The following is a 70323-nucleotide window of genomic DNA, read 5'->3' on the forward strand; positions in this document are numbered from 1 at the left end:
TGTTCAGCTTTGATGTAGTTACTTACTCAAAGCGGAACAGCTCCATCCAGAGAGAAGTCCACACCAGAGCAACCCGCAGCCCAGTGGCAGGAGGTTGCATGGGAAGAAGGAGACATAGGTAGAGTTCTTTGTTTCTCCTCAGAAGGGATAATGAGGCTTGAACCAGGATCCCTCACTTCCATGATCTCTTCTATCCGCATTTATGTTTTAAATAAACCCTTGAAAAAAATGTTGGATTTGTCACAGTGCAGAGTGCAAAGTACTATGAAAGCTCAGTAACACTTGCCGGATCAGAAATTACCTTCCCATTTAGTTCAGCACTCATAAGCACAGTATTGTGAAGTTTTTCAAATGAGGCTTGTTGGCTCTGTGAGTTGGCAATATCATTCCCAGGAAAGTGCCTCACCATCCATGAGTTTTAGTGGCTTCCACGATCACACCTCCAACATGCACATTTGGACATTGAGGCCAGTGTTCCTCAAAGTGGAACAGTGCAATCCTGGATTCTCTGTGAGGGGACAAGGGAAAGAGTAGCAAGAAACCCAGACCCCCGATCTCACAAACAAAAAAAGAATTTGAATGGACCAAGCACTGTATTTATGCCTTACCAGTGCAAAGCCAGAGGAGCTCCTGTAACCTGATTTGTGGAACTGACAGCAAGATTTCTTCTCTGATACCTACCTTATGTCCTTATCATAAAGGGATCAGTGAAGAGGTATAGAAAAAAACCTGTCTGTCCTCATTAAAGTTTAGTATAGTCTATTTTTGTTTTAATGCAGTGATCTAATTAACCTTTAGCCAGAATTAAAATGACCTTGAATTGGCCTTGTGACCTCCAATGCTTAATGTTGTTAACTTTAAACAAGCTTTTTGGGGTGGTCAGGAGCAGCATCTGTTAAAATGGGCAAAAGGTCGAATCCATTTACTTAAATACACCTACTGCATTCATTGCTGGTGGATGTGCTGCCTGCGTTTATAAAGGGGATAGAGCATGTAGCTTTGAAGATAAAGGGCAGCCGATCTGTGAGAAACAGTGTGAGGAGGATGAAAAACAGCTCTGAAGGTGTGTTTTCACCATCTCGTTTTACTTTCTCAAGCAATAAGAGTGTCCGAGGTTTAATTTTGAGTTCTGCTATGTGCAAAATATCACAGTGTGGAAAATAGTGCTGCTCGGTGGGCTCTGCATCTGGGGTCACTGTTTTCAGAGGAAGGTGTGAGCCAGGTGGCTGCTCACCCAGGGGCAGGAGGTGAGAGGTGTAGCAGAAGTGTCACATTTTGGGCTGAGTTTTACATTCCACTGGGGTCCGAGAAAGACATGTCCAATGTCTAAGAAGAAGTAGATGCCCAGTTGAATTCCTGGAACACAAGGTCACTGATGGAAATTACTTTAAAAAAAAATACAAACCGAAACGAAACAAAACAAAACAAAAATCAAACCATCCAAACAAAAGACAAACCAAAAAAACAACGCACACTGTCAGGGCAAAGAATTTCAAAGGCAACGTACAAGAAATTAGATGAAAACAATCTGTTCAGGGTGATGGCCATTTAGGCTCTGGGACGTTCTGTACAGAAGTCGTTTTGGCTCTTGGCGTCCTGCACGGCCCTGCGTGTGGCTCGCGTGGCTGCACTGCCCGCAGCAGCAGCATCGCTGCCGCCCGCCCAGCCCCGGTGGTCCCGCCTGGGCGTGGGTGCCCCGCGCGGGGCCGCGGCGGGGGCGTCGTTCTGCTCATCGCCATAGCGATATTACTGTCGTTAACGTTGTCGATATTCCTGTCACCGTCCCGGTTCCCGAAGTGCTTCTCGAGGCTGCTCCTTCCTTCCCCTGCGCTAAAGCCGGCCCTCACACGCCAGCTGTTTGCAGTACATTACCATAGTACATTAACATTTGTAATGCGGCGATTATTTTACATAATCGATACCATCAAGTTCCTTTTCTTGGGCACCCTCGTGTTTATTTACACTTATTCCACACACGTCAGTTTCCATCAGGAGCAAAACCGATTTTCTTGTCCTACATCTGCTCTCGGGATAACCTTAATTCACCGTAAATCTATCCGCGCTCCCGCCGCCGTGAGCCCGGTCTGATGGGGGGGCGGCGGGAGCGCCCCGGCTCCTCCGCCCCGAAGCCGGCCCGGAGCACAGCCGGACGGGAGGGAACAGGGCGGCCGAGATATTAATTGTTGTTATTATTGTTTATTATTATTTATATTGCGGCGGTTTCTGTTTATGGCGTGATGCATTTGAGCCCAAACACATTAGGTGCATTATTCATTGGGTACATTTGTCAGAACATGCATGTGTATAAAGAACTAATGATCCATATTAAATTAATGACGCTATAAAAAAGAAAAATACCCCATACATGCAGTTTATGACGGTAACTCCCGACTTTGATAAACCATAGAAAAGACTTAATCAGATGAAGCATTGGACTGTTCCGTCTCCAAAATTACATTTCTCGAAATGTGCTTGTACACAATGTTGGTTTTATTAAAACAAATTAATTCAGTCATTAAGGAATCATACGGCAAGTGTCTCATAAGTCAGGACCTCCAGTGTAACAAATTGATTAAATGACTGTGTAATAGTCTCTTTAAACAAATCTAGTGTAACAAGTTAATAGATCTGCTCAATTACCATGCTGGGGTGATGAGGATGTGGGCAACTCTCTCATTAAATCCAGGATAGAGTTGGGGGGGCCGAGGGGGCGGCGCGGAGGTGAGTGTCGGTGGGGCAGGGCTGCGCTCCCGCATCCCCGGCGAGAAAGGGACCGGGGAAGGGGCTGGAGCCGGGGCCGGGTGGCGATGGCTGCGGGCTCTGGACAGGGCCGCCCCACGATCATGCCGGCGGGCTCCTCCTGACACCCCAGCGCCGGGGGCGCGGGCGGAAAATCTATTACCCCGCTGCCATTTTGTTAAGTGTTTGCTCCCCGTTGTGACCCTGCCACTTTATCTGTTGATTTTTATTTTCTGAGTGCATGTTGCCCATATGTTACTCTAATAGTTGCTATAATTCTTGAGCAATAGGGCTCGTATTTTACCGAGCTGAATTAAAAAGAATGCACTTTAATAAAAAACCCGAGCAATACACTAATGGCTTGACATTGATGTATTTGCATAAAGATGAATTATATGGGCTCGCTTGACACGACTTTTAATAAATGATCGAGGACGTTATTACAGGGATGCACTTGGGTGTGCGGAAGCGGGTTATTACCGCGGGGCCAGTGCCAGGCGCTCCCCGCAGCCCGCGGGTCCCGAAGGGCAGCGCCGACACCGACCGGCCCCGCCGAGAGCCTCCTGCAGCCTCGGGGCCTCTGGGCAGGGGGGCTAAACCCCCGGGGGATGTGGAGCAGCGCGGTCCTGCCTGCTTGTGTCGTTGTATCAATATCTGTATTCTTATCAATCGCGTTCGCTGGAGCGCGGAGCCGCTGCCGGGCCCCCGACGGGTGCGGGTGCGGTGCGGGGTGCGGGGTACCCGCTGCTCCCCGCAGCAGCGCCGCCCGCCCGCCTCCCGCTCTCCCGGCAGATGTTTGCGTCCCTCACGGAGACTTGTAACCGCTGTTCGAGACAGCTGGCAAACGCTGCCAGAAACACGTATCTGGGAAATACCTACCGGTGCAGAAGGTAAAGGCGGAGCTGCAATTAAGAGTGAGCGGTTCATCTTACTTTTTAATTTGCGGGCAGCGGCGCCGGCTCTTAACGCGGGATCCCGCAGCAGGCGCCGGTGCCTCTTTCCCAGCGGCCTCAATACGGGAAGGGACTCGGGAAGGGTGGGGGAGGCAAGCCTGGGGTGAAAGCCCATCACCCGCATTTTAAATAAACCCCGGGTTCTCTGGCCTGCGGGACGAGTCGTGTCCCGAGGGAAGGGGTGTCGAAAGCAAAGCCTCAGGGCGGCTGGCCCGGGTACAACGAAAGTCCTGCACGGAACATCACGGCGGAAAACAGAGGGAGAGCGAGGGGAAAACAGAGGGAGAGCGAGGGGAAAACGTCGTGTGCGTGATATGAGAAGCGTTACAAGTTAATAGCACCAGGAAGTGATGAGCGACAACGGGTTTCACGAGCTCATAACAGGAGACCACGCGTGAGGGGAAGGGTGGGAGAGGTCACTGATAGCTGAAATTGTCGCGCTGTCCCGGTGTGACTGTCGCTCCGAGCATCCCTCTGGCAGGGTGCAGGCATTGCCTTGCCTGCTGCCTGCTCTGAGGGCTCTGGGTGGGAATTGCTGTCGGGATGAGAGAGCCCGAAGGCCTCGGGGCTGTGACAGCGCTGGTGTAGGGACTGTCAGGGGCCGGGTGACAGTGGCGTAAGGACTGGCATCCCCCCCAGCGCACATGCCTCGAATCGAGTGGGTGCTTCATTACCCCGTGGGGGGAGAGCTCTTCCTTCTCCGCTCCCTGCGGCTGCTCCCGCCCGCCGGCCGGCCGCGGCCTTCCACTTGTAACCTGCATCCCCCGGGGCGAAGCCCAAGCTACCGACCTCGGGGCCCTGTGGCACTGCAGTGCAGATCCTGCCCGCGTCCACATGTCCCGCATCCATATGCATGTCTCCCGCAGGTGGCAGCTGCCGGCCGGGAGTGGGGTGCGGGAGGTGGTGTGGCCCCCGGGGCCCCGTGTCCTTCCCGTGCCTCCCCTCTCTCCCTCCTTCAGTCTCTCCCCACAGCTCCCCGGTGCCCACGGCCGTTGCAGGGCGCGGAGCGGGTCCTGCTCCTGCGGCGCTCCTGCGGCGCTTCTGCGACGGGGAGAAAAAAGTTTTTCCTCCGCCCACGGTGATGCTCAGTGGTGCTGCCGAGGGACCGCAGTGGGTTCCTCTTGCAAAGCAGCTCGGCAAAGCAACGACGTTGGAAAAGTGGGGGGAATGCCTTGAGCACCCTGGGATTGCACAGCCAAGGACGTCTCCCGCAGTACCTTCTGCACCCCAGAGAAGGCACGTGGCAGTGACCGAAGCAAAGTAAACCCAGAAACAGCCCCCTCTATTTTCCCTGCTCCGGGAAATCCCAGAAACAGCCGTCTTTATTTCCGCTGAGCCTGGAAATTCCGCGCACACACGCCGAAGGGAATGGGGGTTAAACCCAAGGGCTCTACGACAGAAAGAAGGGAAAGCCAAGAGCTGTTTATGAAGGGAGCTGTCGGGACCGGCCTGCGGTGGTCTCTCATCGCTTAGGCAGGGACCGCCCGCTTCGCTCCGCGGCCGCGCCGGCGCCCGCCTTTACCCACGCGTGTGCGCGGCCGCTTTCTCCCCGTGGGGGTTTTGGCCCGGGCTCGAGTGCGGGACGGCTGCCGGGGAGCGGCTCTACTGGCCCCCCTTCCCTACAGACATGGTCGTGCAGTACTTTTTTGATGTCGTTATCCGGGAGCTTATACGGTCACGCAATAAATTCCTGCCTGTTTGAAGGACTGAACCGAAACCGCGGCTGATCTCGGCCGGGCCCCCGCGCACGGGGGGAACCTCACGCCCCATGAAGCGCGCTGACATTTTGTCTTCTAATTGTTCACTGCGATGTCCATGGCAGCGATCCCTAGGTTAGCTATTGAATCTCTTCCTAAAAAGTCCTTTCCTGGAGGAGAGCAAGCCCAGTCGGCTTTGGCTTCCAAAACATGCCTCGAGAAGGGGGGCCGTGAGCTCATGTGAATCCCCTGCTCTTTCCTCCAGCGCCCCAGACAAAACCAGCCTAACCAAGCGGGCAGCGTTGGGCTCTTTTCCCTGCGATTCCACTTTGACGGTGCCAACTGCAACTGGTGGCCAGCTGGGTCTCTGTGCAGAAGTAAATTAACTGGAAAGCCTCAGTTGGTGCTGCAGTCAACTGGAAAAGGGGACGGGGAGCACCGGGGCGGGCGGCACTGGCGGCAGCCCGGGGGCACACGGGAGGGCAGGGCCGGACCCGGGGCCGCGGTCGGGTTGCGGAGGAGTGGGGGCGGCGGGGTGGTCGCCGCGGGCGTGCGGGGAGGCCCAGCCCGGCGGAGACCCCCGACCAGGCTCCAGTCGGCACGGGCCGGCCCCCATCCCCGTGATCTGGACCCCGCAGTATTTTGATTTCTTCCCCGCGGCCCCACAAAACCCGCGGGGAAACCGCAACGGCGAGAGCCGGCAGGGTCCACTCTGCAGTCCTGAAAACGCCCGGCCTTTCCCTTCCTGCCTTTACAACGAGTCGGGAAAGGTGTGGGATGGGGGTGGGAGCGTCGGTGGGCGATGGGCAGCCCCCGGCATCTCGGCCCGGGAGAACCCGGGCAGCCACGCCGAGGCAGCCTCATAGCGCTGGGCTCGCTCCCTCCTCCCGGCCTCGGCATTGTCTAAGCCAAAAGAGGAATAAAATCCTGCTCCACTTTTTTTTCCCTCATTTAGAAAATTATTCTCAAATAGAATACCAATTTTTTTCTTTATTTCCTCCAGAATAGCTGGTCCTTTTCTCTCTCATGTCAGCGATTCTGTTTGCTCTGCTGGTCCTTGGGAGAAAAAAAAAACAGGATCGCTTCTGGACTGTTTAGATACGGAAATGATTGTGTCAGATAATGAATTTCAACTTAAAACAGTTGTTCTGGTATTGGGTCTAACTATTTGTTCTAGACCCTTAGTCGGGCTCTTACTTTATTGACTGTTTTCTTCTTGGAAAATGGTTTCTTTCCCATAATAAGGGCAATACTCTACCGTTAATAAAAGCCTGCATTGGCCACCCCTGAAAAACTTTAAACAGCCTAATTTAGGCTCAGCCGAACCGCTTCAGTGGCCGCGTGGAAAGTGCCTGTCCGCTCACATTCCAAAACGAGACGCAGTTTATTTTATTTGTATCCTTCTTGAATCCCCACAGCAAAGTGGACAACTTCCATTTTTAAAAAATAACAAAAAAAAAAAAAAAAAAAAAAAAAAAAAAAAAGAAAACCAACACCCCACCCCCCCAAAAAAACCACGAACAGCAACGAAAACCCCTCAACAGAAGAATTAAAAAAAACTAAAAACAAAAACAAAACCCCCACCAAGCTACTAAGATTGAACAAAAGATCTTGAAAATTATCTCTTCTTTTTTTTCCCCTCCTCCTGTAGTTTCCTTATTTAATCTCTAATGAGATGAGATTATCTGTACCCTTTAGTGAATGCAGCAGACGTCTTTAAACTGGTTTAATTGATTTATCGTTTTGTTGGGTTTTTTTAAACAGAAAGTGCATTACATTTAACTGGTCTTGCAAAGGGCTTTTCTTCTCTTTACAAACCGAATTATTTTTAATATAAATTAATAAATGTTAAGATGCTATATCACGATATATCATCGTTATTAGCTTTTTAAAAAAGAAAACAATTTACATTCTATGGTATTCCGTATGATACAAAAGAAAACACACTTTAAATTCAAATACAGCAACTAAATGAATTTTATATTTTGACTGACAGTGGTTGTGACAATTCCCACCAGCTACTTTTTCAACACGCAGTTGATTGGAAACGGCGTAAATGAAAGCGAACTCTGTCCCTCCGCCCTCCCTCCCCCTCCCCCGCACGACGACCGCAACAGAAAGTGTTTCAAAAATACTAATAAATAGCACACGGGGCCGCTGCAGTTTCGGCCCGAGGGAGGGACCCGCGGCTTTTTTCCTCGGCGGCCCCTCTGCCGCCGTCTCGGGGCTCCGGGGGTGCCCCCAGTGCCGGGGAGCGCGGGGCGGGCGGGGTGGCGGCGCCCCGGGCCCCCGCTGTACAAAAAAAAGAAGGTATTTTACATTTTAAATATTCACAGTTAAGGAACGCCTATGGTCGCGGTGACTCACGGTTTATTTACAAAAGGACGGCAGGACGCGGCCGCCGCACCACCGGGAGCGGGACCGAGGCCGGGGTCGGGGCGGCCCCCGCCGCTCCCCGCCGCCCGCCGCCCTACAACAACACGCAGCGCCGGGGGGCGGGCGCGCCCGCTGGGGCCCGCAGTCCTCTCTGCTCCCCCTCCGGCTTCTCCTCCTCCTCCCGGGCGCGTAGAGTCTAGAAAAATAGATCTGTACATCTCCGAAAGCGGCGGCGGGCGGAGAGGGCTAGACGGAGGCCTCCCCCTCGGGGGGGTGCAGCAGCAGCCCGCCGCCCCCCGGCTTGTGTTTCTTCAGCAGCTGAGTTATTTTCTCGTCGTCCGAATTGGGGTCCAGAGGCTTGTTGTAGTCGTCGTCCTCCTCCTCGTTCTCCGAGGCGCCCTTCAGCCGCTCCGTCTCCGAGTCCTGCTTCTTCTTCGCCGTCGCCATCTCCGCCGCGTGCTTCTTCCGCCACTTGGTCCGTCGGTTCTGGAACCAGACCTGCCCCCGCCGCCACCGTCAGCATCACCATCACCGGCACGGCCGCCCGGGTCGGGTCGTGCCGGGCCGCTCCCGCCCCGCTGCCCCGCGCGTCCCCATCCCCGGTTTGCAGTAGCGACTCCCGCTTCGCAGCCGAGCCCCGCGACACCGCTCTCCCGGCAGCCGGAGACTCCCGTCCCGGCGCCGGCCAACAGCCGTCCCCAGCCGCCCGAGGCCCGCTCCCTGCCATCCTGTCTAGGGTGCGGAAACACACATTTGGGGCTGATTCCTTCTGCAGCCCCCCTGCCCCGCCAGATGTATTTACTCTCCGGCGGGGCGCTGCCAGAAAAAGGGGGGCATTTTCATTGTAGAAGCTGCAATAATTTATTCCCAGCCATCGGGATGTATTTGCAGTGACAAAGGAGGGTGTGCAGATCAGATTGAAAGCGTGAGCACCGCCGAGAGGCCCCTCTGGCCGAGTCCGCCGAGCAAACGCCTCCCCGCTCGTTCCCGGGGAGCTCAGCCCGGTCTCCCAGCTCTCACACCTCCGCTTTGCCCAAAGCCCAGAGTTTAACCAAAACGTAGAGTGCGGGTGCGACAGTGCGACACCCCAACACCCTTCCCCCGGCTTTCACAGCACTCCAGGTCACCCCCATGGTGTTCGAACTACACGTACCGGGCTTCTCAGTCTTGCTTGGGTTTATTTGGTTCGTTTTTTGTTTTTAAAACGCTTTAAAAATAACCACCTCGTCCCCGCAGTAAGGCAATAAGGGGCAAAGTGCCGGTAACTGCCAGGGAAGCCCTCGTCGTGTGCCCGCGGGTTGGGCCGCCCCGGCCCGCAGCATCTCCAGGCGACCCAGCCGGACTCCGTTTCCCCGGCGGGGCCCTTTTGTTCCCCTGTCCCCCAGCCTCGCACCGCTCCGTGCGTGAGCCGCTGCTCTCACCTTGACTTGGCTCTCCGTCATCCCCAGGGAATAAGCCAGTCGGGCACGCTCCGGGCCCGCCAGGTACTTCGTCTGCTCGAAAGTCTTTTCCAGAGCGAAAATCTGCTGGCCAGAAAAAGTGGGTCTGGTATGTTTTCTCTTTCCGTCCTTATCCAGCAAAATTGAGCCTTGATCTGGCGAAGGGAGGGGGGAGAGAAAGGGAAGGCAGGGACAGACACGTTAATCTACGGATTTGGGAGAGCGCTTCGCTCTCAAGCGGCCCCGGGGGACGGGGGGGACTCTCCGCGGGGGAGGATCTGTAACGAAACTGCTGCCTCGGCAAGGCGGCGGCTCTGGCCTCCCGGCTCCCCCCTATTATTTTTCCTTTAAGGATCCAAAATCTGAGCGGCCAAACGATATTGTTTTCTTTAAAAGCCGCAGCCGGTGCGAGCGGGAGGTAACGAAAAGTCCAGCTCGGGGAAAGTTTGTGCGCGCCCCTAAAGCCACTCCCGGCCGCAGAGTCCCCTGCGGAGACGGCGGCGGCAGCCTCCCTTCCCCCGGGGGGCTCCGCTTTGAGCCGGTGATAACCGACTTATTACAGCGTTTCGCGCCGACCGAGGGGACAGAGAAAGCAAAGAGAACTTAAGAAACGAAAACAAAAGAAAGCGAGGCAAAGCCAAGCCGCCTCGGCCACGGCCGGGCCCGGTGCGGGGGCCCAGGAGGGTCTCGCCGCGATGCCAGTGCGCGGGGCCTCCCCAGCACCGGGAGCGGACCCTCATCAGTGGGGCTCCCCGGGCCCGCTTCCCCCGCTGCCCCGCGACGCTGGATACTCACGGGGGGCGCAAGCAAGGCGGGCGTCCCTCCAGGGCGGGCTCTGCATCACCCCCGGCCAGAAGATGGGCGTCCGGCCGGGCAGCTCGGCCAGCGGCTTGGGGTAGCGCCCGGCGGCCACGGCGGCGGCGGCAGCGGCGGCCCCAGGGCTGAAGTAGAGGGCAGGCGGCGGCGGCGGCGGGGGGCTGAGGCTGCCGAAGCGGGGCAGCCCGGCCAGCAGCCCGGCGGGCGCCGCCGAGGAGGCGGAGGGCGAGGCGGAGGCGAGCGCGGCGCCCGGCAGGGGCATGGAGGGCCGGCTGAGGATGTCGTTGATGCCGTGCGGGGTGGCGGCCGAGAGCTGCGGCGGGGCCGTGCCCAGCGCCGAGAGCCCGCCCGCGGCGGCGGCGGCGGGAGCCTTGAGGCCGGGGGAGCCGAGCGGCGGCGAGGGCGAGGCGGAGGCGGGCGAGGCGGAGGCAGAGGAAGAGGAGGCGGGCCCGGCGGGCAGGGGGTACGCGGGGTACAGCGGCGCCTTCATCTCGGCCATGCTGTGCAGGGCGGCCAGCGGCGGGCTGCCCAGCAGGAAGGCGCCCTGCCGGGGCGCGCCGTCCATCTGCCCCAGCGCCAGCATCCCCGCGCCGCCGCCGCCGGGCCGGGGCGGGGGGCCCGGCCGGCCCCTAGCGCCGCGGGGCCCCGGCGGCCGGCCCGGGGGTGCCGCCCGCACCGGCGACGCGCATCCAGCCCGCGGGGGCCGCCGCCTCTAGCGGGGAGCTACGCGCCCGAGTGGCGGCCCCGCCGTCCCGCCGGGCATCAGTGCTGCGCCTCGCCGGACGCTTCCCGGGGTGGAAAGCGGTGCTGCTGCCGGCCGGTGTGTAGATACGCGTGTGCGCGCAGTGTCCGTGCGCGTACACGTATATACCGCCGCTCCCGGTGCCCGCGGGCAGCCGGGCGCTCACAGCGGCGCGGGGGCCGCGCTGGCCGCCCCTGCCTCCTCCCCGGCGCCCCGCATTCCTCCCGGTGCGCTTCCCGCTGGCTGGCTGGCTGGCTGTCGAGACTGCGGGCGCGGCTCGGGGCGCACTGCCGCGCCGCCCCGCTCCCTGCCTCCTTTAGCGGGGGCACGGCCGGCAGCGGGCGCGGCGGCGGCGGCGGCGGCGGGGCGGGGCGGTGGCCGGCCCTGCCCACCCGCGCCGCGCCCGCCCTGTCGCCAACTTCGGGCTCGCCTGGCTCCCCTCTCCTCCCCCGGCTTTTCCGTTGTTTCCCCCCTCTTCTCTCTTCTCCTCACTTTTTTCCCCCCTCTCCTTTTTCTTCTCTTTCCTTCCCCTTGTCCCTTCATTTTTCCTTTCCATTTTTCTTTTCCCGTTTCCTTACCTTTTTTCCTCCCCCTTTTCCTCTCCTTTTTTCCTTTCCCTTTTTTCCTCTTCCTTTTAATTTTCTTTCTTGCTTTTCCTTCCCCTTTGCTTTTTCCTCTCCCCTTTACTTTCAGGTTTTATTTAATTTTTTTAAGTTATTTGTATTTCTCTACTTTTTATTTCTTTTATTTCTTTTTCCTTTTCTCTCTCGTTTCCTTTTCCTTTTTCCATTTCTCTCTCTTTTTTCTTTCTCCTCTCTCATATAATTTTTCGCCCTGTATTTTCCTCCTTTTTATCTATTCATATCACCCTCTCCTTCCTTCCTTCCTTCCTTCTTTTTCCTTATTTTTCCTTCTTTTTTTCTTCTTTTCCTTCTTTTTCCTTCTTTTTCCTTCTTTTTTTTTCTTTTTCCTTCTTTTTCTTCCTTTTTCCTTCTTTTTCCTTATTTTTTTTCTCCCTTTTTCCTTTCTTTCTCTCAGTGTCACTGTCTCTGTGCCTTGGGAACGACTCCAGGGAGCGGAGCTGCTCGAGTCCCTGCTGGGCCGGGCCTGCCTCAGTGCCTCCCAGGGATGCGGGTGGTGCGGACCGACTCGACTCTTCCCGCACGCCTCTGGACCCGCGGGGGTGCTCTCTGTACCCGCTGCACGGTGGAACCGCGTGTTTGTCCCCCTGGGCCGGCCACTGGCCGATGTTGAACACTCGAGCCCCTCAGACACTTGTCCCAAGCGTCCCCGGCTGCTCGCGGCTCTTCCCGTCGTCTAAGGCTAGAAGGGAAAAAAATCCCATGTAGCCCCTAAAGAGCGTTCCACGGAAAGAGGAGTAACGCAAAATCACCCTAAACAGTTTTTATCCTGTGCTGTCTGTGCCCGAAGTACAGGCTTGTACCTGTGGGGAACACGATTTCCTCGGCATAGAAAAAGGGGATGGTGTGAATTTTTAAAAAATATTTCTTAGCTGAAGCATGTTGATCCTCTACCTGCGACGATGTTTCCTTCTATTTTTAAATAATCCCTTGTTGCTCGGAATTCTTTTAGGTTAATTTACAAAGGTGCAAAAAAAAGGCACTTGGGGAAAGGGGGCGTAGGGCAAGATCTCGCCTTGCCTTAACTTTGGCACAGCCACGCGAAGGGCACCTCCGGGAAGCTCGAGTTAAGTCTCCGAGTTTGAATTTTTTATTATTATTATTATTATTATTATTTTGTCCTTGGGTTACTCCTCAATTATTCTAAAAGTAAAACCAAAAACCAAGTCCTTTTCCTGCCTGTTTGAGTGGAACCAGTGAGCTCTCGGCCGAGGCAGCCCCGCACGACCGGCCCCGCAGCCCCGGGCGCGCCGAGGCTCGGCTCAGGCAGCGGGCGTGGGGAGCGGGGAGCCTGCCTCTGAGAGCGACCGATTTGCATTTGAATTAGGGAGAGGGGAGAAATACTAAACCGGGTTTGGAAGCCGTGAGGCAGGCGCGGGGCGGCCGCCCTACGTGTCCAGCACGCAGGGGAGCCGCTTTTCCCCCCTTCTGCAGAGGAGACGGTGCGGGGACAGGGGCTCCGCCCGCCGACCCGGCCCCGCCGCCTCCCTCCTCGGAGCGTCCCGAGGGAGTTCTGCCAGGGCAGCGGCGGCAGCTTCGGCCACGGGTCCGCGCTGGCGGCGGGGGGAAGCGGGGCCTGAGCCCGCATTGGGACCGTGCGGGGGCTGCGGTACCAGCCCCGAGGTCGGCCCGTGGGCAGCGGCACCGCCCGTTCCACTCGCTCCTCTCCTTCCCGGCCCGGGCGGGAGTTCACCGCTCGGCGCCACTGGGCTTGTTCTTCAGGGGAAGCAAAACAAAACGATCTCTCCCGCACAAACTCTTCTCCTCCTTTCCTACTGTAAGGAACGGATGGCATCTTGAAAAAAACGGGTGGTTCTTTGGGGGTCGCCTCGTGCAACTTCTTTTTTTAAAAATAGCATCGCAGGTTGGATGGCGCCCACAGAGCTGCCCGTGCATGAGGAATGGATTCAAAAGCAGCCGTCAGCGTTACTTCCTCTCTGTCTTTAATAACTGTCAACCAGAAATACTCGAAAATATCAATATTTAGTTCATTTTCCGTACTCAGTTTCTGTTTTCCCTAAGCTATAGCCAGGCAAAGTTACTCAGAGGGCAGCCGGGGCTGTGCTGTGCCGCTGAGCAACGGAGCAGCGGGTGGGGGGCACCGTGAGCATCCAGGCAGCGGTGGGGGTGAAACCCACCCCAGCAACAAACTTCAGTAACGGGGTGAGCAAACCGCAGCCTGAAAACGCCGCAGCCAATCTACTCGAGCAGATGGGATTTGGATTACTGGGCGGACCCGCTGCTCACCAACACCCGGTTGCGTTTCACCAGTTTCACTGGGTCTCATCGTAAACGCTTCACCGCTGCAGATAAAGCAACTACCCAGCCAAATAATGGAGGGAGCAGCCGCCGGGCGAGCGGGGGGGGTGCGGGCGGAGAGGAGGAGCGAGCGGCCGGCCCGCGGCCGGGGCAGCGGGGAGTAAGGGCGAGCAGCAGCCCGGGGGAGGCAAAGACACGAGAGGAGGGCAGCTCCCCTCCAAAGCCCGCTGGGCCTCGGGGAGGCAGCACCTGGAGACCCCGGGGGGTGGCAGGGCAGCCGGGGCGGTGGGGTCCCGGTCAGCGAGGGGCGGGGGCCGGCGGCAGGGAGGGGTTGAGGTGCGATGGGGACCCCGGTCACTGCGGACGGAAGCGAAGAGGAGCTATGAATGAAGTCAGAGGTGCGCAGAAGAAGCGTTGTCAGAAACAACTGTGGTTATTTGTTTGCTCGTTCGAGGCGTAGGAAGTACGAGTACTGGCGCAGCTCTGCTTCCGAAATTCACCTTGGCCGGAATGGTCTACCTGAACGGAGAAAAAAAAACCAAACAAAACAAAAACAAAAACAAGAAAACCCAACCAAGCCATGATGACACCTCAAATTAAAAGGTCCAAAGTGCTTTGGCATTGCAGAGTCAGAGGTTCCTCAAGGTGATGAGACAAGACTCGCACTGCAGGTCAGTGCACCGCGCCGCCCGCGAGGTCCAGCTCTGCGCGGGGTGCTGCCTCCGAGGGAGCGCTGTCTCTGCCCTACACTGAGCTCTTCCAGCCCTCCAGCAGCGGGGACAGGGACTCCAACCCTGCCCAGCTTTTGTCCCGATAAGTCATCGTGACTGGGAGAGGGAGCTGTCTGAACTAAACCAAGCAGTCCCTTTATTTAGCAAATAAAATATTTTGCCATATGTTCCTCATTGCAAGCAAGCAGTCGGTTACTTTCCTAAAGTAATGTATAGGCATTTAGACACCTTTTTGTTGTAGCAGTACTGTAAAGCCACTGAATCATTTGTTGCCTGCCCTACGTGGTGGAAAGGAACCGAGCCAGGAAAGCCTAATGTTCTTCTGGGTGCTAATTCCAACTCTTAATCAAGATCTGATTACCAAAAAGGAAGACAGAGCATAAAAACGCTATAAAGATTTAAATTTTTTCTATCTTGCCCATAATTCACTCCGCAAATGTGTCCATTATGGCATTCACTCTAGCAGGAAAATTGTGATGTTGTTGCAAGATTCCCTACAGCAGAGCTGCTGCCAATGATGATGAATAATCTCGGTCCATATGCTAGCTCTATACATCTCTATTGTACCAGCCTGCTCTCATTCCCTTTCTGCTTCCTCAAAAACACGGAATATCTGAAGAACAGTAAAAGCTAATTAAAAATAGTTAATAGGTTAATCAGACTTGGTCTTATATTTATCTAATACAGAGTGCTGATTCTTTAGTGATGTAGCTTGAGGCATTACCACGAGCCAAGAAAATGAATCAGACATTTAATGGAGATGTGGAAACGGAAATTTCTTGTAAGACTACAAAATCGCAGGCCAGTAATACACTAAAATATAATAAAGTTATCATTAAAATTCCACGCATGAAATGCCATCCTCTGTGTCCTCTCACTAGGCAATAAACTGAGACAAAGCTGGCCAGAAAAATTTTCAGGAGCCAGGCCTTTGGGTACATCTCACCTGCTTTTTAGCATTCTTGTCCCAGAGTGTCTGCCTGCAGATCTCTGGTGACAGCTAAAGTCAGATGCGTCACTTCGCGGGAGACCCCACTGAAGACTCTCTGGTTTGCTCTTCAGAGTGCCAAGGGCCATGAAACGCTGCCAGCTGTAGCTGGAGGTGTACTGGAGACATCCTCCTAGGACTGGTACCGCTCTGCTTTACTTACGTGTTCTGACCGCGCAGGAATTGTTTCTGCGGGTAACAGCTTTCCAGCTGGTGGCGGATGTTATGAGCTCTGCCTTCCCCGAGGGCTTCCCGTCACTTCTGAGGACACGCTCCCGTCACTTCGCCGCGCTAACGCTGTGGTCCCCATGTCCTATCCGAATTTCTCATTCCATTTACACTGAAGTGTATCCACAGTAACTGGGAATGGAGGTTGAGACTGAGTGGAAACCGGACCTGGTCATTGCCTTTTCAAAACAGCTGCAAAGAGGAGAATGTTGCAGTCTGCTGCTCGCAGTCACCTCTGTTCCCATTTCAATATTTCTTTTGCTTTCTTAAATGAAATGTTCGAGTATGTTCCGTATCCTCAGTAAGTCAAAATATTTTTCTCCTTTCTGGAGCATTGAAAATATTTGCTGCCGAAACAGAGTAGTTATTTTTACTTTTGATTTGTGATCGTTGGTTCAGCCTGACCCCTGCTGGAGGAAAGCCAAGAGGACAGGATTACAAGAGCTGAGTGTCTCTCCGGGATCCACAGGTTCACCAGAGGCCATTCTTGGTGAGGTCCTGCTCCGAGTCCCCCTCCCACCCCTAGGCCCGTGCCCCGCTTAGGCTCTGCCCTCATTGCTTGCTTCCCTCTCGACAGGGCAAGTCTTACCTGAAGTGTGTCCAGCTTACATCTCCAAAGACTGTCACCATCTCCCCTGTTACAATGAAGTGTAGAAACACCATAAAACTATTTAAAGTGGATGCAGGGGTCTGCTGCAGGTGTACCCACCACTCTGCTGGCATCCTAGCTCCAAAGCCCTGCTAGCAATAGCCCTCTGACATTTCTGATTACCAGGTCTCCTTTTATCCTAGTTAATTAGTGAACAACAGATTTCTCAGGATTGCCATGATAGTCTGGTGTGGTGCTACTGAGAACTGCAGTCACAGAACCACAGTATCACAGAATCACAGAATCAACCAGATTTGAAAAGACCTCTGAGATCATCAAGTCCAACCATGACCCAACCACCCTGTCAACTAGACCACGGCACTAAGTGCCTCGTCCAGTCTCTTCTTAAATACCTCCAGGGACGGTCAGCACAGATGTGTGTGTGATGCGACATGACATTCAGACAAGCGTTTCCCTCTAACCATGTACTTGTTAAGGACTAAAGTCCTTGTGGAAGGGATGTCCCTTCTTTCTACTGGAAATGGGAGCAGCAGCGATGGGAACTGCTGCTGTCTCTGCACACCTCGGTCTGCAGAGTGATTGATTTTGGGTGGCCTGCTTGGGGCTTGGGGAACCCTGTGAGGACTGTGCACATGTGGCTGATCAGACACAAGCAAGGAAACTATCTTAGAAACCTACTATTAATAGTCGTGCCAAAGTGTATGTGTCAGCCAGGTGTGTAACGGCAGGGACAAGAAGCACTGGTGCTTCATCTCCCTCTTTCATCTTTGCCTAAGGGCTGTGAAGGTGCCATGCTTCCAGAGTTACCTTCATTTTCTCTTTCGTTGTGCATTGCTGCACAGAAATTTCCCACTGTGCAGTGTATGTGCATGTGAGGTGGGCATAAAGATAGCAATTTAGATCCAACAGAAGTTCACCCATCATCCCCCAGCCCCAGCTGGCCAGTTGAGCCTCCCAAGCATGCTCAGGGGACAATCCCAAGTGTCCCTGCAACTGCAGTTGTTGGGTATGGGTCCAGGCCCTACCCTCGCATCCCTGTGAGCGCTTTCTTGATATGGATAAGTATGTATGCTGTATGGCTAAAAATAATGTCTGGCTTTACTTTGGTTTCACATTGATAGCAAAAATATATGGAAATTTAACTGGCATAGCTGGAGCTTTTATATAATTTCTTTCACCCTGTATTTCACAAATATATGTACGGTAGGCCCTCACCACTATGGATCTTTAAGCAGCGCCCCCATGGAAATCAGCAGAGAGAGCTTAGAAATTGTTGGCACAGGGTGGTCCAGTGTCGGGGAACTGGAAATCGTTAAGTTGATGATCTAAATGGGGGTGAGAGGGAGAAAGTGGTGGCAGTGGCTATCATTACATGCATATTTTTATGATTTTTAGAAAATCGTATGTCAGCATTTTCCATCACATCGAAGGCTGACGGGGGCGCATTGATTAGCAGATTTAGACTAAATGACGGAGAAATCACCGGGAGTAGTATACTCTGAAGCACGTCTTCGTTTGCTTGCTCCGTTTCAGTTTCAGTGTAACCGAACCAAGTCGAGGGACATCGGCGTTGTCGGGGGCACGAAGAGCTCCGGGAGCAGGGCTGGGACGCGGTGCGGCTCGGAGAGCCCCCGGCGATCCCGGGGCTTGTTTTCGGGGCCGGATCCCGGGGCTGATTCCCGGAGTCGGTTCCCGGGGCTGCCGTGCTCGCTCCGGCAGCTCCACCTAGCGAGGAGCGTTCCCGGGCCGGCGGCTGGAAAGCACAGCGATGTGTCCGCAGGGCAAGGCAGGTCCTCCGTGTCTTCCCTAGCAGAGGCAAGGACCATCTCAAGCACCCGGCTCTGCAGAGAAGGGCATGAGGAGCAATGTGCAAGCTTGATACTTTTAGCCTCCCTCTTACAGCCTGCTGAACAACACACCTGGACTTGTCTACAGGGTTTTTGTATCAATAATGGACTTTATCTGAACTGTCACCTCCAAGCTCTTCGCTTAACAAGTGGATGGTTAGTCTCAGTGCACAGATAAATACTGAGGGGGGGGGTCACTATGTGTTGCTGGGGCCAGGCCCCTGCCCCAGCAGAGCAGCTGTGCTCTCCTTCCTACCACCACAAAACCTTAACACCTCATGACCTGCAGAGGCTGGCTGTTTCCTTTGTAACTTTATTAGAATATAGTAAAGGAAGGTTCAAATCTATTTGTGTAATCATGAAGGATATGATGCTTCTGCCTGCCCTGTGCCAGCGGAGGCTGCTGTGCTGTAATGGAAGGGGCAAGAGCATCTCCCTGGATGGGGCCAGGGCTGGAGCCTTCACCACTGCTTTTATGGTGAACCATCCCTTTCTTTGGGACTTCCTGGAGCAGAGCAGCCTGGCAGCACACTGAGCAGCAGGAAGGAGTTACTTCCCTCTGTCCCACCGATGTGTGGCACCATCCAGCCTTGCAAACTCCAGGTCACCTTACTGGCCTCAACAACCACACGAGGTTTTGTTATGGGGATTGCGAGCACTGTGCCACAGACTGAGTGGCACCTTCATAGGTCTTAGGGAACATGGTGGCTTCTGCCCCCCATTCTCTGGGGGAGAGGATGAAGTGCCTCACACATTGGCCCTGTGCAGGGAAGCACAGGGTGGCTGGACCTGCTCTCCAGAGGTGAGAGAGAGAAGGCAGAGAAAATGCTGAAGAGCCTGGGAGCTGCTGAGGAAGCAGGAAGACTGATGGTCAGATTTTTCTGTAATAAGCTGAATCCATAGGAGAAGAGGATTGCTCAGGGTTTTGGGTATTTTCCCTGTGCTTTCCTCTCTCTAGCAAAGGATAGGAGATCCTGCATCCAGAAGGGGCAATTTCCTACTGTGAGAGTTGGAATCTCAGTTCTCACCTCAGTTTGCAGTGGCATTGCCAAGAACTCCTGGGATAAAGCATGCTGCCATTTCTTGCCCCACAGTGGAAACTGTAATTTTCCTACAGGTTTCTCCTCTACCAGCTCCTGCTCTGTTCACATTCATGTTTTCCTTTTCATCTCTCATAGCCAGTGAAGTCAAGTCATGTTCTGCAGCTTGCATGAACCTCTACTGGCAGTAGAGACAGGGCAGTAGGGAGTGCTTGGCTGCAGTAAGATACCCGGGTATCTTACAATACTATCTTACTTATTTCTTCCAGTACTATCTTTGGTTAGCTGTCACGAGGGCATGAAGGATGTTGTTCAGAACACACCATGTTGGTGCAGCAGCTAGCTGAAAGTGAGTCTTCTTTTATTGCAAACAAGGAGTTTCTTTAGTTTGCAATTACAAAGAGTGAATCAAAGAGTGAGTGAGCCTGAAAATACAGTTCTGCTCTTCTTTCTCTTGTTTTGGCTTTGCACTGCAGGCTTCAGGTAAGCAGGCACCTGTCTGGCACAACAGTAGAAGCAGTAGAAAGCCACTTACTGCTGTTGCTTTCCATTCCCATTTTGGTTCCTGCTCTTCTGGCAGTACCTGTCTCAGGACCAGCCAGTTTGGTCAGAGCCCCAGAGAGCGCTAAAAATGCTAAGAAGCAGAACTAGTGCCTCTTTTGGGCAACCAGAACCCAATTCTTCTGGTGTTGCGGATCCCTCCTTCACTGTGATCGAGGCGGGCAGCCAGCTGAGGGGTTTGGGGGATGGGGAACAGCCTAATTGACCCCAGATGCCTTGGCCCTTTTAGCACACAGAGCAAGTGTCTAGAAGAGGCTGTCCAGGATCAAGTGCTTTCCCAATAAATCTGGCACCTTCAGGCAAGAAAAAGAGGCATAAGAAGAATTTGCTGACAGCTGTCCCCGTGTATGCTGGTTACTTAGGGAGGAGAAGAGTGAGATCAGGAACAGGAGAGTGCTGTGGCATACATCCAGAAGTCACTAGTCAAGATTTGCTGGGAGGCTTTCAACCACAAACCTGGAATCTTAAAAAGGAGAAGAGGCCATGAGTCTCTGTCTTTTGAAGTTCACATTTTCTTAGGCCTTTAGGTGAGGGGAAGACACTTCTCTCAACATATATTCCCCTAGTAAAGAGCTCAGGATTTTGTGTAACAGAGTTCCAGTACACAGGGTTTGCAGAGAGATGTCAAAGATGCCAAAGGTATAACCAGTAATTTCTAGTGAGTGTATCTTTATGACTATACCCCTGGAAAATAACTCTCAGAGAATTCACCTAAGTGAATATGCAGGAACACCTTTTTAAAGTACAGGATGTACTTCAATCTGAAGACTATCACAACAAAATGGCAGCAAACCAAGACTTTACAGGGCAACCTTTCCAGATCGTGACTGTAATACTTGGCTTAATTGCATCCTGTCGGCTGATCACCACTTATAAAATACACTGCAAGTGTGCCATAATGCTCCTCCTGTCCCTTGAGATAAGATAGTAAGATGGTATTGCTGGCAAAACAGAGTGATATTTCATAAACTGCTAAAAATCAATGGTGATATGCCTGCTCATACCTTAGATGAACTTTTCTTATGAACTCAAATGTAATAGGGTGGGTAATACTAGAGTTCAATTAAATGAAATGACATACAACTTCTTGAAGGTGGTATAAAAAGGTGGTGGGGGGAGCAAATTCAGTGACAGAAAGCAGAGAAAAGTGCAAGCTGTGCTCTGTGCACCACAAATCAAGTAAATACTTCACACTTCAAACGTTACTCTGACCTGAGAATGGGAAATGTTGCTGAAACTGCCAAACGGTTTTGTCTCAGCATAAGAAGATGGCAAAATACCCACTGATGGGACTGGGGCTTGCCCTCATATCTGGCATGTGGGGGAGCACATGTCTGTTGCCACAGAACGAAATGTGGATTGCTCATAGTGTGGTAGGAAAGCCCATTCCCTGAGAGCCTGGCTGTCAGAGAGCCTTGTGGTCTGCTCAGTTACGTAAATCAGAATGACCTGAGACCGAAGAGGGAAGTAAAGTTTGGGCACAAGCACAGTTCCCTTGACACCATACGGAAGGGATTATCTCTTACAGCTGGCTGTAAGTTGCAGGAACTTGCAGTGTTAAGGCTGGTGCCAACCATATAGGTATTAACATAAATGGTCTTCAGCTCCAGTGAAACTGCTGGGAAGTGCACTGGGCATGATGGGTTTGTTTGGGCAAGTTTCTTCTATCAAGAAAGTTTTGCCAGACAGAGTGATGGGAGCTGTGCAGGAGGCAACTGGTCTCCTCTTCCTCTCTCCTGCCTTGTCTGCTGCAGCCTATAGGTCAGGGCTCCCAGTCTTGTCCTGAGAGGGACCAGGTGTCCCAGCACGCCCTGAGTCTCCACCAGGTTGTCTCCACCAAGGTGCTGGTGAGCTACTGTGCAGCAGCCTCAGCTGTGGGATCACCTGAAGGAATTACTGTGTAACTAGTGAGGCCTTTTTAAAAGCCTCTCATAAAACTTTATGAAGGCTGGTTTGTTCTTCAGTCCTGCCCAAACCACACGCAGGGTCAGCTAGTTTCTCCAGATACTTCAGACTGAATCTTCAGGGGAACAGCCAATTCTGTCAGTGCTACATTTTGTGGGACTTGTCTAGAATGGAGCCAGCTCCTCTTTTCTCTCTGGCAGTCACTTGTGTTTTGACAGAGTAGTGCCCTTAGTCCCTTTAAACAATCCAGTGATTACCTCTTCAGCTGGAGTTGCAAATGTGTAGTCCCTACCCCTGGCATCAGCCAGTCTGTTTCCTCATCAGTCTTGTCTCCGCCTTTTCCTGCGCCCACAGCTCCTGACAGCACTGAAGAGTTGCAAGCTAATAAATTATGGTATTCCAAACAGAGTTTGTATGAAAAGAAAGAATCTGCATGGATAATATAACATACAGTGCATGTGCAATTGCATAGGAAGGGTGTGCTGCAGATTCATGGCAAGTTCAGGCAGCCTCAACAAGTTCAAGAATTAATTTCACATGTAATATGAAAACGACAGTAGCTTGCCAAGCACCCATTGCATATGAACCCTTTTCTTTTTTTTTTTTTTTGGAAAAAGCAAGAGCATCCCTGGGATTGTGGTAGGAAGGAAGGATCAAGAATAACTCAGTAGCTGTGCAATACTCAGTCGTTTGGACCAAACAGAAGGTGACAGCAGCCTGGGGCAAAGGTTTCTGCTGCCAGAGCTTTCACAGCGGTCACTAGATTATGTTCCTCAAACTTTATGCATAACTTGGAAATAATGAGGTCAGTTTGTTTAGTTTGTTTTGTTTTTTTGGTGGCATACAAGTGGCCTGTTTTATAAAGTTCAAATGTGCAACTAATAAGCAAATAATTGACCACAAATACCACAGACTATGATGTTTTTATGCCAGACTAGCAAATGTAAACAGATCATGATATATTATCTAAACATAAAAGAACAACTCACTGCTGTGAATGGATTTCAATTACTAAAATATAGATATGTATGCTCAGTTCAGGATGTCTTGCTAAAGCATCACTGCCTTCTGACCTGTGTTAAACCCAGAAAGAGAGAATGAGAGTTCATGCCGTATTCATTTAAAGGGGGAAAAGAAGCCTCTTTATTTACTCATACAAGCCTATATTCCACTGCAGCTTTCCTTTTTTTTCAGCATGTGAGTCTAGTGCTTAGAGCTGGAGGAGGATTCACCTCAGAGTGCACAGGTTGTGTAATTATGAGCTTCTGACCCGGAATTTCAGCTTCAAGCATATCCCAAGCACCTGGGCTCCCATGCCCTGCTCCCATGCGCCATCTCAAGGCAGCACCAGGCCGCGTTTTGCAGCTCTTTGTTTTGTCAGGGGAGCACAGGGTATTAATAGCTAGTCTTGTGCGTTGAAGAACAAACACACAGCCTGATCTGAGGCTGTTGTATCGCTGTTCCCTGTGCTTCTTTCTGGCTTGGGGTTATCCTCTTTATAATGATCTAAGGATGCAAAAAGATTACAAATTTATTAAATGCAGCACATTACAATATAATTAATATTTTCTAAGGGGATACTGAACTGTTGTTGACATGGCTTGACACTGCTGTCTATGCTGATATTGATATTTTCCATTTCTCTCATTTCTGTGTATTAGTAGGAATCCATTAAAAAAAAACAACCCCAAACCTGCAAACCACTCCTGTTTCCAAGATTGCCAACAATAGGGATCCTCAGTGTTACAGCTGCAGATATGCCATTCTTTCCAACACATTTTGAGCTGGATATTTTCTGTTCTTCAGCACTGGAGCGGACAGGGAACCAGTTCCTTCCATTTCCTTCTGCTGCAGCAGCTACGAAGCAGCTCTGCTCTGCTTCTCTCTCATGCAAGAGCCTTTCTGTTGGTCAGCAGAGACAGTAGCAGCCCCATGCCAGCTGCCTTTCTGTCTGGAGGCTGTATGCAGCTTGTGTAAGGGCTTATATAACTGTTTTAATGTCAAGGCTCTAGTTTTGCGTCTCCCTGCAGAGAACTCCTCCTTCTGTACGTAGGTTGAGGTGCAGGACAGAGAAGCAGCTCCCGGCTAAGCAGGCAGCAGGCAAGGCAGATCTGCCTGCTGTGGATAACTGGAGTGCAGGGCAGGGGGGAGCATGGCTGGGGAAGGTGATGTGTCTTAACTTTGGGCAGCTGGGGGAAGTGCAAGGATGTGCTTGTTAGGGGCTTTCCTGCACAGATAATGTTGTGTAGGTAGCTGAGGTTTGAGTTGTTTACTGGCAGCTATGAGCCACTAAATTCATGTGGGAATACAAGGAGAAAGCAAAGGCAAGACAAAGCAGCAAAAACCTCCGAGGTCTCACACATCAAGATACTGAAATCCATCCAACAGAGGTGATAATATTTGCATATCAGAAAAGTCAGTGGCCGACACGCTGATACCTTTGTCCACAGAGAACGTGGAGGTTTCTGCCACATGTTGTGAAACCATGCACAGTCACAACGTTTGGAGAGGTGATATTACATTCCAGACAGCGTAGTTACTTGCCCCAAAGGAACCTGAGCAACAGGGTGTTGACTTGGAAAATTCCCATCCGACCAGTCTAACCAGCTGCAACTCAAGAGATGTACTGGGCTCCCATGTCTGCAAGGTGCTGCAGCTCAGAAGCCCAACAACCACACTCCCACGATCTGCTTTATCCCTAAGCCCCCTGCCCCACAGCTCTTCTGGGAGCCCCCTGCCTCTTTTTTCTGAGCTGGAGAGGCTTGAAAAACTTTGCTGTGATACAGCTACTTTTGCTGTCCCCCCTCACATTTCTGAGCATTCCGTGGGCGACAGCAGCAGGAACATCCAGCCAGGAGAGAGAAGGAGTGAAGCTAGAGATGTATTCTCACCTGATCCTGCTGGGGCCTGGTCCTTGTTTTTTATTCTCTTTCTCTCAGTGGCCCTGCCCAGAAGATTACTCACTCCCTCACCCCACTGTCACCAGTTGTTCATTGCTTGCTGCCTTTATTATTCCCGAAATGCAGTGACTCATCTTCTTGCACTTGCCTTGCCTCTGCTCATTAATATGTTTCAAGTACTTCACCTTTCCTTGTTTGCCATTATTGTTATTTTCTTCCATCACACCATTTGCTAAACAATTATTTTTTCCTCTGAGCTTTCCTAGATTAATCTTTTTCCTCTTCACTGTTTAGGTTAAGGGTGGAGCAAAGATATAGAAGAAATGGAGGCTCTTACTCTTCTCCTGGATGGGATGTAAAGGTATACTTAATGATCTTTATGCAGGTATTGAAGCATTGTCTCTGTCCTGTCAACCACAGAAAGGTCTTTTCTGTGGCAAAAGCATAGCATCTGATCATTCTCAGCCTTGCATTTTTCAGGCCAGGTTTACCAGGAAGGGCTATAACAAGGCACAGACTTCTTCATCTAGACTCAGCTGCTCCATGGTGGATGTAGCTCCATTGAGGTCCACCCTAACGCAGACTACTGACCCATGTGTGCAACCTGCATGCCAAGGGAAACAGCCTGGATGTCTGCTCCACATGCTGCACCCACCATGGGTGGCAAAGCTGCAGAGACCAGACAAACCACTTCTTATTTTCTCTGCATGGAGAAAATAAATGTTTATGCTTTCCCATGTTTATAGCTTTTCCCATGTTTATAGCTCCTCCCATTTGCAGTGCCAACAGGGTAAATGCACATCTTGCACTTGAAGTAAGGGAAACTGGTTTCTTCTGAGAGCTTTGCTGAAGAAACACTCACAAGAAAAAACTCAATAGCAGAAACATACTGGTAGAGGAGAGAGTGGAAAGGACACCTCATTATCCACTGGGGTCCACTGTGCTCCTATATGGTTTAGGTTTCTTAGCTACTGGAGAACTCTTTCCCACCCTCTCATATTCAGAGGAAGAAGAGCTGAGTTTTTCCAACAACATTTCCCCCCGTATTATTTCACTTATGGAGAAATACATTAAATTTATACTTTACAAGAGTGAAGTGCTGGAGAGTCCAGGCCATGCAGCCATATCGTTGAGCAGCAGTGGGCTGCCACTGTCACCTTCGTCCATAAGGGTCCCAGTGTCAAAAACTGCCTCTGTGGTTTGTCTGGCCTGGTGTTGGGTCTCTGCTTTGCCTTGTCCTAGAGCAGCCTTTTGCTTAGCACACCAGCTTTTTGCACATGCTTGGGGATGCTGCAGGCATGCTACCTCCTGGCACTGTCAGCAGTGCACAGGTAAAACCTTTCACATAAGTGGCTGTTCTTCCCGAATACCAGAGGGTCCACACTTTTTGGCAGCAAGATTGGAGTCAGTTTACCAATGCCATAACCCGTGTCCATTCACAGCATCTCACTCTAACTTCCTGAACCGCAGCATTTACACTAAAAACATGCCAAGCATACCTTTGAAGGGACATAATAATAATGTTGTTTACGTAATGAAATAAAACCAATCAAGCTGCAGTCACCATATGGATAATGTAGATGACAGCAGGAGCGGCTAGACACCGCCTTGGAAGAGGTGTTGGCCCTGTGTTTGCAGGCACAGTAAGCCAGTGTGTGGACACTGAAGTGACATCTAAACTCAGCGTCTTCATGGCAATACTCCGGGGCAGTCAGCTGTTGCCATGGCCAGGCAGAGAGTAGGCACAGGCACAAGAGGGCAGCTGCAGGAATTCAGCCTGTGTAACTGGCCTCGCAGGGCATTTCTCTTGCCTCTGAGCTCGTAGCAGGTGTGTTTCTTTGCTGTAAGGGCTGGTGGCACCACACCTGGCAAGGGCACTTGGCATGGTGGAGCAGGGACGAGCCAAGCACCGCACCTGTCTTTATAAATGGGCACAGAGCAGGTGGGCATGAGCAAAGCACTCCACAGATGCCCAGCGATGCCCGCGTGGGCTGCAGCACGGGCGTCCAGGGGTGCTGACCAGGAGCTGACACAAGGGCTCCGTGGAGATTCCTGCCGCGGTCTCCCAGGGGATTCCACCGACGTGCCCGATTGCAGTCACACAGCGCGACCGCGGCCATCCCGGCAATCAGGACGGAACAACCTGAAGCTCCACGCCCGCGTTGCGGGGGTTTGCGGGTGCCCACCGCCGCGGCCGCCCTGCCCTTGGCGCACGGGACCGCCCCGCCGGGCACCGGGCCGGGAGCACGGCGGGCCCGGCCGGTCACCGCCCGCCCCGGGGCGGTGCCAGCGGCGGGGGCGGAGCGCCGGGCGCACCTGGGCCACAGCGCCCCGCCCGCTCCGCTCCGCCCCAGCCGCCGCCGCCGCGGGGACGCGGAGCTTCTCCGCTCCCGGGCAGCCGCCTCCGGCCGCGCCTCCGAAGCCGCGGCGGCGTCCGCAGCCGGAGCGCCGCCTCCCCGGCGGCAGGGACAGCGCCGGGCTCCGAGCAGGAGGAGAAGGACAAGGAGGAGGAGGAGGAGGCGGCGGCGAGCGGGCTCCGCGGCGCGGCCTCAGCGCCCTCCCCGTCCCGACCGCGGCTCCGCCTGCGCCCGCTCCCCGCCGGGTGGGCGCTGCGCTCCCGCGGCGCGATGTCGGCGCGGCGGCGGCGGAGGGCGGCTGCCCAGGAGCAAGAGGAGGAGGAGGAGGAGAAGGAGGAGGAGGAGGAGGAGGAGGAGGCGGGTAGCGACAAGGTGAGGACGCGCGGGGGGAGGGCGGCACTGGCGGCTTTCGGGGCAGCGAGGCGGCGCTGCCTCCCCTCCGCGGGCCCGGACCGCGCTGCGCCCCCGGCCCCGGCACAAGGGACCCTGCCCCGGCCCGGCCCGGCTACAGCGCTGCCGCGCACCGGGCGGCGGGACTGGGGAAGGGGCGGCGTGCCGAGGGGCCGCGGGATTTGGGGCCCATGCGTGTTCTCCCACACTGCCGTCCCCCCGCTGAAATGGCAGCGTCCGCGCTCTCTCCGGGCCCGCAGCGAAAGCTCAGTGCCACTGAGCTGCCGGGATGCGTGTCGTAGTTCACCCCTTGGAAAAGGAGGTGATGTTGTGGTGTGACCCCAGCCGGCGGCTGAGCTCACACCCCCACACTGCCTCCCGCCCGGTGGGATGGGGAGGAGAGTCGGGGGAGAAAAGGTAAAACCCCTGGGTTGAGATAAGAACAGTTTAATAATTGGGAAAAAAAATAGTGAAAAGGGAGACAACAAAAAGACACATAAACCCCAACAAAGTGCAAGTGATGTACGATGCAGTTACTCACCACCTGCTGACTGATGCCCACCCCAACAGCAAGCAGTGATCGGCCCCTCTCAGCCAGTTCCCCAAACAGTTTTATATTCTGGGCATGACACTTTGTGGTAGAGCCTTTGACCAGTTCAGATCAGCTGTTCTGGCCATGCTCCCTTCTGGCTTCTTGTGCACCTCCTCGCTGGCAGAGCATGGGATACTGAAAAGTCCTTGACGTGGGGTAAGCACTGCTCAGCAACAGTGTGTTATCAACATTATTCTTCTGTTAAATCCAAAACACAGCACTGTACCAGCTAGTAGGGAGAAAATTAACTCTATCCCAGATGAAACCAGGACACTGGACCAGGCAAAGAACACACTTCATTGTGGCTGGGCTCGTACAGTAGCACGGAAACTAACACAGAATGGTGATCTACTCGAGTTAGAGGCTATGTCAGCATTTCCCCAGCAACTGTTTCTGTTTTATGGCCTTTTAAGTGATAGGCTTTCACCTCTGGCCTGGAAAGGACTTACAGTATGACATTTCTGCTAAGGCAAGAGGTTTTTGAAATACTAAGTCTATGCATCAGGTTCATTACAGTGGCAAAACAGCCACAGTGCTGTTCTTTTGTTTGCTGTGCAGTTAAGGCTTATCTCTACAAAAGCTAAGCACATCACCACATCACAGTTGCTAATTGTCTGAACAAAATGAAAGAGAAGGTCTCAATTTGGTGACTGAAATTAAAGAAAGAAGAAAAGCTTTCTGCTAAATTAAGGTAGCAATTCATGGTGTGTTTACTTCAGTCAGTAACTGTTTAAACCTGCGTGGATGCCGATGTTGCAGAGTGTGCAGTCTGCCTTAGACATTGTGGCGAGGAACTGGAAAGTGAAACTCAATAGTTTTTACTCCGTGCTTTGGTTGCTTTATCTCAAAGCCAGTGAATTTGAAAATTTGTAGTGCTGAGCTGCACTGAGGGCTGTGATCACACAAGGTAGTGTTTAGACTATAGCTGTGATGAGAGTATTTCTCTGTAGATGAGAATTAACTTTTACACATCATTTCTTGTAGCAGTGTGCTCAAAAAGCTCTTTTTCTGTGGAGCTGTTCAGGTTTGCTTTATTTTGCAGGCTAAGTTCATTTCTGAGGTGCGCAGTGAGCTGCCTTCAAAGAATTCTCCCTGCTCAAAGCCTCTGTTCTCCAGATCTCAAAACGGTGCCCCTAAAACTTGCTAATATTATTCTTGGTTTACCTGTGCTGATTTTCAGAGAGGAAAATTCTGTTCTTGCCTGTAGGCCTCCTGTGCTTTGACTTTAGCTGCTCGGCAGTCTACTGTTTCATTCAGTTTCGAATGATGTTGAACAGAAAGGACTGTGGTGCTGTGTATGCAGCTAAGATGTTGGATACAGGAGATGAATTTCAGTGTGCATGCATTTGTGTTGATGTCTTGAACAAAAGATATGGAAAACTGTCTTCACTGCATGGAAGACTTTGTGAGGGATTATTTGGGGGACCCTCGGTGTTCCCACTAGAGTTGTTCAACCTGTCTGCAATGTGCACAGCACCAGTGCCCCTTGTCATGGCTCACAGGTGACAGTAAGGATTGATTGTACATATTAAGCTGTCTTTAGTGCCATTGGTAACTGTAGGGATAAACCAGTATTTTGTACTATCCATCAGTGGGTCACAGTTGGGACTCTGTTTTGAATATGAGCACACAGGTAATGTCTGCTGTAGGTGATTTAATGAGAAGCATCTGGCCATCTGAATTCACAGATGTCACATTACACAGCTTCTTAGATGGTTATCATTCTACTCTATCTCTTGCCTGGCCTTTACAACAAGTGGATACCTTACTATCCTGTGGCTGTTTTTAGATGACTTATTTGGTAGGGTAATTGCATATTTGGACTCTAAACTGGTTCTTTGGTTCATAACTACTCAAGATGGCCATGATGCAGTGGGTTTACACTGCTTTCTAGTATGCAGCTCAGAAACATCACCCTCTTCCTCACTTGTAATGAAGGAGAAAACTTGTTTGTCTCTGTTCATATGGTGTCTGCTTTGTGCTGCTTCTCCTCTTGTCAACCCAATTCAAACTTTAAGATATCTAAAGGCAACATACTTTAAAGCACCTTGTTGGCCTAAGTAGAGAAGTCCTTTGTGTTTGCTGAAGAACTCCAGAAATACTAAATATTTCTACAGGGTTTTCTGTATTGTACTTTTAGTCCTGTTTTCAGTATGGTATCTGGTATTTTTCATGTTACACTTACTATGTCCATAGGTGCTCATTTCCTACTGAATTTAGGTGAAACTGTTTGGGTTTTTTTTTTCTCATTTGCATGTCTTTTTTAATATTGTCTGGAAACAACTGGTAGTTATTTCTACATCCATATAATTTCAAAGTTAATTTCCTCGGTGTTGTAGGAAGGAATATAATATGCCCCTTGTGAATTTTCTTCTTGAAGTTCCCAAACTCTGTAAGTCTCAGTGTCTCCAGGTGCTCACTAGTTTATTGAGCTGATGACATTTTTCAAAATCCCATGAACATGCCTTTGCCTTGTAGGGCTTTGCAACTTCACAAGTTTGTTGTTTCTTTGTGTTGTACTGTGGCAGGAGTGATTTTTATTTTTTTTTTAGTTGTCACTTTCTCACTTCCTGCTGCTTACCCTGGCTGCTCTTTTCCTAAGAATATCTAGTCAAAGGGCCTTCATAAATAGTTTGCACCCTTGTGAGCAACAGGAATGACTTGGCATTCAAATACTTAGTATGTGTAAATTAGTTAAAGTTTTACAGATTGATGTGCATGTGTTCATGCTTCTTTTAACATTTCAGTTGTTTGCATTCTGTACTAGAGAGCAAGTGTCACTTCTTTCAAATGCTTCCAAAAAATTAGTGTATCTTGGAAGTAATCACAGTTATTCCTCTTTGTACTGTACAGAGCTGTCAGAGTAGGACAGGGAGGGAGAAGTGGAATCTTATTGCTTTGCTTACTGTGGGAACAAGTGCCTGTTTGCCTAGGGTCATTGTTAATTATTTGTAACTTCAACAAGACTGGAATCACTGACCACTGCTTCTGCTGTGGTATTTTGAAAGAGCTGTTTCTGTTCCATGGGACAGCCCTTTCAGGGAATCAATTGCTGGAGAAGTTGCTCAGTCCTGTGAAGCTCAGTGTGAGACTTGGATCTCTGATGTCCAAAATGTTGCAAACCTGCTGGGAGATAAATGAAATCCCTGATGGCAGTATGGGTTATGGTGGACTTGTCTGTCATGGATCACTTAGTCACTTCATTTGACTTCTTTCTTTCCCTATATCCAGAAAATGGATCAGTTTAATTTTCACAGAGAAGTCTGACCTCCATGCTGTTTGCTACAATCATGGTAATAATAATAATAAGGACAGACTATTTCCAAACCTCTGTTTTCTTGGAAATGGTGGTGAATTAGGACTAATGCAGAGAGTAAAGGGTCTGTAGGTTTCAGTCTTTGATTCAGTATATGCAGGCCTCTCACGTGCATTTCTGCATGTGTCAGGCTTTCACAGTTTGGAAAAAAAAGTTTTATTATTTGGGATCTTCTGATGCTTTGGTATCTTGACTTCAGAGGAAGGTATCAAGTTACATCTAATTAAATACACTCCAATGTGTTCTAACTGAACTATTGACTTCACTGTAAAACTTGTGGGAGAGATTGTAGAAAGGTCAAAAAGGAGGAGAAAACTTACTTTAGGTAAGAGTTACACAGACTTATAAAATGGCAATAACTAAATTCTTTTGCTTGCTAACATTTTCATGTAAGTTGTTGGACAGTGTCTTAATTTTCTCAGTTAAGCTTCATGGAGATGCCACATTCTCCAAGAAAAACGCATTTGTTGTCTGCTTGGGAGTTCCTTATTGTGTCCTGGAAAAAATGCAGTACAAGGGAAATGCAGCAAGTGCCTTTGTGACTAGAATAATCCTGGTGTGTGGTTCCCTTGGCACGTGTTAATTGTAGTGGAGGGCATGTGGTACAAAACAGTAATTGAGAAGCATATGGCTTTTTAGGTGATGAAAGATTGACATGTCTATTTTTTTATGCATGACACATGGCTGTATTTTGTGAGCTGTTGTGAAATAGCCAGCAAGCAGAAATCCACATGGAAGCTTAATTTGTGGCAAGATGTCACATGTTCTGAATTCCTGTGGTGGAGGCTCAGGCTCTTGACTGGTTGAGTTCCCCCTTCATGTGGCCAAGCATTTGTGGCCTTGTACAGAAGATTTAGCTTAAGGTTGAAAGTCTTGTCTTTTAAGAGTACAAAAATGAAGACAAATCAAACTCCTATAACTTAATAAGCCTTTGTCTCAGGGTACTTTGGAAATGATGAAAACTGATGAGCACTGTAGTGTGTCAGATAGGCGTGTTTGTTATGTACCAAGCTCTTTGTAGTGTGTGGATAACTGTCATGTTGCTCTCCTTCCCTGTTCTTGTTAGTCCTGCATCATCTCAGTCTTGTTGGACTCGTATTCTATGAGCTGATCAGATGGGTTCTCTTGAAGGAACATGTGCCTTCAAATGAAGAGAAGCAAGGCAATGGTATTGTTGCAACATCTGCCCATTACAGACACTTCAGATGTGAATCAAGCAGACAGGGGTGGCACACTTTCTGCAAATAAAAGGCTCTGACACCTGCAGTTTGAGAACTCTAGGAAAAAATAAAAACAGCTTGGATAAAACATTTAATTTGGAGTTGGAGTTGAAACGTGTCTTAGTGACCTAGGACAGTACAACCTCTGCTGTTTTCAATTAACCTTTGAAAACCTTTTAAATACCTGCTCACAGCATGAAACCCATGGTATTTCCCGTGGACCTTCGCAGGTCCTTGATGTTACTGTGTATTCAGCTTGGCTGAATCTCAAATCTGAGGAGCAGGAGAACGAAGGGCTGCTTGGGTTTGTACTGAACTTCAAAACTGCTTCTACAAGGTCAAGCTGCAGTAGCAAGACTCACAAATTTATTTTTGAGTGCTTTGATAATGATTAACTTAGTGTTCCCTTCCATAATGATTGTTATTATTTGTGGGTATAAACCGGACCGTTTATAATCAATCATGTAAAATAATTTAGAAAACAATTAGCAAGAAATTCTTGTCCCCCAGTGATGGGGTTCTCTAAGTGCTTAATGATGCAGAAGACAATGAACTAGCTTTTAGTGACAAACTTCCTTTTTGGCTTCTGACAAATGAAATGCCTTATTCAGGAAATTGTTGTGGCAGTGATAGCAGTTACCTGGAAAATAAAGTGTTTAAGGTAATTTTGGAGGTATGTTACAAAGGGAAGTTGAGATGGTTGAGGTGTTAATTCCCACTGGTTATTGTAGCAACGTAAGGCTAAAAATATACACCAAGTTCTATGCAACTTGCAGGTTGCACCAGCCAAGCTCTCAGTAACAGCAGGATGAAGCATAAGCTACTGAAAAACAGATTGGACAAACACAGACTCCTTCAGAGTGTTTAGATACTCTGAAAAATGCCATGCACCTGTGAATTCAGATGTTGGAAATAGTGAATTTAAAACATTGCTTATAATGAGGTGCATAAGTGATGGTTGTGTGTTAAAAATCAGAGGGATAAAACTAAGTTTGAATTTTTTTTTTTTCTAGTTGTTTAAATATCAGTGGAGTATGGAAATACTCTCTGCAGTACCAAAATAGAACAAAAAAGTTTGAGGGTATTAGTTCTGAGTGCTTAAAAGAGAGAACGTCTCTGCCGTCTGCAAGCAGGGATTAATATTAAAGACGCTAAGTCATGGTCTTAGGGCCAGGATTACTGCCCGTCATCTGTGCAGTGAGTAGTGTCTCCTAGAACTGTACAGACAGCTTGCTGCATTCCAGTGCAGGTCACAGGAGTTGGAACATGGCTTTGGGAGAGAGCTGTGATCCCCCAATTGCATCTACAGTTGATTTCCCAAGTTATGGTACAACATTATGAGAAACAACTTCAAATAAAAGGTGGCAGTCACAGTTATTATTTATTTATTTATCTATTTATCTATTTGTCTGCTTTTTCAGGTGTTTTTTTCTTTCTGAAGTCTGGACCACAACTTATTTGCTTTTTTTACTTACAGTAATTATAGATAGTGTCTGGCTAATAATTATTCAGCTTTGGGGTTTCTAGGAACAGGGAAGAATCGGTCATGTTTTTTGGAGAGTTTTATCTTGAGCACGTGTGGTCCATCAAGTGAATGAGAAAAACCCGTTGTTAAAAAGGATATTCATCCTGTTGTAACCCATTTTTCTTGTGCGTATGTATAGCGCCAGCTCACTGTCTCGGGTTCTAAAAGGTTAAACCCACTTTTTTTTTTAAGTGGAAAGGGTGGTGTTTTCCCTCGTGTCAGTGCCCCTGGAGAGCCTGGGGAGGGTCCGAGGTCGGAGCCCGCCTGCAGCACCCTGGTCAGCTCCTCGCCCCCGGCCCCTCCACGGCCGCCTCTGCCCAGCCCCTGCGTGTGGGCCCGGCATTTGGCTTTGGGCGGCCGGCTTCGAAAAGCCTTGTCTCTCTCCCCTGTGTTGATTGCAGAGCCCAGTCACTGAGACAGAGGTTGCACCGAGGTGTAGCTTCCTGAAAAAGGCGATGGCCTGTAAACTGAGTAACCGTGCGATCCACGGCTGGGGTTGTTGGCGCCTTAATGCTGCCGTGTCTTATGGAGGGTAAGAGAGGGAGGATATGCCTTTGCTGGCTTCCAAAGTGACAAAAATACTTAGAACAAGGGAAGAAAATAATAATATTGAGGAAAAATAGGGGGGAAAAAAGGCAGAAATTTCTAATTCATGGAAGTAGATTAAGGAAAAAGAACCGAGATGAGGAAGTTGGAAAGAGAGGGAGACAGAGAAATAGCATATAGTGGTGGAGGAGAAAGTTTTCAAGCACGGTTACTTCACAGTCCCCAGAATTGTTAAGAACTGAACCTGAGGCAGCAGGGCAGGTTGGAAGCTGTTTGGGATTGTAAGGAGGTGAGGCAAGTCAGGGAGGTCAGGAGGAAGTTCAGGTCTCAAGAGAGCCAGATGCTGAACTAGAGACTGCTCGCTGCATTACTGCTGTGCCAGGGCTGAGTGCAACTTTCCAACTCCCTGGAGTTGTGGTGTTTGCAACATTAGAGTGAGTGAAGTCACCCTCGGTGTTGGCTTTAGCTGAGGAAAAAACAGTCCTGACAGTCTGCTCTGAGCGTTGGTGACAATTTGTACTTTGTCACCAAAATATGTACTGCCTGTTTTACATTTGGTTAGACACACAGTTTGTCTAGATGATGTCTTCCCCAGCCGTTGTTAGTGAATACTGAAGAAACAACTGCAGTGCTGCAGTCATACAGGAAACTATTTTGAGTAATACTGGGTCTGTGAGACACTTGGTCACTTCACAGGTTGTGTTTGGATTATTCTTTTCAAGCCCAAGGGCTCAAGTCCTAATGTGTATGAGACTGTGCCAGTAACCCCTTCTCACTGTACAAAGGAACTGTTTTCATGCATTGCATTTCCTGGTTTTTTTTTCTTAATGTGGCATTAAACCATCAGAAGACCCTTCTTCTTATTTCATAAAAGGTTAGTTTGAGATGTAGGTGAGGGACTATGTTAGAGGGTTGGGGATTTCTGTTAAACTTGTTTGTTCTATGTCAGCTGTAGTATTTCCGGAAATGTATAGCCTTGAAAAAGTGGTGCGTAGAATGTGAAGTTTCTTGAGCACAGCAGGTGAAGTCACATCATCTGAGTACAGGCCTTCTTTTAAACATTTATTGGCATACATTTGTCTCCCACAACATCTACAGTTTCACTAGTACTCCACTGTTGTCTTTTAGAAGGTAATGCAAATATTATCATCTCCTGAAGTAATGTTTATGACTCTGAATACTGTTTTCTGACACAATAGCTAATAATCTTTAATGTCATGTTGGGTTTTTGGACCTTTTTTTTTTTTTTGTGCTAGGAAGTGGATTTGGAAGAAAGACTTTGCGAGTTGGATCTTAAAAGTGATTCAGATGTTCCTGATGTTCCTCCACCAACAGACAGCACTCCAGAAATCCTCAAGAGAGCTTTGTCAGGCTTATCTGCCAGGTATGGTAAAACAAAGAGCTCTAAAATTTAATAGCTGGTGGTTAAAATTCTTACAGATTATGCTGCAGTTTTAATTCTTACAAATTGTACTGTAGTTTTAAATTTCATATGATAGACATGAAAATTCAAGGATAAATTTTTACTGGATATGATTGATTTATTTATGCTGCAATAGTCCTTTCACTGTAATATTTTTTGCATGTAGCTGTAGATTGCCCATTGCATAAATTTGTAAGTAAACATAGTTTACATAAACATTTGCCATTGCTCAGTCTGAGCATTGCAATAAAATAGGCTAAAGAATAGTGATTGGGTGTGAAGTACAGAATAATTATTTCTGGGTGTTATAATAAACTGATTTCCTACACCCGAGGTTAAAAGAGGGGGTTGGTATTTGTGTATAAATGAAAAGATGTGTACATTGTCAAGGAGAGGTTTGCTAGATTTTTGTAACATTTCCACTTCTAAGTAATTTTCTTTACCGCTAATTACAACGTAACTTCTATTTCCATTCTTTTTAAAGCAATGTTTATTTTTTTTCTGCTGTTTCTTTTAAAACCTAGGTTTCTACCTCCAACCTCACAGAAGCTTAATGACTAGGAAATGTGGGGGGATGTGTATGGATATAGATAGACAGATAATAGACCTGCATATTCATGAAGGCTGTCAGATAGAGTTCTTAGTATATTTTTTTTTTATACAGTCCCTTTACAACACTTGATCAATCAAACCCTTTTGGAGCTTGCAAGCTGCATTATGTTTTTTTCACTAATGCAATGAAAGAGCATTTAAGTGATAGATCACATGCCAAAAAATTACCTAGTAAAATGAATGTGTGTATGGTATATACCTTATGCTCAGCAAACAAAGCAATATACAGTGTATGTTTCAGATGCAGCTTGGGTCTTGCAAGAGTCAGAAATATCTCCAATCCACACTATGATTAAAAATTTCCCAGTCCTTGTAAAAAAATTGATCTGCAGTAGATATCTTCAATAGCAGTGTGAGATCATAGGTTTTTTCACCTTGCTCCTTTTCTAATCTATTGTCTGTTTCTGTTGTGATGTCTGTGAGCTATAAACAGATGTAATGTTTCAGGTTTCAAAAGGCGTGTTTCTAAACTGCACTAGTTGTGAGCAGAATGTGATGTTCTCTATTGCCATCACACTGCAAGGAGTGTCTGGTTTCAGAGTTCTCTCATCACGTTAAGAGTTGTGGAAGTCTCCAAATCAGACTTGTTCCAAAGGGCACGGCGATACCTCAAAGCCTGCAACTGAGAGGGGCACGTGAAACCTTTCCTGTTTCACATGCTTGAAATTCTTTATTGAAGTGTTTGCACAAAGGTGTACAAAGGTGCTTTGAGTGAAAAATTAAATGCTCAGTGCTTTATGAACGTGAGATTCAAAATTCTCTTCTGGTTTAGTAGCTAGCAGATCCATCAGAGCTGTTGTTATCATATGCAACATGAGTGAGTTGCACTGTAACTCTCAGAAATATGGTTTTTCTTTGTATTTGAACTTAAATAGTATCTGTAACTTTCTAGCAGAGAGGATGAAATAAAATTTTCAGGTGGCTTCCTAGATTCTGGAGCTTGTCTTACTGAAGTTGTCTTTCCAGTGCTGCACTTGCCAACACCCTCAACATACCATGTGGTATTTTAACATAATTCTTAAAGGAAGCTGAATTCTTCTACAGGACATATCACTATGGATATGTCACTAGGAGAAAGCTGCTATTGTGTAGCCCACATCATGGAAGAACAAAAAAACATGTTTTGATGAAGCCTGTCGTGCCTCTGTTCTGATACTTAAGGCAAATCCAATTAGTGGCTGTAGCTGACATTAACCTGCCACTAACACCCTTGAAAATCAACTTAATAAAGTGGAATTTTACATTAGAACTGGACTGTGATGCAAAACTAACATTATCCCCTGCATCAGGTGTATCTCCTGATGCAGCAACAAAGCACAAGACTGATACAAAGCAAAACATCAGTAAGAATTTCTTTAGGCCATAGTAGGGGGCTTTGTGTTTAGCAGTAACTTGTGATTAGTTGATTCAGTATACATTTAGAAGAGATAACCTCAACTTGTGCCAGGGAAGGTTTAGGTTGGATATCAGGAAAATTTTCATTAGGGAAAGGGTTTGTCAATCACTGGAATAAGCTGCCCAGGGAAGTGTTGGAATCACCATCCTGGAGGTATTAAAAAAATGTGTAGATGTGGCACTTAGGGACATGGTTTAGTGGTGGGCCTGGCAGTGCTGGGTAAATGGTTGGACTCGATGATCTTAGAAGTTTTTTCTAACCTAAAAATTCTACGATTCTGTGGTAACAGAACTTTTTATTCAACTTTCCTTAGGTAGCCACAAATGTCTGCAAAGGTCTACAATGGCAAAAGAGTACAGCTAGTTTGACCCATCATCCCCCATTGTCACATATTCTCCTGTCCTGGTGCCAGTGCTCACAAGAGCACAGGACTGCTTTCAATAGATAACCCTCTGCCCAGCAAAAGAGCTACTTTGCCTCTATGGAAAATTGGTGATCACCTGTCAGGGGTTTTTTTGTGTCTTACTCCTCAGAGAATTGTATGTGTTTTACCTGGCAGCCCTTTTTCATGTGAAAACACAAGCTCTTACATGGCTGGGCCCCCATCAGTCTTGTAATGGGATGTTTTTTGAGGGTCCTGATGTATTTTCACAGCAGCTTCAATACGAGGTTGTGCCATTCAATTGCAAATGACATTTGGCAGGGTGGGAGCAGCATGGGAAAGAAGAAAGATGGCTGATTTTAATTTCTTTTACTATGTATCCTGTTTAGTTGGATAGTTAGTTGATTCTGTGTTTCTTGCTATGTGATTAAACACAAAAAATTTCTGCTACTTCTACTGTTTCTGATACACTTTAATCTCTAGTTAGCAAAGGAAGTGACCTTTATTTTCATTTATAACTGCTTGCTTTTTATTATCTTTTTTTTTAATAGATGGAAAAATTGGTGGATTCGTGGAATTCTCAGTCTAGCTATGATTTCTGGCTTTTTTCTGATCATATACCTGGGATCATTTATGCTGATGCTTCTGGTAAGTTTGTTTAAGTACATGCTTCTGGGCAAGAGTTGCTTGATCTCTTCATTCATCATGCTGTGACAGCTAGAAGCAAACTGCACAGACAATTCAGGGCAACTCGTCTCTTATTTGTGTGAGTGTAAATATTTTGAAAAACACTGGACACAACTGTGTCACAACTGTGTATTAAGGAGTCCTTATATACTGTAATTACTTTATTTAAAGTAGGAATTAAAGTAGCTCTAAGAAGTTGAATTACTGTTGCCTTACTGAACTACTGTCGTCCATTTCATTGACTGGTTTCTATCTCTTACTATTGCATACTTTGAGTCTGTTTTAAAAAGCAAACAAACAAAAATCAAACCAATACCAAAAACCCTCCAGGACCAAACCCACCACCACCACTAAAAAATCTAAAAGAAAAAAAAATTGAGACAGTTTTAAATTTGAGGCTAAGGAAAGCAGGCAACTCTGGTCTGCTGTCTGTGACCAGCACTGAAAGGCTTTTCTCAGGCATGCCTTGTGGCCTTGGGTTTATCTGTAGAGTGGAGCTAGACCTCTTTCCATGGTACAGAGATAAAGTGGATTTTATTTCACTGCATTTCATGAAGTGAAATACTGATGGTGATGATAATAATAACAATAATTGTAATATTCTTCATACATGCTGCATAGCAGGTCAGCCTTTACTGTTTCTTTCCATCATTTTTATTGCTGGTATTTTTATTGAATAATGGTTTCATTATCTTTCCCAGTCATGGCAAGTAACAGGCAGGAATGTGGTGCTTAAAACACTGAAATTGGTACTTCTAGGTAACTGCTCTGATTTTTTTTTACTTTAAGATTGTTTAACTGTCAAAATGTGCTTTTACTTTTTTCATGTCCTCCTGTGAAAAAATTTTTTGATGGTATTCCTAGAATCATTTAGATTGGGAAAGACCTTTAAGATCATTGAGTCCAACCATTAACCCAGCACTGCCAAACTACCACTAAACCATGTCCCTAGGTGCCACATCTACATGTCTTTTAAATACCTGTGGGGATGGTGACTCAACCACTGCCCTGGACAGCTTGACAGCCATTTTGGTGAAAAATGTTTTCCTAATATCCAATCTAAACCTTCCCTGGCACCAGTTGAGGCTGGTTTTTTTCACTTGTTACTTAGAAGAGACTGACCCCCACCTGGCTACAATGGTCAGCAACCTGCTACACCACACAGACACACACATATCTACGGTGCTGGATGGGATGCACCCAAGGGTACTGAGGTGAATGTAAGTGCTCATTGAGCCACTTTGCATCATCAACCTCCTTTCAGGTTGTAGAGAGCTATAAGGTTCCCCTTGAGCCTCCTTTTCTCCAGGCTAAACATCCCCAGCTCCCTCAACTGCTTCTCATCAGACTTGTGCTCCAGATGCTTCACCAGCTCCATTGCCCTTCTCTGGACTCACTTCAGCACCTCAATGTCTTTCTTGTTGTGAGGGGCCCCAGAACTGGACACAGCACTCGATGTGCAGCCTCACCAGTGCCGAGTACAGGGAGATGATCACTTCCCCAGTCCTGCTGGCCACACTGTTGCTGATAAAAGCCAGGATGCTACTGGCCTTCTTGGCCATCTGAGCACACTGCTGGCTCATCTTCTTCAGCTACTGTCAACCAGCAGGACCCCCAGGTCCTTATCTTCTGGGCAGACTTCCAGTCACTCTGCCCACAGGCTGTAGCGCTGCATGGGGTTGATGTGACCAAAGTGCAGGACTTGGCACTTCACCTTCTTGAATCTGTATTTACAACTCTGAACCCAGCCATCCAGCCAGTTGGGACCTCCCTGATTAGCCAGGACTGCTGATAAATGATGCAAAGTGGCTCAATGAGCACTTACATTCACCTCAGTACCCTTGGGTGCCTCCCATCCAGCACTGTAGATATGTGTGTGTCTGTGTGGTGTAGCAGGTTGCTGACCATTTCCCTTTGGATTATGGGTGGTTTATTCTGCTCCCTGTCCCTGTCTTCCAGCTCAGGGCAGTGGGTACCCAGAAAACAGCTGGTCTTACCATTAAAGGCTGAGGCAAAGGAGGCATTAAGCACCTCAGCCTTTTCCTCATTCTTTGTCATTATGTTCCCCCCCATATCCAACAAAGAATGGAGATTCTCCTTAGACCTTCCTTTGCTTCTGATGTATTTATAGAGGCAATTTTTTATTGTCTTTTATGGCAGTAGCCAGATTAAGTGCTCGTTGCGCTTTGGCCCTTCTAATTTTCTTCCTGCATAATCTCACAACATCCTTGTAGTCATTCTGAGTCACCTCCCTCTTCTTCCAAAGGTCATAAAATCTATTGTCTTGAGAGACTGGAATGCTGTTTCACCAACATTATGATCTGCATTAAAGTCTCTACATCTGAATTAGTCTGGTTTATATTTCCTGTTGTCAAATGAATGACATGACAAACTAGTAATCTGTTGTTCCTTTAGTGGAGGATTTTCTTTTTTGTGTGTGAAGAAACAACAAAAAAAAGCCCTTTTAAAGTGTAGGTGATTGGAGAGATTATTTTCACAATCTTTCCTTTAGTGGTCTGTTACATTTGCAAATGATGATTATGAACAAAAAGGACATAATCAGTCTGCAGGGTGACTTGGTGTATTCATGGTATACTCTGAGATTGCAGTCATGGGCAAAGCCATCAAGACAAAGTAATTTGTTTTTTGTCAACCAAAAAGTAATGAAAGTTAGTATAGAATTCTTCCTCGGTTATACCATAAAGCAAAATCTCTGTCTTTTGATACAATGAACTGTTCTTAAAGTTGATATTTGAGACTAGGTAAAAAGGAGAATGGAGGAAAAAAAACCAGTTTTGTTCATGAAATATTTAATTCACTGGAATCAAATAACTTATATTTAAATAAGAGTTATCATGCTAAAACCGGATCTTAATACTGAAAATGCCCAGAGGCTTGTGGGAAGAGTAATCCAGTGAGGTTTGGAGCATGAGCCCTGAGACTGCTCTAAAGAGCTGGGAGGTATGTTTTACATTTGCCTGCTGCTCAGGTAACAGGCACAAGCTTCCATGCCTTTGGACCCCAGTGCCCTTTTCCACTGTAAGGTGCAATCCCTTAATGTTGCTCTTGCATTTAAAGTTTTATAACGGAGGCCAAGCAGAAGAAAGAGCACGAGACAGGGAAGCTTCAAAATTAACTCACTGAGGTGATGTAAGACTGTTTCAATCTGTGTTCACACATTGAGCAAAATGAAATGTATTAATGAATGCAGGTGGTAAGAGAATGCTGCAAAGCCTTGCATGCTGACACGTGCCATCAGTGTGGGAAGGTTCTTACTCCTGCCCCTGCACGGGATTAGCAACGGCCTGTGTTTGGCAATACCATGTAACTGGATAGGGTGATCTGCTTGGTGAATGTGGATTGGACAAAACTGGCAGAGTGCTTTGAAGCCCAAAGACATGACAGGACATACAGCCAGACTAGTGCAGGTGAAGCAGGGAAGTGGTGAGATCAGCAAAACAAAATGAGGGCCGTGGAGGGTGTGACATTCAGACCTGGGTTAGATGAGCTTTGCCTCTAATCATAAATCCTAATTGCCCCTAATGAGATGCTTGCAAGGGAAAGACCTGGCTGCCCAAGGTGTGTTGCACAGCTAGTTTTTTCCATTGGGCCTAGAAAATATTCCTCGCATTAAATGTAAAGATAAAACTTAGCCAAAAGAAACAGGAGAACCTTCTTTACAGGCAGCACCCCTGACCTGCTGCTGTCAAACTATTTTAATGAAAAAAAATCAGGAGCCTTTCTTTGTTTCACAAGTATATTCTTGCAGCTAGCCCAGTGTGGGGTTTTTCTCATCATGCATAGTGGTTTGGAGATTTTTTTTAATTTTAAACAGAGCTTTAGTTTTTCTTGTATTTGCTTTGAAGTTGTTTTCTGAGTGGAATTTCAGTTCAGAATAATGTCTCTCTTTAATGCAGGCTGCATTGCTACTCACTGTCTGTAAGAAACAACTGCAGCGTATTTACATAGTTTTTTATTTCTCTTATCTTAGGTCTTAAGCATCCAAGTGAAGTGTTATCATGAAATCATTACTATTGGTTACAGAGTCTACCACTCCTATGATTTACCATGGTTTAGATCCCTCAGCTGGTGAGTAGCAAGCAAGAATTTCAGTAAGTCAGGATGTGAAACTTAAATCTTCATCTTCTTCATATCCTGTTGTGGTGGAATAATAGCTTTGTGGGCCATGTGTGGACATAAAACTTGACATCTGTCTCTAATACAGAATTCTGTAGTTGTGTTCCACCTGTGAATTGGGACAAGTCAGTTGGCCTTTTATTACTTCCAATTTTTTCCTTGTTATAAATACATATATATGTAAACATATATGTTTGCTTTCATTTATGCTTTAAGTCAGAATTGAGCTTGTAGAAACTAAAAGTGTGCATAGTCAGAAAACTACCTGATGTGTGTTACCTGAACTCCTTTGAATTTTTTTTTCGGCTGTTAACCTTGCACGAGAAATTAATAGAACAGGTGTCTTAAAGGCTCCTCTTCACACACAGAGAGAATTAAAATAATTGCACACAAGTTCTAAATCCTTTCCAGTCATGCACTTAATCATAGAACTGCATAAATATAGTGTTGGGGGAATCTTCTGAAAGCTAGAAGATGAGATTAATTTTTATGGCAAATCCTGAACACCTGTGAAATGTCCAGTTTGTATAGGGCTAGATATAAATGGGGAAATCAACTCTTCTGAGTTCTGGGAGGAAAAATAAAGGCTTTTATTAGTCAGTGTTATGGGAAGGTGTTGGGCACATGTAGTCTTTAAGGTGCTTAAGGACATAATTCCTTAGACATGACCTGTGTTGTGTTGCCTTGGTTTTGTGTTGTGTCAGGTTTTTTAAGGAATTGAAATATCTAGGTTATTCCCTGTCTCTTGTCATTTTGCTTCTTCACTTCTAGAAGCAACTTTACTTTGCAATCATACACAAATGATTCTGCAGTCCTGCCAAAATTTTTAGAGGAGGAAATGTGCACTCTACCACTTATTCTACTTTGGCACTTCACCAATGTCACTTTCTTATGTGGAGCTCAAAATCAACTCTTCTGCACTGCCACACTAGTTAACATCAAAGCTCCTCTCAGTCTAACATCTTGCCACTGATACTAGATACTAAGACACTTCAATGAGACAAGAGAATCTTGTTAATAGTTTGAACATGGACTGCATTTGCTAGTTAGTTGATGGATTTAATGCTGTAAGATTACTGCTCAATCAAGAAAGCTAAAAGGCAGAGTGCATGGTGGAGAGGAGCAGGAGATGCATCAGAAACTCTTTCAGATGACAATCCTCAGGCCAGATGGCAAGAGCATAGTTGTATTCAGATCCTCAAGCCCCATGTTGGATTCACTGTCATGTAACCTCAGAGGATTCATTTTGCGAGTATCTTTTTTCCAGTTTCCAAGGCAGAAATCACAAACTACCCTTTTTAGGATACAGGAAAAGAATATGCAGGACTGCTTGTGTCAATATTGATGGCAGATACTTGTTCTCTACTTTTAGAATATTTGAAATGGACTTGCATATATGTGGAGTATCCAGTGCCATAGTTAAGGATGAAAAGAATTTTCCAACTGCATTCTGAAAAATGTGTTTGTTTTTCTAGTGCCATTGCTTTAGAAGAAATAAATTACAAGAGACACTGACCCTTAAAACTGGATTTATACTTGAATTTTGGTTTTGTCACATGTCTTTTCTACCCTTCTGATTTTTATTTTGTGTGATCTTTTCTGTTGTGGGTTTTTTGTTGGTTTTGTTTGTGGTTTTGGTTTCTTTGGGTTTTTTTTAAGAATTGCACTTAGTGCATATTATTAAAATAATTGTTAACTGTTGCATATTGCAGGTACTTTTTGCTGTGTGTGAACTACTTCTTTTACGGAGAGACTGTAGCTGATTACTTCGCTACATTTGTGCAAAGAAGAGAACAGCTACAATTCCTCATTCGATACCACAGGTTTATATCTTTTGCACTGTATTTAACAGGTAAGTGTAGGAAATCACAAAAATGAAAGAACTTTGTGCTGCATTTGTTTCTATACTTTTTTAATTTAAAAATATGTATAGTTGCTCCCTATCTTTATGCACTTCCAGCTTCTCTTTCCTCATAATGTCCAAGGAAATTACGTGTTTGTGGTTCCATTTTTTCTGTGAAAAGATGAATTTTGTGTTCACCAAGAAGAAGAAAGCAGCCTAAACAAGTAGATGGTCTTGAGAAAGTTGAGCTAATAGTGCTGAAGAGAAGTTGGTAAACAGTGACCTTGATCACTGAAGAACTGGGGCTCAGTACCTGAATATGTGAACACTATTTCAGCAGACTGTGGAGATGACTTGTATGTGTGTAATTGCTGTGCTGTGTCGATGCTTTTCTGTGCAAGTGTTCTGCGAGGTCTACAGTAATAGGATTTACTAATATATTTTAAACTGATTAGTCAAAATGCCTGAGTCTTAGGTTTGTCTGCAAGTCATTCAGATACTTGCCTTATGGATAGATTTCCTCCCTGTCCAAAGAAAGACTCTTTAAAAGCCTCCTCTCTAGGAAGAAGAAACATAAGCTGGCACTCTCGTGGGGTATTGCTTTGTGAACATGTAAATACAGTCCACAGTGTTTTCAGCAATGCAGTTACTATTACTTTAACATAAAAGTAAATCAACTGAAGACTCAGATTGGCTTAAGGGACAGGGGACTGCTATGGTACAAATACTTAAAAACTGTAGTGAGAAACCTGGTCTTTGATGAACTCTCAATCTGTCTACTGTTGTGGTTTTTTTTTTTATAAACTAAAGAAAAATTCTACTCAGTGCTTAGATCACAAACTTGAAACCAGCTTTGCAGACCCTGACCTTTTTCAGCTGGCTTTGGCTTGAGGAAACTAACTTAACTAATGCCTCATGACCCAGTGAGGGGAGACATGAGGCAAGCTAGTCATGAGCAAAAGCAGGAGGCAGAGTGTAATTTGCCCTCTGGCACACTAGGATTGAGGAGTTACTAAGGCTCTATCCCCAGCGTTTAGGGTCTTTTGAGGGCCTCTGACCCCTGCTGGCATAGGAAGTTGCCATAGGAGAGAAGAGGTGCTTTATTAGCCACCCAGAAAGTTTCTTTTGGTCAGCTGAATTCTCCAACACCTGCACTTCACACTTGTGTTGCATATGACCGTGTGCCTGTCTGGGGGAAAGGGGCAAGCTTTTGTTTATTTCTGTTAATTATTCAAAACCATTTTTTTGACCTGGCTTTTGAGTGGTTTTTAAAAGTGATGACCTCCTCCACTAAAAATGGTGTCCACGATGAGACCTTGTATGTACTGATAAGAATGTTCTTTACTGATGGTAACTAAATCTGTGTTAACTAAATCATAACCTTATATGAGAATAATTCTATATGTACACTTAACTGAATATAAGCAAACACTCCTAGCAGCAGAGGAATTAAAAACTGCTTCAAAGGAAGAGAATTACTGGTATATCACAGTTCAGTGTCATTGCATATAAGATGGTACAAACTACACTTGCTTTGTTTTACAGGATTCTGCATGTTTGTTTTGAGTTTAGTGAAGAAACATTATCGTCTGCAGTTTTACATGGTGTGTATTACCCACTTTGCTGTGGTCATTCACGTTATGAATGTCACTAGAAACAGTCATGTCCCTGTGTTCATAAACTAGTTCGGAAGAGAGGTGTGGAAAATGTGCTTAAATTGGCAGTGCCATGAAATCAAGTGTTGTTGGAATGTTTGGTATCTGTTCACTTTGCAGATTATTATTATTATTATTGTATCACGGGATGTGGCCTTTCAGTCAGTACAATCTGTCCTTGGTGAGGCCTTGTGATAGGCTGATACTGAAGAGATTCCTAGAGAAAGGGGTGTGCATCTCCCTCCCAGGTCTGAAGCCAAACAGTTCAGGGCAGTGTGGGAAGTGGTTCTTGTGACTCAAGTGTTACTTTGTAGAGGCCCCACTGAAGTACTATGAAGAGGACTTCATCTTAACCCCTGTGTGGAAGATTTATTCTGTGATACTTCACAGCTGCTCTGGTCTTCTGCTGTGTTGTATTTCGGTAGATTATTGGTCTGTTAGAAGAAGCCAGCATTCTCATCTCTTGTGTTTGCCCATCTAATAAACAACATAGTAGCTAATCAAGAGCATGAACCCTTTTTTAATATGTATCTTATAGGTCAAAACCTAATTTTATAACATTACAGGTTAAAAACAAACAAGCAAACAAAAAATGACCCTAAACAAACTCAAAACACCCCATTGACACCATTCCCACTCCCACTTCTATATTGGAATGACTAGAAGCCACAATGAAACAGTAATGTGGTACAGCTCCTGTCTTTAAAGAACTTGAGCAATCAGGGCATTGCACAACCTTAAAGATTTCCTAAAGCTCTGGGGATGCAGTTAACCCCTCTGTTTCTACACTGCTTTAGGTAGCATTTTACCATTGAGGATCCCTAATTCTAGACTAGGACTTTACTGAGCCCTGTATGAACATGGAAAAAAATCTTTTACTCAAAATAATGTACCCTGTTTGTGGGGGAACTTCCCTGTCAGGGAGATGCAGTTTTTCTAGAAGAGGTAGTCCTTACCTTCTTTTCCATGATTTTTTTTCCCTTTTTCCTTTCTTGGAAAGAAGGTAGAAAAAGTCTGATGTCAGTCATACAACTTGGTGTCTGCCAAGAAAACATTAAAGTGTGACTACCTAAGAATTGCAATAAAACAGAGGGAAGCCATGTATCCATGGTGTGGCAACAAAATGTTTGGACAGACAAGGAAAGTCTATCCCATCCCTGGAAGTGTTCAAGCAGGCTGGATAGGGCCCCAAGCAATGTGGTCTAGTGGAAGATGTCCCTGCCCATGGGGGGGGAGGGTTGGAACTAAGTGATCTTTAAGGTCCCTTCCAACTCCAGTCATTCTGTGATTCTCATAGAGTAGCCACTTAGTTTTATGTGGTGTTCCAATATCACTGTACAAATACTAAAAATTTAGCAGCAGAGCTCCTTTAATTAACCAGCAGGTAATACTTTAAGAAACCTTTAGTAATTTCTTGTATCCTTCCTTTCAGCATTCTCAAGTTGTCTTATCTGGAAGTAGAGTCTGGCTGCCATGGGAAAACACATGTGATAAGAGAATTAAAGAAGTAGGATATTAAGAGTGTTAAATGGCCCAGACTTTGAGTGCTTAAATTTGATATATCATAGAAAAATTACCAGTTCTTGATTTAAGTGTTTGGAAAGTAAAATCTATTGTAGAATCTTTACTGGTGAACTGTTTGGAAACTACTTTGTTGCACGCTGGTGCTACAGATTACATACCAAGTACGTACAGTAATACTGAGGAAAATGACTGTGTAAATGACTGTGCACTTAAAAACTAACACTTCATTTTCACTAATCCTGAGAATTTTCATGTTTCGTAAGAGTATTCTGTTATGAAAGGTATCCACATCCGTGTAACGTGACTCTTTCATGAGTAATTCATTGCCATTTTATTGTTACAGTTCTAACATGTCTGTTATATGTATATACAGAATATCACATTGCTTACACTTCTTTGCTGCTTTCATGCTGAAGGTGTATGTCTTATTAAATCAGGTGTTAAACCGCACGTTAAAAAATTCTGGGTGGAGGTAAGTGATGGGGAAACCTGCTAAAGTTTCACTGCTTGCTTCAGAAAGCCAGCTAACTTGTGATATACTGTATGCACACATCTCTTGCATTATCACCAGAACTGATCTTCCCTGTGAGCTCCTAAATAGCTCCTCTAGCTGACACGCCAGTATTTATCCAGGTGTACGGGTCGGTGTTTTCACTAACTGTTGTGTTGTTGCATTGTTAACAGTTCGCATGGACTCATGTCACTTTGCTGATCACTGTAACTCAATCTCATCTTGTCATCCAAAATCTCTTTGAAGGCATGATCTGGTAAGGGGACAGTAATAAACTGATTTGTAACTCTATTGCATTGAAAGGTTGGTTCTTTTACATAGATCTGGTTAGGGAATAATCGAGGGAACAGTTAAAGCAGTACAAATTAAAGGAGCATTAATGTCTGCTTGGAAGGGGAGTCGAAGGAATTGGGAGCAATGAGGTAAAGGATACAGAAGAGGAAGCAGCAACCTCTTTAGATTGACAGACACAAGTAGGATGATTTCAAACAACCGCTTCATTTACTTGCAAGGAGTAGTGTTGATTGCATGCTTGGTCAAATAGGTTCTGCAGCATTTTGCTGAATGGATGAATATCCAGCAATTCTTTTTCAATTACTTGGGAGCTTCAGGTTGCTCAGAGCTATTGAAGATGGACCATTTAATTTGAAAGCCCCAATCTGGCCACCTTCCCTACAGCCTTCCCTGTTCAAATAAATTCAGAGTACTTAAAATATTTTAAGAGTTTTAATCTTGGTTATTGCTGGGTCATCTTAGTGCCTCATTTCCAGTGATACATTAAGTTCTGGCAATGCAGTTAAACTTGATTACTTAAAACCACTCTTCAAAGAGAGGGTATGTTTCCCTGCACTTCTTCAGGGACAAGTTAAATTTCAAGTTGGGAAACAAGGAACAAGCAGATGAAGGATGTGCTTTGTGTTCTTCTGAGGACATAATGCTGTATGTTCTCCTTTTTGTTTTCCTGATATATGAACATGTGAGGAGATTATTGCAGACAAGGTTGTATAGTTAGAAAGAAAGCCCAAAGCCTTTGACAAAGTTTGTGTATAGAAATTCTTTTCATACTAATCATGTTCATGTGCCAAAAACTGAACATATTTGCCTTGCTAGCCTAGTATTTCTTATTGCTACTCTTACTAGGTAGTATGGCAGATGGTCACAAAATCTGATTTTTAGCTTATTAATACATCCCTGCTTTGAAAAGGGGGAAAAAAAGCTTAATGGGCTTGAATAACAAATTCAGAAGCAGTCTGCATGCAAAGAACACTTAAAAAGCCAACACAGGCTGCTCCAAACTGACAAGAGTGGGGGGAAAGGAAAACTAATTTTTTATATATTTAGCTATCATTTAAACTTTTTAAGGAATTTGCTTGTTTTGATGTTATCAGAAACATTAGCATGTTTATATCTATTGATTTCTTCTTAACTGTGGTACCAGTCTTCAAGCCTGATAGGAAAAAAACAGCCTGTTCTTGTTTTAACTCATGCACCGAAATAATATTTTTAACTTGAACTAACATGGATCTGTAATGATCTTGTTTGGCTGAAGACTAAAACCAGTATAGCTATATATGCTGCTCATGGGGGAACAAGATGAACACATTATGAAACATAACTCCTTCTAAATACTACAGAAAAATCCCCCAGAAGGAAATGCTGCTGTTTGAATTTCTGTTCTGTGTTTAGGTTCAGGCAGCTTTTCTTTCTCTCCATGAAACTTCTAATGTCTTTCTCTAGGTTTCTGGTTCCAATTTCAAGTGTTATCTGCAATGATATTACTGCTTACATTTTTGGGTTCTTCTTTGGCAGAACTCCATTAATTAAGGTAGGTACTTAGGTGCTTCCTCACTAACAAGTTTTTACAATTTATAGCAATTTTGTTTCTTGTATTAAATGTGTTAATACTTCATACTGAGCTGCATGATGCACACCTTTACTAAAAAAGCCCAAATTGACTACCCTCTTCCTGAAAATTTGTAAATGGAAACTGGGATTAATGTGAATGTAATATTGGCATTACAGGTAGTACAGTTCTAGTCTATTGCATCACCATTTATAATCACATTCTTTTTGGATTTCATGTGGAGGTTTCACTGCATGCTTACTGCACAGAAACTAATTTGAAATAAGCCACTAGGGCACATATACCTGTTCCTCATTTGGTCTCATTGATGTAGCACTGTGAAGGGCTCAAGCATTAATCTTCCTATTCTAGTAGAATATGCAAGACCCCACAGAAACCTATGAATTATTATTTTGATGATGTTGCCATGTTAAGTTTTGGGTATTTTAAGTTTTGGGTATTTAGTTGGTTCTGATATAAAACTGCTCCTAAATTGAAAATGTGATAGCATTTGGTGAAGAAAATAGCTTGCTACACTGGTCTCTCTAGTTATTTTCTGTATTAATTAGCCAGGCTGTATGCAGGAAGCTGGTTTGTCCTGAGGAGTGTCCTCAGCAGTAGTTGTGTCAGGCTTCTGGCACTATCTAAATGGGCACTTGCTTGCAGAGGTCTCCACAGAGCCAAGATATGCTCCTGCAGCTTTCCCAGTCTTCTGCTTGAAAGGAGCTCAGCTGCTTAGTCTGGGTCAGGTGCAGCCAGAGGCCGGCAGCAGCTTCCAGAGGCAGCAACACATGAGATGGGAGCTCTCCCTTCCCACAGGCTGCATAGTGGCACCAAACTGTGGCTCTTTCCCTCCTTGCCTGGGACAGGTCCTAGCCATACTCCTTTATTTATCACAGCCAGCAGCTGCTGACATTCAGTTATTCCCCACATACCTTTGAAAAACCACGTAGGAGCATAATTGTCACAAACAAGGTCAAGAAATAGAGTAAAAAAGGGTTCAGTGATGCAACTGATGGACTAATTCTCTTTTGTGCCTAGCTGTCTCCCAAGAAGACCTGGGAAGGGTTCATTGGAGGCTTCTTTTCCACTGTCATATTTGGATTTATTGTAAGTAACCACAGGACATTCATAGAACCATAAAATGGTTGTGGTTGGAAGGGACCTTAATGATCATCCTGTTCCAACCCTCCTGCCATAGGCAGGGGCACCTTCCACTTCCATCCAACCTGCCTTGAACATTTCTGGGGATGGAAATTTCCTTGTATAGATTCAGTCTTTGTATTTTTACTTGAAGTAAGATTACTGATAAATTTGGTCATCTCAAACTGCTGAAAGCCTAAGAGTTAGAGGTTTTTTGTCTAGAGAATTCTGCCAATTCATAACTAGCTGCAAAGGGTAGGCAAGGCTTGCACCTCTCCTAGACAGGTTATATTGACCATTTTCTGCCATTATTGTTACTATATCTGGAACAGTTATATCTGTGAGTTGCATCCCTATTTTGAAATTGAAGTTTATTCATAGTATTATTTATGCTTTGCAAAATAGTACTTTTGTATTACATACTTTATAAAGGCATTTCTCCTGGAAAGCAGCTTACAATGATGATATGCATAGAAGATAATAATTGCATAAGTAACTGTTGCGATAACACCAAAATCAGCAATAACAGCCAAACTGGGTAGAAGAGATAGTTCAAGTTTTAATAGAGAAGTGAACTGCAAAAAAATATGAGTAGCTAACATTTTGGGATTTTATAATGCAGAAACATCCAGTAGATATGAATCTGAGAGATATGAAAAGGAAAACAATTTGGGAAATCATCACTAAGCGCATTGAACATCTGCCTTGTTGAGGCATTCTCCAGTTTAAACAGACTGATTTTACTCCTTCTTCTTAGAAAGGTTTTTATTACTCTGAGCTTGTGGTGACAAAGCCATTCATTAAAATATGATTTTTGAGTGTAACAACAAATACCTAATTCAGGAGACATTGTTTTGCTTTTCAGTTTTCCTATTTTTTGGCTCAACATCAGTACTTTGTCTGCCCTGTGGAATATAACAGTGAAACCAACAGATTTGTGACAGAGTGTGAACCTTCAGAGCTGTTTCAAATGAAGAAGTATTCTGTGCCACCATTGCTTCAGGCTGTGTTGGGATGGGTAAGTTAAAAAAAAAAGACTTTGGCTAAAATTGAAATCATACTTCCCAGCTTAAATGGGTTTCTAAACCATTTTAGAAGGGTATCTGAATGCAGGTAAGACTTGAAGGATAAGAACTGAATTGATACCATGACCCTCTCCATTGCTCATACAGGGGAGGTGGTCACCCAAGAGCAATTGAAATGCACTGCTGGAGTCACCCAAGGGAACCTGCCTGTGTTCTCTTTGTGCTGGAAGTGGATGACACTCAAGAATTTTGCAGACAAACCTTATTTTTGAAGAGCAACCTTTGAATTTTTGTGGAAAGTGGGCTTAGGCTTGTTAAGGCCCGAATTAGTGGCAAGCTTCAATAAGCTCATAGAACTTCATTCTGTTTTCAGCTAGTGTGTAACTGCCATTAGGAACAGACTTTTACTCTTTTCATCACCATAGCATTGTGTGTCTTAGTGCCATTACTTCCATGCTTAGAACTTAGAAGAACTACCAGCAATAGTTCCATGTAATGTACTCACCGACCCTTTAAAATGTGTAAGATTGAAATGCCTACAATCAAACATACTGAAATACATCGTTAATTATTTTTCTTGCAGGAAACAGTGCATATGTACCCATTTCAGATGCACAGCTTTGCACTGTCAATATTTGCCTCATTAATTGGGCCATTTGGAGGATTCTTTGCCAGTGGATTTAAAAGAGCTTTCAAAATCAAGGTGTGTAATGAATCCTGTAAGATGGTTTTGTTTTGGTTTTCTCTTTGAATTAGATAAATTAGTGGAGTAGTGTTTGGGGGTTTTTTAAACAATTCGTTGTAGTACTTAGTGTTTCTACTAAGTTGTAATTATGTTTGAGCTGTTTTTTAGCATCAGAAGCAGGACTTAGTTTTATCAGAGAGATACATATGTGTATGTGTGTTATTCTTCAAACTTTGCATGATCAGCATGTGACTTTAATGCTGGAAATCTAAGAATAATTTGGTTTTAGTTTGGTTGATAATTACTCTTCCAAGTCACATTGCAGAAGTGGTTTAGACAAGCAAGATGTGAGATATTATACTTGACACGAAAGGCAACCTGTAGATGCCTAAGAAGTGCTGACAGTGGTTTACCCTTCAGATTGTGGCTGGCTGTGTTTTAGCAGTGGTATTTGTGTGTTATGCAGATGCTGGTGTGCCAGGTTCACCAAAGCATGAGATGTTTGGCTGCCTTTGCCAATACGGTGCTGCCTTGTAACTAGTGTGTGTATTGGCAAATTCTGTGATGTGCTAACCTCTGTTTATTGCAAGGTGTGCACTGTTGCTTGTGGCAGTGTTGTCCCTGGCTGGTATTAAGTGTCAGTAGGAGTATGGGAAGAGGGCAGCCCCAAATTTTCTCCCGGCCTTCTTTATGTCTTGGTAGGACTGCTGTATCCTGTTGCTGGTCGTCGTTCTTGTTGTTCTGTATGTCTGCCAAACTGGCATGTGCTTTGCACAGAAGTGTATAAACCCCTCTGTTTGTGCTGAACTCCTGTACATGTGCTTGTGTTTACCCCTCTTTCTTATGCCGGTCCAAGCAGCTTGCCCGGCACTTTGTGAGCCACAGCCCCATGCGCTGCTGTACCCGTACATCCAGGGAGCAAAAGACTGTGTGTGTGAAGAAGGGATTTTGGGGGGAAATTAATGCTTCTGAAAAACAGCACGTATTCTCAAAAGTAGTATGTTAAAAAGTAGATTGTTTTAAAACCTCTGGGCCCAAGGTGATGACCAAAGGACTGTTGGGAAGTCAGAGTTATTGTGGAATTGCTACTGAAGGCAGTGTGTAGGTGAGGTTAGACACTCCATGCTTGCCCAGCACTGGAGGGCTGGTGTGGCACAGGCACAGGATGAGTTTAACTTGCTGGCAGTTGCCCCACATGACTAAGGGTTTTCACCCCAAGAGTGCACAAATGAGCGTGGATGACTAAAAGGATGTATGAGGGTATTTTGATTGATAAAGCTGCTCTACAGACAGGATCAGGTAACACAAAAATAGTGTATCGAGCTTTGTTTGCACCAGGAATATTTTTTTTTAGGTAGCAATGATTTTTTCACAGCAGGGTTTTTTGATTCTGTTAAATATATTTATATTGCATGCACACATTATGGTTTTTAACTATGGTTACCAAGAACCCAGTGAGAAAAAGGGCAGGTGACTGGGCAGGACTGGAGAGTCCTCAAGTTACTGCTTCTCTTGCAGCAAATATACGTTACCTGGTAACAAGTGCTTCAGCAATACCTACCAGTAGAGGATAAAGCAATAAAGATATTAAAGAGGAGAATTAGATTCTGGAGAGGCAAGAAACGACAGCCATTAGCTTAAGAGGCTCACCACAAAATGAAGTATGTATAGGCACACAAATGTTCTCAGTACTGCCACACCTGCACCTGACCTACCGCTGTCCTCTTGTGCGATACTGTGGACAAGTTGCTTCATCTCTTCTTTTTCTTCTCACCCCTGACTCACCTTTGCAGTTAAAAACTCCTTTAGCAAAGGAGCCTCTTGCTAACTTTTGGCTCAGTGCAGTGAAAACATAGCTTACTTGCAGCCCTAATGTGCTGCTTCCAAGTGACACATCGTTAGCGTGTTTTGTCAGAACCACTGACCATCTTTTTTTTTTCTTTTTTTCCTCTCCCATCCTTCACACCCAAAAGGATTTTGCAGACACAATCCCTGGGCATGGTGGGATAATGGATCGCTTTGATTGTCAGTACTTGATGGCCACTTTTGTTCATGTCTATATCACCAGTTTCATAAGGTATGGGCTTTTTACAATGTTAACTCCTTAAGCATGTATAGCATATTTCTATAATGAATTTATAGGAGTTATTTTAGCATAGCAGAGATTGCAGGTTTCTAAATATGATTTATGCGATATTTCAAATACAGAACTGTTAAGAAAACATACGTCACTGCCTAGGATTTGTGTCAGGTTCGAGCTATGCCCTAATGTTTCCGTGACTGCTCTGAAAGGTAACCCGTGTATCCAAAATACCAGAAAGTTTTGTGTAGCAGCCTACTAGCAGTTTTATTAGAATTTACTGACTACGGGAAGGTATAGGATCGCGGTTTCAGGCAGGAGAGTTGTGCAGCATCTGCTTTTCCTGTGCCGTTCCTTAATAGCCTGTAGGTTGCAAGACTGCAGTTCTTCCTGTAAGTTTCAGTATTTCTCTGCTGCTTGGCTTGGGATGTTTAAGATGAAAATGCAATGGTTAAAGAAAGGAGACAACTTCTTAAAAATCCTGCTTATCTTTCCTGAACCGCACCAGTTTTCAAGAAGAAATCATGGGAATCACAATTCTCTTACTGTAGTCATTTTAGTTTCTAGGGCAGAGGTGGGTCAAGGAGCCAAACCGACACAAGCCCTTAGTTTTCTAAGTGCATATGATAACATGTAAATGCATATCAGCAACATATTCTTTGCTTTATATTTGGTTCATCTTGGTAGACTGTAACTAGGTGGCTAGCTAAAAATGAGGCTGATATTTAGAAAAGCTTGGTTTAATTCACAGTTTTCTTTACTAACTTGGCCAACTTCCCATTTAGTTCAGTAGTACACAGCTTATCTGGCTGGCAGCAGATACTAAACGAAAAAAGATCTGTTGATGAAAAACTCTGATACAGTGATTAAGGATGAATCAGTGAGTCTTGTCATAAGTCTTCTCAGTATCCCCATTAGACAGCAAATAGAAATGCTTTTAGTTTCTGTTCACATTGAGCTAAGAGTATGCTCTCCCAGTAATGCTAGCCCATGCATCCTGAAGATGTAGATTGGGAGAAATCCATAACTCGGTGTCCTCTAAAAAGGGAAGGCATTGTTTGTGCAGCAAGAGAAAAATGGAAAGCTATCTAAAAAGATTCTTCAGGGTTGCGGTCACAAAAAAAAAAAAAATTTCTTTTTTTTCATTGACAGGGGTCCAAATCCCAGCAAATTACTGAAACAGCTGTTGATACTTCAGCCTGAACAACAATTAAGTGTATATAAAACCCTGAAATCTCACCTCGTTGAAAAAGGGATTCTTCAGCCATCTCTGAGAGGGTAGTTTGTTAAAACAGAGGACTAGAAGAAAACTTCATTTACGAGAAGCCTGTGGAAAAGCATTGCAAAGGTGCACATAAATAATAGCTATAGGAAGAGTAGTTTGTGGTCTGGAAAAGGTGAATGTTTCCTGAAATGAATGTGAATACTATGACTTCTTACTAGGACACTAAAGATCTCTTACTCCTGAAATAATTCAAATGCTTACAAAGTAACAGTACACATGCTGCGTATTTTAGTTCTTGGGGTGGATGGGAGCAGTCTTCCTCCAGCACCCAGCCTAACAGTCTTTGTAGTTAAGGAAAAAAAATAATGAAATTCACTGTAAGTTTTTTATGAGTTATTTAAAACTATATATCTTAGGAACACCCTTTTGGTCTCCAGTGGTTCCTGAAGTGTGAACACATGAGGCAGGCAGTAACTTCTATGTAGGCTGGTGCTGAAATTCCTATTGGCCAGAAAACACTTGTTAGCCTGGTCAAAGTAGTACTTAGAGCCTGCTGTATTGAACTACTTGTTTTTTCTAAACCATTATGAAGGTTAAGCCTACCTCTGTTTTTAATTTAGCAGCTTTCTTATGAAACCATTTCATGCTTTCAAGAGAAAAGTACATTCATTGAAATATAGCTGGGCAGTTTGGGCTGTGGAACTACTAATTTTTTTTGTTTAGTGTTACACATTATAAACAATTGTGTACATCCAGGAGTAGAGATTACCTGAGAAAATAGAATTCTCCTACCAGTAAACGGATCAGGGAGAATCTGGAGTTTAAGTCCTTGGTTTCCACGGCCTGGTCAGTGTCTGAAGACAGTAATTCAAGCCTTATTCCTTGTGCCTCTTAACTGCTGTGTAGAATCGGGGTATTTCCTTCTTTTTAAAAGCACTTTGAGGTCCTGAGTAAAAAGTGAAGTTTAAGTCCTATGTATAAATGTGTTTCTCAGTGAAGGCAGAAACTGTTAGCTCCTGAATGTGCACAGTGCAGGACAGGATGCATGGTTCTTCTGCTGTTATCATTTATTAAGAAGATCCTCAAGCAAGCTTGGGTAACCACAGAGGGGTTTGAATGGAGAATTTTTATAGAAAGCAGCTATTCGGTTGACTTAGGGGGTATATGAGGAGCATTAATGCTCTATAATTCTCAATCCTAGTTGTTTATAACTTTTTTCATCATGTGACATGTCTTGATGCAAATAAAAATATGAACCTTTTTTGAAATGACAAAAATTACTCCTGTACAAAGAAAAAGCACAAATGCCAATTTTGTTTTCATATTCTGTAACTTGATACAATTTCATTTTTCCAACTCACTGTAAATAATTTCCTCCTGCGGTGAACGTACCAAGGCCACATCTGTGTGTGTGTGTGTGTGTGTGTGTGTATATAAATTATTAAAAGATGTATGTATATATATTAAAGATTAAAATTTTAAAAGGTTGGTGCTACTTGAGGATGCAACCGTGGAAAAAATCACTTGGGTGGGTCATAAGCCATATCTATAAAATTCAAACTGCTTTTTGTTGAACACCATGTAGCTGAGACCACCGTGCACTCTGTTTTGCACTTGGGCCATGGTACCATGTGTATGGAAAAGCACCCATGTACATTGAACAAAATCCAGGCCTAAAGCAATTCCTGTTGATGTCAGGTATTTGACAGAATTGAATTATGTCTGACCTGGAGATTGCAGTACTGTATTGAAAGAACACTCCAAGAGGTGAAAAATGCCACCTGCTGCTTGTCCATCAGTGGCTGTGTGACTTGGCTTGTTAATTGGAGGGAACTGAAATTCAGCTCTTACTCAGGATAGGGAATAACCTGAAGTTAAAAGGTAGCACAGCTACCTTTGGAAATGTGCTTTAAAAAGAAGGGAAGGGAAAATGAGGTGGTGACCAAAGTAGAATACCTGCAAAACTAGCTTTTAGATGAGGCTTTGGTTATGTATGGGACGTTGGTAGACATTATGATAAAACGCAGCCATACTGGAGCTAGCATATCTTTATCCTGGGTATTAAAAAAAAATCTAAATATTTAAAAATTATATAGAGAATATATATATATAGAGAGAAGGGTAATTGTTACTTCAGAAACTTGAAATTTTTAGTGTACTTTTATAGCATGTATAATAAGAAAGTTAAAATATATTTTAGTATTTAATACAAAAACATTTGAAATTAATTGCTATCGATGTGCACAATAGAAAATTCAACACTGCAGTTCTGCTTTTCAGTGTTAAAATGAAGAAGGGATGAATTGTAAACTCAGTCATCAATTTTCTAGACAGAGTAATAGCTTCCTGCTGGCTTAGGCTTGGTGTAAATAAAGCTGAGCAGGACCTGTCACTATGAAGTGACAACTACACTTGGTTACTACACAGAGCATTTACCCCACTTGCCACTTCTGTTAGTTCAAGCATTGCAACATCAGAAACAGGAAAGTCTAACTTTTTACACCAATGCTTCTTTTCACTTACACTTTTGTCCCAAGTTGTTATAATTACCTACTGAGCAAAAAAGAAAACTGTATATTATGTAAATATTGTAAATGGTATAAGCATATAACGTCTGTTTTAGTTTGACTGTTTCAATCTTTCATTGAAGCAGGCATTGTCAAAAGTAAATAAATAAATAAAATTGTGACAGAAATCCTCCAGTCTTGTATTTCCTATAGCATGCACAGTGGGTGGAGATTTCCTGACAAGAATTTATATTCCTTTACGTTATTCTTTAAATTTGTGTTCTTAATAGAAAAGCCTGCTATTAATTTCCTACCTTTTGCCCCTCAAGGCTTCAGGCCATCCTTGTTTGTTGCTGAACTTGTACAATGTGTTTCATGTCTAAAGATATGCAAGCTTTTCCATCTTTTCCAAAAGGTGCTCATTTCAACAATACTGACACATGCCTGTCAGTATTGGCCATGTGTGGTGATGATGGGGCGGCAGCTGGCAGCTACCTCTCCCCAGCTTTCCTGTTCCTTCCTTTTAAGTCTTGGATCTGAGGCCCTTCATCTCCTGCAGCCTCAAACAAGCCAGGTAAGAAATGCATCTCATTTCTAAATTACGAAGAAGACTAACATCTGTTAAACACTCACTATCAGCAAATCCTGCGTGTGCTACACACCTCCTCGGATTTTAGAAAACTTGTGGAGAAGCACAGAGCTTTCCTGTGGTCTGCCTCCACTTCTTAATTGTCTTCTGAGGAAAAGAAGGGGAAAGTTAGAAGTAAGTTTTCTTCTGCTAGACAGATAACATTTGGACTATTACTTGCACAGAGTCCCTTTGTCCAGATTGTACTAGTACTGGTACATAGCTGAGTTACAATTACTCTTTCTCTTGCAAATAGTTTCCCAATTATAAAATGGATATAACGGATATTCAGTTCCTTCTTTAGCAATTTGAAGTTGCATGAACTGAGGCATAAGTCCTGTGTCTGACAGGAATCGGGATCACCCATAAAGTATCATTTAGGTTGAAAATGCCTTTGAGATCACAGAGTCAAGCCATAAACCCAGCACTCCAAGTCCTCCATTAATGTACTGCTGAATACTAAAGACACTGTGATTTGTTCATGGCATACATATTGCACCCCGACTTCCCAACACTGATGCTTGTTTTGTGAATTACAGGGACATGTTTAGCTCTCTAAAGGAAGAGTTGAGAAAGACTGGTATTATTAGGATTTTGTTAGCACGAACATATTGTTTGCAAGCGAGTGTGAAAAGGCAACATATTTTCATAGGGCAGCCAAGGTGTAAAGCTTCAGCTCTGTTTAATTGCCACCAATTGACTTGCACTTGCCTGTGTGGACATGCAATAGCAGCAGTTTGCTTCCATGAGTGGTTGCCGCTCCTGTGTGAAGTGACTGGGCCAGCTGCCCCTGGCTCAGCAAGGACTCGAGTTTTGCACTAATCCCACACACAGCTTTCACAGCAAGAGGCTGCGTTTTCGCTTCTACTGTTAGGACCCTCCTCTTCAATTGCAGGAAATTAAATACTTGTGCTATCTGGCAGAAATCGTGCACACCTCTAATGAAAACATACCAAGAGCCATAATTGCTCAATTGTGGTTTATATTACCTACCGAACTGTGGCTTATCATTGGGGGTTGTATGTACTTGAAGGGTGTGTTAAGCTCTGCAAACTTTGACCTTGTTTCTGGTCTGACAAAATATGATACAAACATAGCCTATCCCAGAACAGTCACAAGCAAGCTCTGCCAGACTCCCTGCTGTGCCATGTCCAGCTGCACCAAAACAAGTATTAGGAATAAATAAAAAGATGTTCTTGCAAAGTTTGCAGTGTGGTTGCATTTGGTGGTGGGAAGTGACAAGTTACTGGTTGTTCAGTTTGCCCAGAAACAAGGGGATCTATCAGCAGCAAAGGATCAATAACCTCCATTTTGAAAATGCTGGGGACCCTTCCCTAAATGACCACGTAATGGGGGTCACATTGTAGGCGTGTCGGGAAGGCTGTAACTCAGCCAATGGTTGAGTACCCAGTACCCTCCTGGTAGGGGAGGCCTGATCCCTCTCACTGCCTGTCTTGCTGAAGCCTTGTGTGAGTCTGTGTGTGAGCAGTTGCCTGCGCTGGGTCGCTGGAGAAGTCAGGGCTTTCCCTTGGTACAGATCTTCCTAAGACCCCACCTGAGTAAGAGACCAGGCTCTAAGCCTGGCCGGACCTCAGTCAAGGAGCACAAACAACTTTTTCTAGTGGAACTGTTGCACATGGGGAGCTTGTAGCACACACCAGGTAAATTAACATGGGTTTTATGTGCTGGAGGAGAAAAACATGTTTATCTTGAACACAACCAGAGAGAGACCAACTCTAAGAGACTCATAAGCAGAAAATGAAGGTGGGGTGCTGCTGTTCCTGAGCAAGTCCTTGGTCAGCACAGGGGTGAAACCCTGAAAACAGTTTGTTTAGGGAGACACTAGGGCAGTGCAGAGGAAATATGAGAGGCGATGGCCTGGGCTGAGCGAGTGTGAACCAGGGTACCCATGCCATAGGGCCAGGCAGCAACTCTCTCAAGGCATCAGCCAATTGAAAGAAAACCAGGATTTCTTGCAAAAGGACCTCCTGGAAGCATAAGATTTCAGTCACACAGAATCACAGAATCATGAGGGTTGGAGGGGAACTCTGGAGATCATCTAGTCCAACCATCTTGCCAAGGCAGGGTCATCTGGAGTAGGTTGCATATGAATGCATCCAGGTGGTTTTGGAATGTTTCCAGAGAGGGAGAATCAACAACTTCCCTGGGCAGCCTGTTACAGGGCTCTGCCACTCTCAGTGTAAAGAAGTTCTCCCCCATAGTGAGGAAAAACTCCTCAAGAAATGCCCCTCTCTCATTTTTCTTCAATAAAACTCTCAATTTAGCCTATTTAACTGAGTTCTGTGCACACCAGCAGTGGATACAAAAATAAAAGTCTCTGAAAAGGTAAAATTTTAAATTTCTGAGGATATTTTTATTACCTCTAAGTAGGTGACAGCTACTGCAGGTATAAGAGCTATCAGCAACATGCAGTGCCTGAGGATAGCCTGGGCCAGGCCTCGTCCCTCCATGGGGACAGGCTGCCACCACTCCCTGGCTAACAGAGCTTGCAGAGCACCAGGAGCCACCCGGTGGCACCCAACCATTGTGCCAAGCAAGATGGAGCCTCTGCAGGAACTGGAGATGAGTGGCCAGGCCCGCTGAAGCTCAGGGCTCCGTGGAGCAAAGATGCCCTGCCATGGCAGCAGGGCAGCCTGGAGGGGAAGGAGGTCTCACAGCAGGAGGACGATAACCACCTTGCCTCCCTGACGTGGCTTGATGACAGACCTGGACAGGATGGGATGGCATCAGATGAAACAGGGGGATGAGCCTCCCTCTGCCTGGGGCCACCTGCTGCATTGCACTGCTGCAGCCCCATCATCTCCCACAGCCCTGTCCCAGCAGCTTATAGTTGTTCTATCTGGTTGAGCTATAGGAATGAAAGCCTAGAAGGTTTTTCTAAAGTTTCTCATCTCTGCCGTGGAACAGCTGCACTCGCAGCAGGGTGTGGGGTGAGCTGTCGGGGCTTTGTGATGCAGGGCTGCCTTGTGCCCAGAGACCACTGTGACACGGCGGCGAGCCCCCCTGACCCTGGGGGGATTGAAGGAGCCCTGGGCTACCCAGTGCCAGGAGAGCAGCTCCTGCAGGAGGCAGCATCTCCCTGGGTGCTTTGGCACATCTGTGCCAGTGGATTCCAAAAACAGACATGGAGAAGGTTTGTGAGAATGCAAATTCCCAGCCGCTCGAGGAGAGCCTGGAGACAAGGCGCCAAGTGAGGGATGGGGCAAGAGGGAGAGGCTGCTGGTGGGAAAGGGTTGGGACAGGGCTTGCTGGCATCAAGCCCTGATATGACTTGATGGCAGAGCCGGGCAGGTAATTGCTGAGGATGGGATGGGATGGCATTAGAAGGGACACAGGGATGAGCCTCCTTCTCCTGGGGCCAGCCACTGCACTGCACCACTGCAGCCCCATCATCTCCCACAACCCTGTCCCAGCAGCTCCTGCTGCCAGCTGCCCGGCACGCATTTGCTGGGGGTTACCACGAGACCTTGACAAAGTACAGAACCACAGAATCCTTAGGGTTGCAAGGGCCCTCTGGAGATCATCCGCTCCAACCTCCCTGCCAAGCCAGGCTCACCTGAGGCACGTCACACAGCAATGCGTCCAGGGAGCTTTAGAATGCCTCTGGAGATGGAGATTCCAGCACCTTCCTGGGCAGCCTGTGCCAGTGCTTTGCCACCCTCAGTGTCAAGAAGTTTGTCCTCCTCACGTTGAGGGAGATCTCCTCCAGAAATGTCCCTCTTTCCTTTCTCATCTGCCAGGGAAACCCAAAGTTGGACGTTGAGAAGCCAGAGCTGACAGGCCTGGAGGGACTGGAAGCCATCCTAGGCCAGCAGAAGGTGCTGGAATGGCTTGAAGCCCATTTCCCCACTGAGACCCGGGCCTTGGCCACGAAGGGGGAAGACTGGGACTACACGATTGACAAAGGGCTGTCCCGTGGGCTGCGGCAAAAGGACCTCGAACATCCAGTGTCTCCAGCTCCACCTGGTCCCAACAACACCAAGGATGAGCCAGCCACGTACCAGAGTCCAGTACTGCCTCAGTGGGGACAGGCCTGGCCCAGCCGTCCCAGAGAGCAGCAGCCAGGCCAGGCCAGCACTGCCACAACCACCATCACTGGCTATGCACTGCAGGCTCTTCCCTGGGAAGAGCCCTTGGTGCCGGCACTGCAGGCAGGAGCTTACCTGTTGCCCGCACAGCCCCTTGGCCATGGAGCTCCTTCTCCCACAGCTACTGATGGCCCGGCACAACGGCAGCAATGCTCCCTGTTCGGGAGGGTGCTCAGGGCTGTGTGCAGGCTGTTCCTTGGAACCTGTGTGCCACCAGAGCAGGAGCAGCAGCGCCGGGCTGCCAGTGCCAGGAAGGTGCCTGGAGGTGACCGTGCTGAGCCTCAGCAGTGTCCGGCTGAGAGCGCGGCACAGGGAGGCACCCAAGCCATGGCTGCAGGGACAGCGCCTCAGGCATTTGGCTGCTGCCCCAAGCACACCCTGCCAGACTGGGCTTACCCAGTGATTCCTGTGACCAGCCTATGATTCCCCTAAAGACACCTTAGGACTGAGGCTGGTTCACAGTTTTATCACAGTTTGACAATAGATAGATAGATTATATAGATTATAAGATAGACAGATAGGTAGATAATAGGTAGATAGATAAATAGATAGATAGGCATCAATAGATTATAATTTTTTTTCAATAAAAGCTTCAATATCACCCAAATTCCTGAGTTGTGTGCATACGAACAAATGGATTCAAATACGAAATGCTGAGATGAAGTCCATTTGTAAATTCCAGAGGGCATTTTTATTACCTTTAAGCAGGTGACAGCTACTGCAGGTAGAAGAGCTCTCATTCCTCTGGTCCTTATATCTGTCTAAGATGTAAGAATCATAAAATAGAATGGTTTTCTGTAGTTTCTTACATCTGCAGACCCAGGGTTTCACTGAACAATTGGATGTCTTCCCCCGCCTTTTCGACCAGAAGCCATATCCTTCTTCTTGGAAGTCAGCGAGTCACTTGCCACCAGCACTGGCAATGATGCAAGGGGGTACCAAATAACATCAGGCTATGGCCACGTCTCCTCAACTACACCACTTCATGGCTAATGGAAAAAAACTAAGCCTTTCATGGCAGGAACCAGGACAGTTGTGCACATTCAAAAAAGGTATTCAAACACAAAAAGGGGAGATATAGTCCTCGTTTAAATTTCAGAGGATATTTTTTATTTCCTCTGAGAAGGCCAAAGCTACTGCAGCTAGAAGAGCTCTCTTTCTTATAGTTCTTCTATCTGGTTGAGCTATAGGAATGAAGGCCTAGAAGGTTTTTCTGAAGTTTCTTGTCTCTGCCGTGGAACAGCTGCACTGGCAGCAGAGTGTGGGGTGAGCTGTCAGGGCTTTGTGATGCAGGGCTGCCTTGTGCCCAGAGACCACAGTGACACGGCGGCCAGCCCCCCTGGCCGTGGGGGGATTGAAGGAGCCCTGGGCTGCCCAGTGCCAGGAGAGCAGCTCCTGCAGGAGGCAGCATCTCCCTGGGTGCTTTGGCACATCTGTGGCACAGAATGTCAAAGACAGACATGGAGAAGGTTTTGGAGAACACCAAGTCCAAGACCTGCAAGGAGCTGCTGAGCCTGGAGAAGAGGTGCCAGGTGTGGGATGGGGCAGGAAGGAGAAGCCTGTGGGATGAGGCACTGGGGGGACACTGTGCCAAGGCAGCTGCCTCCATCTCATGCCTCCTTCTTCTCTTCCTTCCCACAGGTGGGCCACAGGCTGCAAGATGCAGCACCTCGGGACAGCCAGTGCAAGGCCTCATCCCTCCGTGGGGACAAGATACCACTCATTCCCTGCTCTCAGGGCTTGCAGGATGCTGGGAGGCAGCCTCCACAGGGGCTGGAAAGGAGAGGCCGGGCTCGCCCCAGGCGCAGGGCTCCACGGAGGAATGCCTTCCTGCAGTGGCAGCAGGGCACCGTGGAGGAGAACTCATGCAGCAGGGATGTGAGGAGCGGCTTGCAGCCCTGACATGGTCTCAGCTGGTCTCAGCTGCTTAATGACACAGACGGTCAGGTGAGGGCTAAGGACAGGATGGGATGGCATGGGACAGGATGGGAGGAGGGAATGAGCCTCCTTCTGCCTTGCACCAACCACTGCACCACACCACTGCTGCGCCATCACCTCCTGCAGCCCTGTCTGTTACGACCTGGGTGAGAATAACCCAGGTTCTTGCTAATAGATCTCTTGGGGAGGATTAGAGTGAAATGATACTGAATGATCCATGTTTGTAAATATATATATATATATATATATAATAATGGCCAGTCTTCGCGAGCGAAGATTTGGGAAAGGTCATTAACCCTTCCAGCCTGCGCAGTGGATTTTTAGGTGAGACACAGCGTGCGCTGAACTGAGCCCACCCTTTAGTCCTGAGGTTCATCTGCCGGGGCCGAGCAAAGCTTGGACAGTGGCAGTGAGGTCCCCAGGATGTAGGTTTGTTTAGAGTGACCTTCTCTTAGGTGGATTGCCTTCCACGGCTGACGAGCTCCACCTGCCCAGGGGGCCGGGAATCGAACCCGGGTCGCAGCGGTGAGAGTCAGACACTCTAACCACTAGACCACCAGAGGCCTATATATATATATATATACATAGGGTTTATTTTAGAAGAATTTGGTTGCAATGGAAATCAGATATGTAGATATTTTGGTTATTATTATCCATAGTAATATAGCAATATGAAAGCATAAAAATATTACTCAAGAAAATGTATAAAGGAAAAGAAAGAAAGAGAGAAAGACAGAGAGAGAGAGAAAAGAGTTCACAGTCACCACCTATAGATCTGTGATGAGCCTTGATTGTTGCAATTTAGTTGTCTGGTGGTTGAAGTGATGGTTGCAGTCTGGATCCATTGGATGGTGGTGGAAGAAGCCCTCAAAAAACCTTTAGGTTCAGGAGGGAAGGCCCTGGCATCTCCCCTACAGGGAAGTTCACATGTCTCTTTCATCAGACTTTGGATCTGTTGCAACACTTTGGGTCATGGTGGAAGGCCTCAGGAATAGGTCTGGGAGGCACTTCGGGGTCTTTGATGGTTTATGACCCCTGCTCAGCTGCCTCTCATGTTGTCAGCGCAGTTGAGCTAGTAAAACCCCATCAGACCTTCCTCAGGGGCAGGGGGAGAGTTTTACAACTGAGCAGAGGATAATTGCCACTAGAAACAGCACCATCTTGTCTTTGCAGTGTTTGAGCCTCCCCCTGCCCACCAAAATCAGCCAGAGCTGATTTTCAACATGGCTGTTGAGAATGGCTTTCTTAGTAGATACATTCTTATCCCCACAGGCTTGTGTACTTCCCTTTAGATCTGAGATATCTGGACAATAGTACCACCTTTATCTTATCTCAAGTTCCCTTTAGGTGGCTTAACTCACAGACCAGTTCTCCTCAGAAGGCATCTTTGGGGAGGGTGGGCTTTGGTGGTCGAAGATGAGCAGTTTCTCTTTGCATAGTTTGCTACAGTGGACAAAATTCCTTTGGTGATTTTAACAATGTTTAAGCCATTAACTGTAACATTTCAGTCTCTCACACCACCCCATGGCTTAAGCATTTTAACAAAGTTAAAATGTTTCTTTCCTAGGAACGCTTCCTCAGTTTACAGGTTGTCCACAAAGATGATGAAGATTGATAGAAAGAAAAGACAAGAACAGAAGAAGCAATAAAATGAGTGATCATACAGTGCATAATGACTATCCCAATCATTAAAAATGTAAATCTAGTTGCAATTATTAACCCAATTCTCATTTGTTACTGTCCCCATCCCATGAATCCCAAGGATCGGAGTCTTCTTTAATGGGTAGTGGGTGTGAGGGATTCCATAATACCGTGTCTGTTGGATGTGGGCCCAAAATGTTTTGACATTAGCCATAGAATCACATATTGGATCCTGATTGGGCCACAGGCAGCAACATGCAGCACCTCAGGAGAGCCTGGGCCAGGGCTCATCCCTCCATGGGGACAGGCTGCCACTGCTCCCTAGCCAACAGAGCTTGCAGGGCACCAGGAGCTACCCAACCATTGTGCCAAACAAGATGGAGCCTCCGCAGGGGCTGGAGAGGAGTGGCCAGACCCTCCCCAAGCTCAGGGCTCTGTGGAGCAAAGATGCCCTGACATGGCAGCAGGATAGCCTGGAGGGGAAGGAGCTCCCACAGCAGGAGAGCAAGGAGCAGCTTGATTTCTTGACACAGTCTTGGTGGCTTCATGACATACCTGGGCAGGTGCATGCCAAGGACAGTATAGGATGGCATGGGATGGGATAGAATGGAACGGGACAGAGGGATGAGCCTCCCTCTCTTGGGGCCAGCCACTGCACTGCACTGCTGCACCCTATGGGTAAAAGGCATGTCTGGTCATACACCAGCATGTGGCCTAGGATGAACTGAAAATTTTGAGGCCAGAAGAGTATCTGGAGTATCTTAAGTGCTTTTGTTGCCGACTGCTTAATGTCTTTATCAGACACAGGACACTCAGGTGAGGCCTTTGTCAGATTGAATGCATCCCGTTTCATCATTTACCTTTTCCTCTCTAACTGTTGCTCTCCCTTTTTAGTCTCAGTCTGTAAGACTCAAACAGGATCAGGCTAAATAACAAGTGTTTATCACCTGCAAACAGGCTGACTTTGCGGACCCCGGTTTTTCCTTTCACTCCCACTGAACTTGTTTTTTCCCTCTTTTGAACAAAGCAGACCGCATGGTCCAAAGAGGCAGATTCCACTTTTTCCACAAGCATTTCACCAGGCACCTACACCAAGCAGCAGGACCTAAAACTTCTCCTGGTCGGGCCGCGGTACCACTAGGGGTCCCCGCTGCCCGCGCATCCCGCCGCATCCCACTGTCCCGCCCGGCGAACCAGGATGTGCTGCGGGAGGACGGGCCTGGCGGTTTCCCAGCGGCGGGCGGAGAGCGGGATCGGTCCCTGCCTCTGCAGGGGACACAAACGCGGCGGGGACTGCCGCACCGGGCACGGTGCAACAGGGTAGGGAGACACCTCAGCGAGGAAAAGGAGCCGCGCTAAAGCTGGGCAAGTGCCCCTGTACCTGGTATTAGTGAGGACACACCTCGAATCCTGTGTTCAGTTTGGGGTCCTCACTACAAGAAAGACATTGAGGTCCTGGAGCGTGTCCAGAGAAGGGCAACGGAGCTGGGGAAGGGACTGGAGCACAAGTCTGATGAAGAGTGGCTGAAGGAGCTGAGGGTGTTTAGCCTGGAGAAAAGTAGGCTCAGGGAAGATTTTATTGCCCTCTACAACTATCTGAAAGGAGGCTGTGAGGTGGGGGCCAGTCTCTTCCCAAGTATCAAGCAACAGGATGAGTTACACCAGGGAAGATATAGAGTGGATATTAGGAAACTTTCTTTGCCAAAAGGGTTGTCAAGCACTGGAACAGGCTGCTCAGGGCAGTGGTTGAGTCACCATCCCTGGAGCCATTTAAAAGACAAGTGGATGTGGCATTTAGGAACATGGTTTAGAAGTGGATGTGGCAGTGCTGGGTTGGACTCGATCTTAAAGGTCTTTTCCAACCTAAATGGTTCTATGAAATGAGCCCTGGTGGGACATCACTCAGCAAAGTGAATGGAGGTGAGGGGAAGCTTTTTCTTCAGCTTGCAGCATCCTCAGCTTTTCTAAAGCCAGATGTACTTTCAAAAGCAGCGTGTAAATTTGACCTTAGCCTGCTCTGCTGTAAACTGACAAATTATACTCATTATGCAACCAAAGTAATTTCACATTGCAAAAATACATGTTTACAAACACTTCCTATCCAAAAGGAAACAGAAGGCATAGTTATAAAAGAAGTTGTTCAAAATGTTTGTAGGTGACATGGACATGGTGGTTTGCCTATGACACCAAACTGTGTGGTGTGGTGAACACACTGGAGAGACAGGATGCCATCCCAAGGGACCCTGACAGACTGGAGAGGTGGCCCCAGGCAAAACTCATGAAGTTCCACAAGGCCAAGTGCAAGGTCCTGCACCTGGCCAGGGGCAATCCCAAGCACAGATAGGGGCTGTGTGGAGAATGGACTGAAAGCAGCTCTGAGGAGAAGGACTTGGGGTGTTGGTGGGTGAGAAGCTTGATATGAACCAGCAGTGCGTGCTGGAAGCCCAGAAAGTCAAATGTGTTCTGGGCTGCATCAAAAGCAGTGTGGTTAGCAGGTTGAGGGAGGTGATTCTGCCCCTCTGCTCTAGTGAGACCCTACCTAGAGTACTATGTCTGGCTTTGGGGCCCCCAACATGAGAAGGATGTGGATCTGTTGGAGGGAGTCCAGAGGAGGTCACAAGGATGACCAGAAGGCTGGAGCACCTCTCCTATGAAAACAGGCTGAGGAAGCTGGGGTTGTTCAGTCTGGAGAAGAGACAGCTTTGAGGAGACTTTCTAGCAGCCTCGCAGCACCCAAAAGGGCTACAGGAGAGATGGAGAGGGACTTTTTACAAGGGCATATGGTGATAGGAAAGGGGGAATGGCTTTAAACTTTCCGTGCCTGGAAGTGTTCAAGACCAGGTTGGATGGGGCTTTGTGCAACCTGGCCTAGGGAGAGTTTCCTGCCCATGGCAAGGGGGTTGTAACAAGA

At 46.6% G+C, this 70323-nt stretch overlaps 2 protein-coding genes and 2 long non-coding RNA genes across 4 annotated transcripts; 2 read left to right on the forward strand and 2 right to left on the reverse strand.

Annotated features, from left to right (window-relative positions):
* Positions 1–7104: 7104 nt before the first annotated feature.
* Positions 7105–10603, reverse strand: NKX6-1 (NK6 homeobox 1). Its single transcript, XM_027725089.2, has 3 exons — positions 10000–10603; positions 9187–9359; positions 7105–8263 (listed from the first exon to the last, which is right to left on the reverse strand). The coding sequence occupies exons 1-3, from the start codon at positions 10601–10603 to the stop codon at positions 8012–8014; spliced, it is 1029 nt and encodes a 342-aa protein (XP_027580890.1). The 3' UTR covers positions 7105–8011.
* A 16245-nt stretch (positions 10604–26848) lies between these two features.
* CDS1 (CDP-diacylglycerol synthase 1) lies at positions 26849–59286 on the forward strand. Its single transcript, XM_027725103.2, has 13 exons — positions 26849–27201; positions 35675–35802; positions 38783–38879; positions 42910–43007; positions 44768–44907; positions 46444–46502; positions 48762–48844; positions 50326–50413; positions 51473–51541; positions 52440–52592; positions 53183–53302; positions 55258–55361; positions 56517–59286. Exons 1-13 carry the CDS (start codon positions 27100–27102, stop codon positions 56644–56646), a joined length of 1371 nt encoding a protein of 456 aa, XP_027580904.1. The 5' UTR covers positions 26849–27099; the 3' UTR covers positions 56647–59286.
* Positions 55675–57432, reverse strand: LOC120325257. Its single transcript, XR_005567170.1, has 3 exons — positions 57382–57432; positions 56605–56691; positions 55675–55785 (listed from the first exon to the last, which is right to left on the reverse strand). It is a non-coding gene; the product is annotated as an uncharacterized LOC120325257 (long non-coding RNA).
* A 5911-nt stretch (positions 59287–65197) lies between the features above and the next one.
* Positions 65198–67483, forward strand: LOC113990037. Its single transcript, XR_003541478.2, has 3 exons — positions 65198–65365; positions 65475–65780; positions 67339–67483. It is a non-coding gene; the product is annotated as an uncharacterized LOC113990037 (long non-coding RNA).
* Positions 67484–70323: the final 2840 nt, after the last annotated feature.

Source organism: Pipra filicauda, unplaced genomic scaffold, assembly GCF_003945595.2.
Source record: "Pipra filicauda isolate LSUMZ 115617 unplaced genomic scaffold, ASM394559v2 scaffold8_size5757611_pilon, whole genome shotgun sequence".
In the NCBI taxonomy this organism is placed as follows: Eukaryota; Metazoa; Chordata; class Aves; order Passeriformes; family Pipridae; genus Pipra; species Pipra filicauda.

Bases quoted from the DNA above. Each gene is read 5' to 3' on its own strand.
- NKX6-1 (XM_027725089.2), bottom strand. From the start codon at position 10,603: ATGCTGGCGCTGGGGCAGATGGACGGCGCGCCCCGGCAGGGCGCCTTC. The intron at 9,360-9,999 runs GTGAGTATCCAG...TCCCTTCGCCAG, and splicing joins CCGCCTTGCTTGCGCCCCCC to ATCAAGGCTCAATTTTGCTG. The intron at 8,264-9,186 runs GTGAGAGCAGCG...CGGCGGGGGCAG, and splicing joins TGACGGAGAGCCAAGTCAAG to GTCTGGTTCCAGAACCGACG.
- CDS1 (XM_027725103.2), top strand. From the start codon at position 27,100: ATGTCGGCGCGGCGGCGGCGGAGGGCGGCTGCCCAGGAGCAAGAGGAG. The intron at 38,880-42,909 runs GTAAGTTTGTTT...CTCTTATCTTAG, and splicing joins CATTTATGCTGATGCTTCTG to GTCTTAAGCATCCAAGTGAA. The intron at 48,845-50,325 runs GTAAGGGGACAG...GTCTTTCTCTAG, and splicing joins CTCTTTGAAGGCATGATCTG to GTTTCTGGTTCCAATTTCAA.